The sequence below is a fragment of the Hibiscus syriacus genome, unplaced genomic scaffold (assembly GCF_006381635.1).
Source record: "Hibiscus syriacus cultivar Baekdansim isolate YM2019G1 unplaced genomic scaffold, ASM638163v2 tig00008386_pilon, whole genome shotgun sequence".
NCBI classification, from domain to species: Eukaryota; Viridiplantae; Streptophyta; class Magnoliopsida; order Malvales; family Malvaceae; genus Hibiscus; species Hibiscus syriacus.
Genome location: NW_024062163.1, coordinates 401466 through 473554, shown reverse-complemented (window position 1 = coordinate 473554; position 72089 = coordinate 401466). Strand labels below are relative to the sequence as shown.

Below are 72089 nucleotides of genomic sequence, written 5' to 3'. Positions count from 1 at the left end.
TTCATCTAACTTCTCCACTTCAGAATAGTGGAGACTATCTAGCATGATTTTCAAATCATTCATTAAAAGATCAGTTGACACTGGACCTTCCTCAGCTTCTCCCTTAAATTCGAGAGCTCTTAAACCTCTCGACTCTTTTTCTACATTTATTCTTTGAGTTAGTGGAGAAGAAGGTTGAAGACGCGTCAGAATAACGTCTAACGTTCTGAAGAACGTATCCTGATCTTGCACAGGCACTCCTTGAGATGCATGTTCTTCACCTTGCCTGGCCAGGGCAGGTGAATTACTGCTTTCAGCAGGCCTATCTTCTCCCGCTTCACTTCGGGAGCTATTATGTCTGGACATCTAATAAAATAAACACATTGTTTTATTAGCAAAACAACATATTCATACTATACCAGATCAGAATTTCTCACTATATGTTGGCATGTATTTCACCTAAAGACTCTATAGACTCTGGTTTATGCTTAGAATCGGCTAAACCATAGCTCTGATACCATTAAATGTAACACCCCCAACCCGTACCCAACCCGTACCCAACCCGGATACGAGTCAGAGATATTACATTGACTTTTAAAACACAACTCTTAACAAATAATAGCAAAATACTTGAACTTATATTATGAAAATACGATAATATACATATGGTAATATAAGTTTACCAAAATATTCAGAGCATACACAACTTAACCCTTTAATTACATACCAACTTCCATTTACATAACAAAATGATCTACTGATTAAGTTACTTCTGATCTGATGGTTGCAGGAGTAATGATATCCAACTGCTTAACCTGTCTCGTCTACTTTCTCGGATCCTACGTGTGAAACACTCACACGCTAAGTCATCAACTTAGTGAGGCAATGTAATAATAATAACAATGAAATGTAATGAAAATGTCAATGATATGAAATGGGATGAAAACGTATACTTAATCCATGTAGTTTACATCACCATTATCCTTACCTGTAAGCATATAACTTTAACATTCATGAATTTGTATTAATAAATTTATTGGCCCATGATATCATATTGAGAACCTAAGGTATGTGAGTATTGTGAGGTTGTGCACTATGTTGTCACCACAGCTCGTATAAATGCACCGAAGTGCCGCGTAGAATTACATCGTAGTGCCGCGTAGAATTGCACCGTAGTGCCGCGTAGAATTACATCGTAGTGCCATATAATAATATACATAAGGACCACATAGAATTCCTTAAAAATCATATACATATACTAGGGATCAAGTATGTATCTCCCAAGACTTCACATATGTTCCAAAGAATATATATAGATCCCAAAGGACCGCGTAGAATTTTATCCCGAAGGACCGCGTAAACCCTCTACCCTTGGCATGACAACTATATCTATAGTTCTCATCTACATAACATGGGCTTTTACATTTCACGTAGTTTATATCGCGTAGACATGTAAATTTTTACCTTTTTACATAGCTCATATAACTTTTCCTGCACATTAATGTCACATAATGCATTTTATATGTATTCATGTCATGTCTCATAATACAAAATATGATCATGTATCAAGATATAAAATCTAGACTTATCACAAGTCTAGAATTGAGTATATTTCTATAATAATGCTATACATATGCACACACTTATATTTCCTTGCTTTTTCCTCGATCGATCTTACTGGGCAATTGTTCGTGAACTTGATTAAGCTCTGTATCTACATAGTAATTCATTGATACTTATTAGTATACTAATTAATATATTCTAAACTATCATTTCTTAGGCTAAAAGAAAAGCTATATCCATCTTTTAATAAAGGTATGCATCGATGCACTATACAGTGTATTGATGCATTCCCTATCGGTGCAACGATGCACTACTTATGCATCGATGCATTAATTGCATTCGATGTTTGTTTATTTGAGAGTGCATCGATGCACATTGAAGATGCATTGACGCACACAACCCAGAAATCCCATTGCAAGCACGAAATTCACTCTCTTCATCTCAACTCTTCATCTTTCACCTCCTTTAATATTTCTAACTCTTATACACCTACTTAAACTGATTAATACCCATTTAATACCTCTTAACCTTACAAATCCAATCATTAATACCGAATTCAAGAATCTTACTCAAATTTCAACATGTTCTAAATCTAGTTCTAACACTTCATATCATTTACTTCCACTCATGACAAGTCAAATTTAACTTCTAAATCCATTTATACATCCTTATTCAAGATTTCACTTATCCACTTCTTATCTTTAATCCTTCATAACTCACCAATCTTTGAGTTTCTATAATATTTTTCATCTCCATAATCTTTCCTAAAGCTTCATAAATCAAACCCATACTTTAATTTGAAGGATTAACCAAAAGAAATCAAACTTACCTTAGGTTTGGGTGCTTCACGTTGAAGAAGAAAATGAAGAAGAAAGAAGAATCAAGAGTTATCTGGAAACTCTTGTTTCTTTCCCTTGGGTATTATAATACCCAATATCTAATATTTAATTATTACCTTTGCTCAATGACCCTTTTACCCTTTTAATTCTCATTCACTTATTTATTCATCCTACACCAACATCTTTTAATTAATTCCTTTACTTTTCAATTTATTTAATTTGATCACTGAAATTTTAAAATCTTACACTTTAATCACTAACCCGATATTGAGGATGTTACACATTGTGTTGTACGGGTTTTGAACTGAGTGTTGTGTCGCAAGCATCTCCATATTAAGGTCGTAAAAGCTCACAGTTGAATGTCTCCCCCTGGAACCTATAGGCATCATGTCAAATAGGTACCGAATAGATTATTGTGTCGAGGGCATCTCAATATTCAGGTCAAATAAATTGACAGATGAATTCATTCCCCCTGAACTGGAAGCGATGTTGCCATACGGATTGTTCATGGAGCCACCTCGGTGGAGATCGTAACAAGTTGTTGATAAATGTCTCCCTATTGAACTTGATGAGATGATACTAAGATGTGGATTTCCTATTAACGAGTTAAAATTATTATATATTACTTGAGTCTGGCTATCAACCTGACCAGCTTGTTGAGTCAGTCCATAGTGTGAGCATAATGACATATCACGAACCATAAACATTTCAACAAATGTGACATACATTTGTGTATCAACATCTGAATTTTGATTTTGAGAATTAACCATCATAGCAAAATCGTCATTGTTTGAGAATTCGAACATTGTATAAGTTAACGAAAATTGTGTAGTTGAAAATCTATACTGAAGTGATGACAGTCTTCTAGTACTTTTAACATGAATCTTCCTTGAAATTTTAATGATAAGCTCCTCAAGAGTGATATTTCTCATAAAGGATATTCTGATTGAATGATTTGATGCGAAGATAATGTCGATTTCATCTTTCCGAATTTATCTATTATAGTAAACAATAGTTGAAATACGCCTTATTTTGAGAGTTTGAAAGATTGAGTCTTATATATGCAAAAATAATAGTTAAAATACACTTAATTAAATAAATATTATATGAATTAAAATATAAACTAATGTTAAAAAATAACAAAAAATCATAATAATTTAAATAACATAATTTAATATTATTACCGTATCTATAAAATATCTCGAGATATGATCTTATCTTCCATTTTACAACTGCAAAAAATAATACAAAATAATGATTACAATAAAATGTACTCAAATAATTAAATATAAAATAAATATAATATAATAAAAAATAATTTTATTTTCTAAAAACTATAGCAAAATCTATTTAGCTTGATAAAAGAAAGAATGTGAAAATAATTTTGGTGTGGCTTGATGTTTGCATTCGAGGGTATTTATAGAGGGATGGGTGAGTGTGTAATAATTCAAAGTGTGTAATAGAAGGTGTGTCTCATGGTTTCGTGCCTTCCCCGCAAGTGTCAGATTTTCCAATGAAGGCGCGTTTCATGATCCGCGCTTTTATTACATGGCGCCAGCTCGGACAGAACCCGCGAAAGAGTGCTTCATGATCCGTGTTTTTTCACCGTAACATCAGCTAAGACAAAACCCTGCGAATGTACACTTCATGATCCGCGCTTTGTCAAAATAGATGTTAAATCGATAATATTTGAAGAAAGAGCGTTTAATATGTAATACTTCATTTTTAGGATGTTATTTGGGTAAAATTGTCCCTAAATTATCCCCTTGAGAAACCGAGGGAGATGGCATTGTACTTGGTGTGGCCACGCTGCCACTTTTCCATTCACTCCTTAAAGTGTCACTGGTTATCAATGAGACTGGCACAAAACCCTATCCTCGATTGTCAGAGACGTGTCAGCCGTCGGAAAAATGTCACGAGCCTGCTACCATCGTGGCTTCATCTGCTTCCAAAGCAGCAGCAGGGGAACGTGCTGCTGTTTTTGTTCATCCAAAGCAATATCCAGCGTACAGGCATGACAAATTATGGATTTCATTCAATAATTAGTCTGTCTGCCAACATCTTCAACTAAATTTCAGCCACCTCTTGGAGAAGAAGGATAATGGGAATACCATATGAACGTATTTAAAGATTTTATGGCAGGATACGAATCTAAAACTTAATATAAAAATTTGAAATACTAAATTAGACTATTAAAAGAAAATATAAAAAGTATGAACACCCCCCATCCATCTTGGTAATTTGTCAAAAGAAAATACAAAAAGTATAACAGCACTCTCAACACCCATCGATCCATCTCAATAATATTCAGAATCCAACACCCATCAGTTAATCCCGATAACATCCCTACTCCAGCACTATCCTGGTAATATCCACAACTCTTTGACGGTGTCTAATGGGGGAGGACTTGAGCAGAGCTGCAACAAAGGCAGAGAAACAAGAGAAGTAGACCCCATTTATTTCAGGACCTTGGGTATCTTACCATTTCCACTAGGGGCTTGAATACCCCCCCCAAACTCGCGCGTTTGATTTCTGCATGAAGAAGACATTACAAATCCCACAGCTCAACCCGCACTATTACCACCCTCCCACCAGTGGGTATCTTACCATTTCCACTAGGGGCTTGAATCTGAACCCCCCCCCCCCCCCCCGCGTTTGATTTCTGCATGAAGAAGACATTACAAATCCCACAGCTCAACCCGCACTATTACTTCCCTCCCACCAGATCACAATTGAATCCATTGACAGGACCACACACACACACACAAGCAAGTTGAAAAACTTTAATGGTAAAATGAAGAATACAGGAAGCAATAGAAATGAAACTAATAAAGTTGGCTTAAAAGAAACATGGAGCAGGGTTTAAAACCCGAATCTACAGAAAAAAGATGGACTCGATTTCCATCCCTTCTACCCAACAAAATGCCAAATACCCTGTATGCTAACAAGTTCTGCTTACAAGCCATAGAAATGGAACACTGAAAAGAGAAAATAAATTGAACCAAGGACTGGTGCAACCATGAAATAAGGCAAATAGTAGAGAGCTGCCTCAGGCGTAACAATAGGACCAGTGCTCTTCCTCGCTAGCCCTGGACTCGACAGTAGCATTGTAATCTTCCTCATTGGGATAGTAAAAACCATTGTTATTCATGGCAGTCAACGAACAAGGAGATGCCGCTACGAGATAAGGCATGTTGTGGAAGGAACGAGCAATGGTGCTAACTAGAGCAGCATAGGTGCCTTCATCACCATGGTCCTGTCCACAAAATTCTTCCGCACGGTGCTTCAGGGTCTCAAACATGAGCTCGGGCTGATGCTGCATCGCTCGGAGGACCTCCCCACATGATGGACCGGGAACTGCCCGTGTAACCACAAAGCTGTGTGGACCATCACTCTGCAACACACTAACAACACTTGGGCCGCTAAAGAGGTTGTGAACTCCACCGAGCGACTCCTGGTAAGCCCCGCCCAAAAACATACCCAAATAGTACCGCCCAATAGCACCACCACCATTGCCCTCCAACTCATGTAAAGGCAAGCTCGTTTCACCTCCGATAAACTTATCGATCTTCCCATCACTGTCACAAGTTAAATCAGACAACACCCCCCTCACATCAGGCCTTTCGTCCAATCGATGAATCGGGACTATAGGAAAAACCTGACCAATGCTCCAAAAATCAGGGATCGAAGTGAAAATGGAGAGATTCACATGGTATGTCGTAGTAGGATCAGATGCATCAACCATATTCGAAACCAAGTCACATAATCCATCAACAGCAGCAAGCTGTTCAATCCCCAAAGTCCCTTCTTTGAACCAATCGAGGCATCTTTGCTTCAACAGATCGGCATAAACCGAACAGGCCTCATTCTCATGTCTCACGGCTGCCTGGATCAAGTTCCAGCAATCGGCCCGAGCGTCCTCGGATAAACCCTCCAAAATAGATGGAAGGTCAACCGGGTTCATTGCAGTAGGAATAGTAGCAGAGATAGCCTCAAATATCAAAATAGAATGATGAGAAACAATAGCTCTCCCACTTTCACTACAAATAATCGGATGCTTGGTTGATTTACGGTCACAGACGAATCGAATTGCATTAACAACAGCTGAAGCATATTCATGAAGGCCATAAGTAACAGAGAGATCCGAATTACCAGATTTCGAGCCATCGTAATCGATCCCGAGGCCGCCTCCGATATCGATAACCTTCATGTCAGCTCCAAGACGGACTAATTCAGAATAGATTTGTGCAGCTTCGCCAACACCAGCTTGAAGCAAAGCTGTTGAAGGGATTTGGGATCCAATATGGAAGTGTAACAATTGCAGGCAATCAAGCATCCCTGAATCCTGAAGCTTTTTGACAACCCTTAAAATCTGGGTGGTTGTTAACCCGAACTTACCTTTCTCACCCGAAGTTGACCCGAAATGACCCGAGTGTTTGGTTCTCAGCTTGGCTCGGACTCCGATCATGGGTCGAACAGAAAGTTTCTTGCTTATTGCAATAACCAAATTTACCTCTTCTTCTTCCTCGAGAACAATTACAGTGTTCAACGCGAGCTTCCTTGCTAGCAACGCAAGGAAAATGTACTCTGTATCCTTGAAACCGTTGCAGATCAACAAGGCCTCTCGGTGTCCCTTGCAAAGGCAGCTCATGGCAAGGAGGAGTTCGGGCTTTGAACCGGCCTCAAGGCCGAACCGTAAGGGCGACCCGAATTTAACTATGTCTTCAACAACGAACCTGTCTTGGTTACATTTGACGGGATATACGCCTTGGTAATGAGACTCGTAGCCTTGGGCTTGGATGGCAGATTCAAAAGCCGAGTGAAGAGACTCGAGCCGGTTCTTCAGCACATCGGGTACGCGAACAATGAGCGGAAACTGTAAACCGAGTCCGCCCACAGATTTCGGATCCGAAACTTTCTTGACGATTTTCAACAAATCGATTTCCTGGTGTGGAAGAGTGTCCATTCCGTATGGACGAACAGATATATTGCCGGAGTCATTGACGGAAAAATAAGGGGCACCCCAGCCTTCGATACGGTAGAGGGCGGTGGAGTGAGCGGTGGACCAATGAGTTGAGTTGGAATTAACGGTGGCGGCGGCGGCGGTGGAGGAAGAAAAGGGGGCCACCCCCGGAAGGGAGCTATCCCCAGCAACGAAAGCCGCGTAACCCGGAGGCGCTACGGCAGCAGCATCTACGCAGCAAGCCAGGGCCGGCATCCTATGAATGAATCTGTAAAACTAGCTAAAAATGATTTGAAAAAAAAATTAACAAAGATGATATTGGTGATTTAGCTTTCGAAAGGTGGGAGCTTTAAAGCCCGCCGAGGCCGAGGCCCCGGCTACTCCCTCAAAAGAAGCAGAAGATGGCTCTATTAAAACCGGAACAACACCTTCTCTTAACCCTAAACTTCAAAATCCCCACGCCGACTCTCTCAGCAGGATCTTTTTAACAGGTTTAAAATTAAAAATTTATCCTTTTTCGATGTAAAAGCACAAACTTTATTCGGCACAAAATGAATACACCATGCAGATCTGGAAACAAAAAAGGAATTTTTTAACGAAAGAAAACTAACTGAGAAAGAACAGAATTTTCCCAGAAAACAAGGGGAAAATCAAAGAGAAATGAGGGAGGGACTTGATGTGTTAAGTTCAATAGGAGAAGTTAGCAGTGGTTGACTGAGCGAGAATGGCTTGAATGCAGATGGGTCTCTTATATAGGCGGCTTTACGGGCCGACGTGGTCATGGGGTTGGGCTTATGGGTACCCGAAACAATTTCTCGTTTTTCGTTTTTTCAGTTTTAATTTTCTTTCATCTCACTAAATAAATGGAAAAGGCGTTTATTTTAAGTGTTATTTTCTGGGCCATTGATGCAGAGATTCCTTTTGGCAACTGTTAATCAGCGGCGGCTTGCCGCGTAGACCGATAATTATGGGGTCCATTTCATAAATCTCATGAACGATAAGGAACCATGTTTTATAAAAATGTCGTGGCGGTATCTTGGAATAAAGTTTGTGATTTTAGTCCCTCAATTATATTAAATGTTGAGATTTGATTCCCTTATATTTCAATTTATATAATTCATTTTTTTCTATTGTCCAGTGTTAGTATGATAGTACCTAGTAACAGGTCTAAATACCAAATTTATAACTCGTAACGTCATAAAATAGAAATTTTGTTAGTTTAACTAAAATTAACTTTTAGTTATTTTTTCATATTTAATTAAAAAATTGAATAGATTTTCATAATTGTAAGTCCATAACCGATTAATTAATATACAGTATAGAAACTACTCTCTTGTCAATTTAAGGACGTAATTAAAACATAAGTGGGTCCAAAAATTTTAACTCCTTTTTACAATATAATGGGTATGCAAAATTTTTTTTTTTTCTTATCTAATCTAAAATAATGGGTATATATTTGGCCCCTATATGGCCAGTTGCATTCGCCCGTAAGCATAAAGATCAAAATTTATCAAAGTAAAATATAGAGATTAAATCTTAAAATTCAACATAATGGACTGAAACTATAACTACACCTTAAACGGTTGTGATTTGGTCGGTAGAAAAGGGACTTTTAATTTGAAATCTATATAATCACGTGGACTGCATTAATTTGTGGTATGGTTCCTAATTTCTAGCTTGATTACACGTGTTCTCGAATCGAATGCAAACAGTGACTCCTCCTTTCTCTGTTGGTTCCTTTTTTTCTACCACAATCTATTTTAAATTGTCATGTTGCAGGTGAAGCTGAAAGAACTATTAATGTTAAATTATGTTATTTAATTTTTTTAGATTAAATATTTAATAAATTTTATTATTTGAAATTTAAATAAACTTTTTTATTGGTATTTGATTATATCTCTTTGTATATTTGTACAAACTTTAAATAAAAATTTAAAAATAATTCTTTAGTAATTTAAATTTAAATATTAATAAATAGGAATATGTTTTTGCTAACCTATTTATAATACAGAAAATCGCCTCAGTGACCAAAAAAAAGTTATAATATACGATTTTAACCAACTTTTTTTGGATTTGCCAAAATGACCAACAAAATCGCAACGCGAAATAAAAATCGCAACGCGATCCCCAGAATCGCAAATCAGTTTCCAAAATCGCAACGCGATTCTTGAAAATCGCAATGCGATAGTACAAATTCGCATTGCGATTTTCCAAAATCGCAACGCGAATATGAAAATCGCAACGCGAACACATAAATCGCAACGCGTATCCGTAAATCGCAACGTGTATCCGTATATCGCAACGCGTATCCGTAAATCGCAATGCGTATCCGTATATCGCAACGCGTATCCGTAAATCGCAACGATAATCCGTAAATCGCAACGAGAATCTGTAAATCGCAACGATAATCCGTAAATCGCAACGAGAATCTGTAAATCGCAACGATAATCCGTAAATCGCAACGAGAATCTGTAAATCGCAACGATAATCCGTAAATCGCAACGAGAATCTGTAAATCACAACACTGAAATTTTGGGTATATAACACTGAAATCATAAACTAAATCCCTAAATCGCAACTCATTCCATCTCCATCTATCACTCTCTCCGGCGACATCCGTTCCTATATCCAACGACATCCTTCCCAATCCGGCAACAGGTTTTAGTTTCGCAGCTCGTATGTTTAGTAAATTAATTTACAACCATGAAATCATCTAATGTTGATCATGTTTGGATAGATTTGTGTTTTGGAGGGTCATGGGATAATGTTCATGGTGTTTTACAATATATGCCTTTACCCATGAATCTTCAACTAAAATTGTCTTTACAAAAGTTAACTTATGAAACTCTAATGCTACGTGTTTCAAATAAATTGAATTTAGAGCCCCTAAGTGGATTTAGGCTATCTTATCAGAGAAATGGTAAAGTTTATTTGTTAACCGACAATGAAGATGTTGAACGATTCATTGCTTACATTAGTGTTTCACAAGATGATGTTACATTGTATGTTGTTGAACCTAGAAGTAGTATTGTTGGGTCAGTAGCGGGTAGTAATCAACTAAGTTTTTCTCAAAACCCACAACCTTTCTCTAATCCAAATCCCAATCAACTTTCAGCACCAAATTCCGGTTTTCGTATTGACCAGTTAGACGATGATGAGCCAACAGAAAAAATTGTGAGTACTAGTCAGTATTCGAAATTTGGTCTTGGTCAATATCCGGACTTTGATATTGGTCAATACACGGATTTTGATGATGTTTCAGAAGAAGAAACAGACCCTGCGTGTAATGATTTTGATATTGGTCAATACCCGAATTTTGATGATGAAACAGCCGTTGCCGAAGAATGTATTGTTGATGATAATGAGGAGAAAGTTACGACTGTGAATGAACATGTTGAACATCCATTCTTTTATTCATATAATCCTGAAGAAGAAAAAGAAGAAGAAAAAATCCCCGAAGAAAAGAAAATGCCACGGGCGTATAACTGGAATATGCCAGAATTACTTCAGATACCGGAAGAAGAGTTGGTAAAGAAAGCAGTTGATTGTTACACAAAAGTTATTCGTATCAAGAAAGATGATTGTTTTGATACAAAGGAAGACTTGAAGATAGCTTTGTATACGAAATGTGTGGAAGATGGCTATCAACTAAAAGTTAACAAATCAAGCAAAGATCGTTTCGAAACAAGGTGTATGATTGACAAAAACTGTATGTGGCGAATGATTGCAAAGAGAATAAAAGATTGCGAAATGTTTCAAGTTAGGACTTTTATTGATAAACATACATGTTCAAGAACCCAAGTTTTTCCTCACCATAGACAGGCAAACAAAAAGGTGTTGGGTGGTTTTCTGGCTGAGTTAATGTTTTTGAATGGCAGGGTATATCGGGGACATGAAATTATGACTGACATGAATGCTCGGTTCAAGATTAGTATATCATATTCTCAAGCTTGGAGAGCCAAATGTTATGCCTTGGAATTGTTGAGGGGGTCGCCAGAAGCATCGTTTGCCCAACTGCCGGCTTATTGTCACAATTTAAAGCTGAAAAATCCTGGGTCGGTAACTCATATCAAAACAGATAGAGATGGACGCTTTGAGTTGCTGTTTATCGCCATTGGTGCTACGGTTAGTAAATCAATATAATTTTGTTGACTCATTTTTGTTAGTTACATGCATTTCACATTTAAATGATTATATTTCTTGTGTATATTATTTTGTAGATTCGTTCGTTTATTACTTGCATGCGCCCAGTTATTATAGTTGACGGAGCACATTTGAAAGGTCGATACCTTGGAGTAAACTTATTAGCAGTAGCCATGGATGCTAACAATGGGATATTGCCAATAGCTTACGGGGTTGGCAAATCTGAAACCTCTGATTCATGGACATGGTTTATGGGGCATCTTAGGGATTGCATAGGTCCTATTAGCAATCTGACAATCATATCCGATAGGGCAAACTCAATTGACAACGCTGTTAGAAGGTGTTTCCCAGATGCTTTTCATGGACTTTGTGGTGTTCATTTGTATAGAAATCTAAAATCAAGGTCTGCTGGTATAAAAAAGCACAAATGGACATACTGGAAGGCTGTAAAAGCTTATCGGGAAGTGGATTTCAATAAGCATATAAATTGTTTAAGACGTGTTTTGCCTCAGTGTGCTCAAACACTAGAAGATGTCGGGTTTGAAAGATGGTCAAGAGTACATCAACTTGGAGCAAGATATGGTTTCATGACGTCTAATAGTGCAGAATCAATCAACGCTCTAAGTCGTCATTCCCGGAAATTACCCATTACTATGTTAATGGAGTTTTTTCGAGCCTCTATTCAACAGTGGTACTACAAGAAAAGAAACCATGCAGGTATTATTTCTTTGAATTCGTAACTTATCATATTATATATTTTACTAAGTATTGTTTATTTAAATTTACAGGAACATTGGAACATCGTGTTACACCATGGACTGAAAAAAAGATAACGAAACGTGTTGTGAAGTCAACGTCATGGAGAGTTGAACCATGTTCAAACACTTTGTTTCAAGTACTGGATAATAACTTAAATGGGCTAGTCGATCTAAATGCAAAGACGTGTAGTTGTATGAAATGGCAAACATCTGGTTATCCGTGTGGCCATGTTATAAAAGTTGCTCTTCATTTAAACCAAGATGATTCAAGCGCATACGCTATGGATTGCTACACTACAGAAGTTTATCGACAGACTTATGCCGAGATTGTCTACCCTATTCCACATCCTTCTGAGTGGGACATACCAGATGACTTACAAACAGTTTTGCCACCAGCCATGGACAGAAGGCTACCTGGCCGACCAAAAAGTAACGATCGTATACCGTCTAAGGGTGAAGAGAAGAAGAGATCGACATGTAGTCGGTGCAAGGAAAGTGGTCATACAAGGTTGACAGGTGGATCACCAGTGCCATCAAAATCATCTTTTCCTCTACCAAAATATGGATCCTCATCAAAATCACAATTGGCTTCACCTTTTGGGACTGTTAACTTAGGTGATTTTTAAATGCAAACGTTGTATTATGTGGATTTTATGTGTGAACTTTTAACATTTTCAGTTGAATTAATGACTCAGTCCAACCATTTTGACTTAACCAACTATCGCAACACGGAAATTACAATCGCAACGAGAGAATCGCAATGCGAAATGAAAATCCCAACATGAAAATCGCAATGCGGAAATGAAAATCGCAATGCGAAATGAAAATCGCAATGCGAAATGAAAATCGCAACGAGAGAATCGCAATGCGAAATGAAAATCGCAATGCGAAATGAAAATCGCAACGAGAGAATCGCAATGCGAAATTAAAATCGCATTGCGATTCTCCCGTTGCGATTTTCATTTCCGCATTGCGATTTTCATTTCGCATTGCGATTCTCTCGTTGCGATTTTCATTTCGCATTGCGATTTTCATTTCGCATTGCGATAGTCAATTTTGCCTTCAACATAATGCAGATTGAAATCAACAAAATCAACCATTACATTTCAATCAATTAAACAAGCACAAATAAGAATTATATTCGCATCAATTACACAAATCAACTTTTACAAATCATCTTTTACAAATCAATTAAACAATCAAAAAATAAGCAATAATTCTTATTTCCGATCATCTACTATTGAATCAACTTTTACAAATCAATTAAACAATCAAAAAACAATCAATTAAACTATTGAATCAACTTTTGCAGCCATACATCATTTTCACGCAGTTCACTTCTGAGATTAACCTGCAGAAACCAAACATTTGCTCAAACAACACTTTCTACACATCTAAAACCTACAAACAGCAAATTATTGAATTCTAGGTACTTAACCAAACATTTTCAAACCAAAAGTATATAAACTTACCAATTGTTTATGGACATTTTTATAACGCGGATGCAGGTAGGCAGCGTCTCGTATATATCGATTTAGCCATATAATGCCGAAACCACAAGCCTACTGCAGCTCTATCTCTATCGGTGGGAGGTAGATACTTGATGCTTCCCGTCGTCAAACGCTCCAACGCCAAGCATACGAGAGGACCACAATCTCCTCTGGCTCCGCTCGTTTGTTGTGGCGCGGTCTCGTCTCTAATAACTGTAATATTGAGCTTCTTTGGCTTCTTGTTTCCAGAACGAGTCCAATAATTGATCGCATCCAAGAATTTAGCCAAATGAGAGCTCCATCCCTTAATAACATCTCTTAAATCAGCCAATGATATGTAATTTATCATGCTGTCATACACTATTGTCTTAAGGGATGGGAGCTGAAGCTCGACGAGAATCCAATGTTTACGTTCCAAAACAGGGATAAACACCTGCAATCATAAGTAATAATTCATTCATTTGCGCACTTATTTCATAAAACCTTTAAACTCAATCTAAAATAAATACTAACCTTATCGACCTCCCACCATGCAGGATAAAGTTTAGCTTGTCCATTGCCCAAATCAAATGATTCATCTCGTGCATTCTTCAAGTGAACGGCGTGAAAAGACGTCGGCATAATTGTATATCGTATATTTTTATTTTTCTTAAGTTTTCTTATTATTAGAGGACGTGTCACCCACGCATCGATATGCTGTTTTACAAAAAAAGACATATATTAGTGACTTACATAAATTTAAAAAAAAAATTAATCAAATTGAAATATAAGAAAAATATAAGACTTACCCCCCCATCGAAATAGCCATTGTCTTCGACCCCTAATAATACGCCCCACCAAGACCGATCAAGCAACAAATAGATATCATCGGTGAGCTTGCATATGTCAGTGAAACACCCCTGGCTCTGCTCATGTAGATAAAAATCAACAGCGGTCTTAGCCCAAAGGGTGTTATCCAGAATTGTGTCCGGTAGTTGATCCCTCTCCTCTTCAGATACCGGTATGGTACTGGCCGGTAACTCATACGAGAGCCAACTTGAATCCATCATGTCCGGCACGTCAGAGGGTTTCTCAAGAAGCCTACATATGACGCCATGTGAATCGGGCTCTTGAATGGTGGGAGGGACCTCTTCAATGATGACAGTGGCCTCTTGAACGGTGGGAGGGGACTCTCGAGGAATGATAGGGGGGCCTCTTCAACGATAGGAGTGGACTCTTGAGGGATGACAGGCGAGTCGGGCTTCTTCTTGCGGTGTCTTCGCACTATTGGGGTGTACGGAGACTTAATAGCACGTGCACGCTGTCTGATGCGTGAACTCCGTCGTGCAAGCATAACCCGACGTAAAGCATCCACTCTATCGGGCCGCTAAATAATTAAATACAAAAATCAGTAAATAAACAGACATGATATTTAAACAGTGAAAACAAAGACAAATATGTTTCAAACTTGCATTGTATTCACCCAAGTCATTATTCTATCATAGTTCACAAAATGCATCAGATAACAAAGAAAAATATGTTTCAAACTAATACCCTGAAGTTAGTATTTGTCTTTGTTTTGTCTATTGGTTGAAGTAATGCAATCCATTCAAGTTTCAATTTGCAGAAGAAGAAATAGTTTACTTTCGAAACACGAAACTTAAAATCGCAACGCGAAACCAAAATCGCAACGCGAAATGAAAATCGCAACGACAGAATCGCAATGCGAAATGAAAATCGCAACGAAAGAATCGCAACGCGAAATGAAAATCGCAATGCGATTTTGGTTTCGCGTTGCGATCTTGTCGTTGCGATTTTGGTTTCGCGTTGCGATTCTGTCGTTGCGATTTTCATTTCGCGTTGCGATTTTGGTTTCGCGTTGCGATTTTAAGTTTCGTGTTGCGAAAGTAAACTATTTCTTCTTCTGCAAATTGAAACTTGAATGGATTGCATTACTTCAACCAAAAGACAAAACAAAGACAAATACTATTTCACAGTGTTAAAGAATACACAGTTTAGCAGAATTGGCAGCAACCGAACAAATTTACTTTCAACCAAAAGACAAAACAAAGACAAATACTATTTCACAGTGTTAAAGAATACACAGTTTAGCAGAATTGGCAGCAACCGAACAAATTTACTTTCAACCAAAAGACAAAACAAAGACAAATACTATTTCACAGTGTTAAAGAATACACAGTTTAGCAGAATTGGCAGCAACCGAACAAATTTACTTTCAACCAAAAGACAAAACAAAGACAAATACTATTTCACAGTGTTAAAGAATACACAGTTTAGCAGAATTGGCAGCAACCGAACAAATTTACTTTCAACCAAAAGACAAAACAAAGACAAATACTATTTCACAGTGTTAAAGAATACACAGTTTAGCAGAATTGGCAGCAACCGAATAAATTTACTAAGCAATCTAAGTGAAATGGCTAATCTAAGTGAAATTACGAGTAAATTTATCATTAAGTTAAATATGGAAAATCTTAAACTTACCTCGTTGCGTAGAGTATGAACCTCATTCTGCAACGATACTATCATCTCACGTAGAGCGGCAACCTCACCACGTAAAGTTGACACCTCCACACGCCATGCACCATCGTTATCGCGTAGAGTACCGATCTCCTCACGCAAGGCATTGACCTCATCACGTAACTCCCTTGACTCATCCCGTTGAGGTGGAGGTGGAGAACAGGGAGATAGGAGTCGTGGCATCTTTGCCGGTCGCCTATCATGAGGTGATGGTGGAGAAGAGGCTCGATGATGTGACGGGATAGGTGATGGCTCTCGTTCTAGAGGTGTATAGTCGGGTCGATCGGGTGATGGCTCTAGGTGAGGTGATGGCTCTCGAATTGGAGGAAGTGGATGCTGCTCATCATCCGTGCCATCAAAAAAACTCTGACTAGCTTGCCACCAATCAGTGGCAAGCTCTTCCTACGTGGGTGTCAGTCTTTGTAATGGAATGTTGGCCTCCTAAAATATAAAAACTCAAACAAAGTTAAACGTCTACTATTAATAACTTGTTTTATATTATATGAAAGTATTTGTGTTAACTTACATTATTTATTGTCGCATATGGTATTAAGTCTTCCCAATCCAACAGAGTTTTCCTCTTCCAGGAAATAGCCCTAGGAATATCATTTGACGTTTTTATTGCATATGTACGCATGCTGGGGAAAGCCTCGAATATCCAAATCTACAAACAATATAATAACAAAATTAGTAATTGTTAAATAATTAATTATAATTTTAGAAACATTATATAGAAATTCTTACCTTAAAGGCCCAAACAAAGCCTGACAAAGTGTATTTGGACCCATCGCCCCGCAAACTTTTGCGGTCATCAAAGGCAGACGACAACTTAGTCCAGGTAGCTTTCCATATATACGAACCCCACGGAAACAGATTCCATGCATTCAGGTCCTCTACCAATATTATTAGCTCCCGATGAATAGGTTGTCTGGCCTCTCTGCCTAAAAAGCCGGCATACACAAGTAGTAGAAGGCATACTCGGACAACATCGACGTCATCCATCCGAGTGAAACCAGCTTTCTTATTAAACAATTTCTTCAGGTCGTCGACATGTAGGTTCGGCTTCTCCATTGACTCATCCGGAAAAACCCGGGATAACCATGATGGGCGGGCGATATGACGAGTGTACCGGCCTACATCATCGTGTCCGAATCGTAGACCAGTGATTAAGCAGAACTCCTTCCGCCCAAAACAAGTATACGCTGGTGGAAAATGAAACCATATCTCTTCCTCACCACGTTGTATACTGTCGGGTAGATTTGATGTCATGGTCTGAAGCCATAAATGGGTCAAATTAGCATCTCCACCCGGATGCTGTACTCTCAGCCATGGCCCGAAGCAGGTTTCCTCAAACAATTGTCTTTGAGCAGGTGAAAGCTTCGAAGCAATTGTAGTGGCCAGGCTGACTTTATTTCTCAAGGTCAATTGAGCCGAAAAAAATTTCTACAAAAACAATAAACATACCAAGTTAGATATACCAAAAACTACACTGTGAAGATATACCAAAAACAATAAACATAAAAAGTAGTAGTTTATTCTTGAAACTAAAATTTGCAACACTGTTTTGTCTTTTGGTTGAAATGAAAATCGCAACGAGAGAATGACTGTCGCAACGCGAAATGAAAATCGCAACGAGAGAATCGCAACGCGAAATGAAAATCGCAACGAGAGAATCGCAACGCGAAATGAAAATCGCAATTGCGACAGTCATTCTCTCGTTGCGATTTTCATTTATCTCGTTGCGACTCTTCTGCAAATTGAAACTTGAATGGATTGCATTACTTCAACCAAAAGACAGAACAAAGACAAAGACAAATACTAACTTGAAAATCGCAACGAGAGAATAGCAACGCGAAATGAAAATCGCAACGACAGAATCGTAACGCGAAATGAAATCTAAGTGAAATGGTTAATCTATTATTGAAATGACCAGTAAACTTATCATCAGTTTCAATATGAAAAACCTACAATAATGCAAACATTTCAAAATAAAAATAATTAAAAAAACTAACCCTCGGAGGTTGATTTTCCATTTCTGAATATTGTGAGGGATTTCTGACCGTGAATGGTTGTGAGGGATTTCGCCGGAGATGGTGACAGAAATCTTCGGAGATGGGGACGGATTTCTTCGCCGTAGAGAGTGAGAGATGGAGATGGGACTGAGTTGTGATTTTAGGTTTTAGGTTATGAGTTGCGATTACGGGATTTTGTCTTAATATTGGTTTTTGTAATTTGAAAATAAAATACGCGTAGCGATTATAATGGCGCTTTAAATATCGCGTTGCGATTTACGGATACGCGTTGCGATTTTATGTATTATCGTTGCGATTTACGGATACGCGTTGCGATATACGGATACACGTTGCGATTTACGGATACGCGTTGCGATTTATGTGTTCGCGTTGCGATTTTCATATTCGCGTTGCGATTTTGGAAAATCGCAATGCGAATTTGTACTATCGCATTGCGATTTTCAAGAATCGCGTTGCGATTTTGGAAACTGATTTGCGATTCTGGGGATCGCGTTGCGATTTTTATTTCGCGTTGCGATTTTGTTGGTCATTTTGGCAAATCCAAAAAAAGTTGGTTAAAATCGTATGTTATAACTTTTTTTTGGTCACTGAGGCGATTTTCTCTTTATAATAGGTTAGCAAAAACGGACAAATGCGTATTTGATTACACATTGGGGCGTGAAGAAATCATGAGATGAGGAGAACGATATGGAGAACGAAAAAGAAAAAATCGTGAGAAAATGAGGGAAGCAAAAAAGCATTGAATGTTATGTGTGAGCCATGTTTAGGTGACCCGTAAGCAAAAACCTCATCTCCCAGAGAATCTACACGTTTGACGCATTGATAAACCTTTTTCGTTTACTTTAACGCCGTCAACTTTAACGCCGCGCATCCAACACCTAAAATATACGAATGAGATACGTAGCGACGGATATAAAAAATTTAAAATAATTCAAAAATTTTAATATTTTTAAATATAATAAATGTGCAAAAAATCTTATTTTTATTATTTTTCCTTTAATATATTGAACTATATTTAATATCTAATCTAAAATAATGGGTATGTATTTGTTCCCCACAAGGTCATATGCATCTGCCCCTAGAGATAAGGCTTAATGCACTCTTCGCTCCTTAAAGTATGTTTGTTTTCTCAATTTGGTACCTAAAATTCTTTCCATTATTGTTTATAACGTTTAATTTTATTTAAATTATCCCAATAAATTAGTTTCATTGAAAATAATGATAATAATAACGTTAAACGTTGCATTTTGACCAGATCAAAATAAATGTTTGTATTATTCTTAAAAATAAATACTCAAAATATTAGTAATATAAAAAATTAATAACAGTCATAGATAACAATAATGTATATTTCTTTTAATACATAAACTCTAGACTATCACTATAAGACGAATAATAAATATTATGTCTTTGAAAAAGTTCTTAGGAAATTAAAAAATATATGTCAACAAAAACCTACAGAAAATTTGACTCTCGAAGTAGAGTGTACAAAATTCCTTGTAATCATCACACCATCCCCAAAATTATCATATGTTGGGATCGTTTTTTTAGAGTCTATACCCCTTAATCTTTAATGTGATTTTTGATATAGTCAAATCTAATCGTATATGGTACTATTTATACTATCGGTCAGTTTACTGGTATGTATGGTGACCTTAGACTTGACACTATTAGTGAAGGTTACTATAGATATCTCTCTGTCACGATAGAGAGAAAATGAGGATTCTCTCCATTTTCTCTTTCTTCGTTTTCATCTTTCCCCTCATGCTTTCACCACTCGTATAAAATTATTGATAAAAAAATGTTATTTCATTAGTTGTGACTCTCCACTCCAATCATAAAAGGTGAATCGTTAACGGTCGATGAGATAAATTTGTTCGATTAACAATAATAATTTGTATTTTGAATATATTTTATAATTTTATATTTAAATTAACGATCAAATTAATAAAATTATATAATTAGTACATGTCGATCTTTTAACAATTCAGTTAAATTATATTTTCAAGGGAAATGTTGAGCAGAGTTGGTAGGTCCCCGTTCATTTGCAATCAAATCTAAGGAAGGTGATAGCTCAAAGAAGAAGAAAATACCCAAGGAAGGCGAGTTTTGAAGGTAAAATGGGCGGTGGGAAAAAGTAACGGCTTAATATAAAAATAATTACTTTAATTATATTTAAAAAAAATTATTAAAAATAAGTATCTATTTTTTCAATTATAATTTTAAATATTCATTGTTAAAATAATATATTGAGCAATATGTGTCACGTTTATATTTTATATTTTTTAAGTTTTAGAACCTTCGCATGCACTATACCGACCATGTGCCGAAGACTAGTTGACTAGCTGTCCAGCGTCCAACTCGACCGACATTCAGCAACTCACATTTATTTCAGCCTTTTGACTCGGTCATTCAACGGCAGCAGTTGAAGGAGCAGACGATATTTCACTCAAACCAAATCTCCATACGAAACTTGGAATCTAGATTCCTCAACACCTTCTGAGTTTTTTCTTTTCTTTTCTTTTGTATTCTTTTATAAATAATAAAATAATTTATTGTATTATATAATTATTTATATTTGTGTTTTTATAAATAACTATTGCCATGTGTTGCTAGCATCTCAGTCCATGTTGATTTTTTATAAGTATTAATATATAGTTTATTAATTAATTAATCAGAATTAAGTACTACATATGTCTAACGTGAGAACAATTTTTCAATTTAATTTATTATATTTACAGTACTAAAATTCCAACTTATAACTTCACTTAACGTATCTGAAATGTTATTTTACCAAATCAACCAATTATTTCTCGAATCCATGTTGATTTTAGTAAACATTGAACCAAACACGTTACACGTTGAATCAATTGGAAGGAAAAAAAGGACTAATGATCGAGACAAATAAGGTTTTGAATGTTGTTGTTTCTTTCCTCAACACGTGAGACCTGCCATAAATCACTCAATCTATATACCTAAGCAATTATCTCATCATCAAGGGCTTCTTTGTCTTTCTAATCCATTCAAATTCAGATTTTCATTTTTAGGAAAACTACATTTTTACTCGTCAAACTTCCAATGTGTTTTATTTTAGTCATCTAACTATAAAAGATTTCAATTTATTACCAAAATTTTAACGTGATTGATTTTGGTCATCTAACGATAAAAATTTATAATTTCATCTTTAAAGTTTCAAATTATGCTTGTTTAGGTACTTTCGAAGTGTTTGATTTTGGTCACCAGATTATAAAAAAATTTCAGTTCCATCGCAACTTCTAAAATATGTCTGTTTAGGTCATTCAAATGTTAACTCTTTAATGCCAACACCAAAGCATTGTGTTCTGGAGCTTTGTATCCCTTGAATTAACCTAAAATTTTAACTTTCTTCTTTCCTATGACTAACATCCATCTCTATAATCGTTTGATTGCCTCTACCCATCATTTGCGATTTCAATTGCACCGAGACATCTCAATTTATCCCTTTCTTGTCTTCTCAATCTTATTTTCCTCGAAATTAATAAAACTCAAGTAAAGTCTTTAATCATATCTTAGTAATAAATATAATTTATAACATTCGATCAAAATGAAATTGTAGTATAATGTTCTTCTCCTATTCCTCAATCTGCACATTGTTCAAAATTGGAAGAAATTACTTTGATACTGAAAAATCAAATTGAGTCTAAACATATTGGTTTGAGAGGAAAGTTTTAAGCAACTTTTGCAAATATATATATATATAAAAAAATTTAAATGACGTTACATAATTAACAACCAATGACCTAAACGAGCAAAACTTAAAATTTCAATGATAAAAATTACAAATATATAATTTAATGATAAAAAATATTGATATGAAACAAAAGAAAATAAATAAAATATGAATAATAATAAAATAAAAAATAGTGTCACATAAATATATATATTAACAGTATGAATGATATATTATTAATAGACTAAATATTTAAATAAATTATCAAATGTGTATTATAATTTAAGGAACATATATTATTAATAGACTAAATTTTACATAGATATATAATATGAAAACATTATTAATATGGTACTTTTTCAAAAGTTGTATATGTTCAAAGTATTGAGCGGTGATTGGGGATTATAAATGACGTGGCAGAATATGATTGGAAGATTGGAATCAAGCGGTTATTCCGGAGGTGTGATGATAGAGAGTGGGACCAGTAGTTTGACAGAGGATCTGCTCTTTATTTTTGTAATGCGTAATGCCTGCCCACGTGGACCTCTCTTTTATTTGGCCTAATCTATCGTGTATCCTTTAAAAAAAAACTTTACTCATATTTATTTTAGTCTCTAAATTTTTTTATTTAATCCTAAATTATTATTTAATTCATAGTATTATTTATGTTATAATATTATGATATTATTAAAACCTTTTTGAAGTTACTAATAAAATCAATCGATACGCAAATAAATTTATAATTATAATATTTATATTTATAATTAATATTAATAAATATAATGAATAAACAAATTGATATATTACAGAATATATAAAATTTAATATAACTTTAGACGAGACCTATAATGAAAAGTAAATAAAGGTGAGGTAGGGTGTGCAAAGGATATTATATTTTGATGAAAGGGCCGGATTTCAAATGTATATTTGATTTTAGTATTATAGCCGAAAACCAAAGTAAAAAGAAGGGACCTTAAAAAAGATACCCCCAGATCCCGATTCCATAGGCCTGCTACCCTCCCCTCGCTTGTCTTTTTGGAGTGTGACAGACCCGTGATTTTGGAACAGAAGAAAATAGCACAGGAATCTGCCGACTCCCTCTCTCTCCACTTTAGGTCCTAATTTGACTAATTTCTATGCGATTCGAGTCCGTTCCAAACCATATTCTTTAATTAGTGTTTATTTTTACAGAGATAAAAGGTTAATAGTATGCAGATTACATATGCATATATCTGTAGCAGAAGAGGTAGATTAAAAGTCTGCAGTCTGCAAAAATAATACTATTTATTTTTTTAACGTCTACAGACTGCTAAAATGAACTGAAATATAAATAAACTGATTTTTAAACTTAAAAGAGTTTTGTAATACTGAGATTTAAATAATTTTAGTTTTAGAATACTGAAATTTAAATAATTCATACAACTACAATAATAAATTATTTAAAATAAATCAATATATATTTTAAAATAAATCAATCCATACTAATAAATTATTTTAAAATAAATCAATCCATATTTTATAATAATTTATTTTAAAATAAATTATTTTAAAATAAATAACATTATTAAATTATTTAAAATTATTTTAATAAATAACCATATTTTATAATTGTTATTGAAGAGGTTTGAAGACCTTTGAAGACATAAAATCATGTATGCACCATGAAGAGCTCGCGCAGACGTTAGAAGAGTTTTTGTCTTCTAAAAAACAAACGGTCTGCGAAACCTAATGTCTGCGCGGCGCAGACATAAGAGGTTTGAAGAGGTGGAACAGTGAAAACAAACACAGGCTAAACATGTATGTTTACTCTGAATTTAAATTTTATTATAAAATAAATAATTGGAACATTGATTCTTATATGTTTTTTTAATATAAATTAATACTTTTAGTTATTTTTTAATCCCTTCAAGAAATCAATTATTATATTTAATTCCTATTAACCCTTTAATCAAATGAAAAAAAATATTTTGGCTCCAAATAATAAATTAATCCAAAACACTTTAACTTATAACATCTAATTTCATCTCAATCTCAAAATAAATTTGTTAACTTGGCCTCCATCTTCAAAATCACGAGCTTGATTTTTTGATAAAATGAAATGAAAACATGTCGAACATAAAACATGCCATTGTTAACCAATTTCAGAACAACCAATATGAAAGAGATAAGATTTGGTGGGATGCGTGGAATCCATGCCATGAAAATTTCAAAATCGGTGCCTGTCCATCTCTAACCCCAACCCAAGGTCCAAATTTAATTCAGGGGTTTACTACTATAAAATAATATTTATTTATAACCTTTTTAATTTTAATATAATATATATATACATCTTACGGATGTATCTGGTCAAATTCAAAACTTGAAAACAAGATAATATTTTATTTAATTGTTAAAATCATTTAACGAGTTTAAATATTTAATATGATTTAAATATGTTTTTTTATTTTTAAAATTTACAATAATAACATTGTTTTAATCAGTAATTGTACAATACTTGTGCGATGATTGATTCAATTATGGCTAATCGCAGGGGACGAAAAGATTACGGCGCTTTGAGGGGTAAACTTGAAGCTAAAGCATAAGTATATAATAAGAATGAATAATGTAAAAAAGCATGCAAGTGGAACACGTGTATCAAATAATAATCATATATGTATATTATATAGTTTATCTACAACTAGTTGTGAGTAGGGATGGGTATAAATCAGGTTTAGGTCGAGTTTCGGCCAATATGATTTGATCTGAAAAATATAGATCATTCACTCGACCAGATTTTTTGAGATAAAATATGAATCCGATCTTATCCGACCCGAAATAATAATAATAAAAAAATTATTTAATTAAAAAATATATAAAGGGGTATTATTGTAATTATTCATAAATATATAAAGTAAAATTATATTCATAAAAAAATTATTTTTTACCCTAAACCCGAATCTGACCTTACCCGAACATCAACTTTCAAAAAACCCGACCTGAACCCAATTTTTTTTAAAAAAGATCAGGTCGGGTCGGAACCCGTCGAATTCGGATCCCATATCCATCCCTAATTGTGAGAAGCTTTTAAATCGTCTAATTATTTTTGTGGTAAATTATTGGATTGATTCCTTTAATATATATTGTTCACTAAATTCAAAAAAAATTACTCGTTTATAGTAAAAAATTATTAAATTTTAATCATTTGTATTATTAATTTTTACATTTTGATTATTGAATCGTTAATTTTCATTTCTTTAATAATGTGACACGTTAATGAAAGAGATTAAATTCTAATTCGAGCCATAGATTTTAGATAAAATACTAATCTAACCTATGGACTTTAGATAAAATATCATTTTAACCCCTAACTTTTATATAAAATATCAATTTGATCATTGAATTCGACTAAAGTCTCTCGTCGACAGCCTCCACTTGCCACTGTTGTTTCCATTCACCGTTGGTCAACATTGACCACTTTCATCGATGACGGTTAAACCTCAAAATTCCGAGTCCACTAAATTTTGACCTCCTAAATGTGAATGTGATATTTGTTTCATCGAAAAATATTTTGATATCAACAAATCTAACCAATAAACTTTTGTCTTTTTCTAAAAGAAATTAAATCATAATAATAAATTTAATATTAATATTTCAACAATGCCAAAGAACATATCTTAGTTTTAGGCACCAAGTATCATCTTAGCATATGAAAATAATATATGATACTACAAAGAAAAAACGAATAACCTATATGAAAAACAAAAATATTCTTTTGAATTAAAACCTAACTTACATTATAATTATTTATTAATTTGATGGTGATATCGACATGTTGACATCGGATCCAGCAATATCATCTTAATTTTGTATTCTTTTAAAATTTTCGAATATTCTTGACGTTTTGGGTCTCGAAAAGCTCTTTCTAAACAATTTGGGTACAGTCAAGAATCCAAAGCCATTATAATACATAATCGAAAGTCGTTGGTTCAAAAAATATTTGAATTTTGTTTGTCTTATATCGACTTTATGATTTCAAAAAAATAAATCACTTATCTTCTTTCAAAAGAAAGACATATACAAAATTATTGCCATGATTTCCTACGTGTACGTCATGTTCTTCCGAAACTTAATTATTTTTAGATTTTATTTTGAGTATTTATATCTCGGTTTAATCAATTAGACCATCTAACTATTTAAATACTTCAATCAAGTCACTAACCATTAATATTTAACGGAGACGATGATGTGACAGTTAAAAAATTAGTATAATTTTACATTTGGTCCTCAATATTTAAATATTTTATCAATTTAGTCTTTATTTTAATTCAGTTAAATAAATTTAATACCCAATTAGATAGTGACATGTGTCATCCAACCTCAATAAATGAAAAAATAAATTGAAATAGCAATAATACCGTGAATCAAACTCAGGTTTTAAGGAAGAGTGAAACCCACGTCGACCACTGAAGATAAGCTGCCACTTTGGTAGTGGATTATATAACCTGTTATTATTGAAAGCAGGAAAAAAAATGCGTCCATGGAGGGAATTCACTTGGGGCCTTAAGGGTAGAAATGGTACACCTGATCCACCTAGCCAAAGCATATAATTAGAAATACAAATATGATATTATTTATATATATATAATTTTTTTGTTAACAATGTATATATCCTTAATCTTTTTGTTAATAATTTTTTGTTAATATTTAATAAATCAAATGAATGGTAATGTATCGAATTATTTTTTTTTACAATCATCATAGTATATATTTAATCTTCTTTTATTTCAAAAATTGTGTTAAAAATATTTACTGTCTTTGAAAATATTAAATAAATAAATAATGAGACCAAGGATGTTAAAATTATAAAATAAGTGTCTAAAGGGCTAAACTCTAAATTTCAAAAATATAAAATTATAAATTATATAATTTTTTTTTTGAAATAAGACGTGCTTTGATAGATTAACCGGTAATCACATCAGAAATTAGTACATCCGAAATATAATCTGGAGAATCATAAGCATAGAACAAAGGACTAGATAGCGATAATGCAAAATGCGCTAAAGTGTGCGCAGCAAGATTAGCCGGCCGCGAACCCGAATGGAGCTACGATCGTGCAGCAACCTGCGAGCTTCAGCCAAGTGATATCCCACGGTTGACACGTCTAAGTGTGAAGTGCTTAATTGACGAACCACGTTCCATGCGTCACTCCCAATCAACATAGATTAAACTATAAATGAAATTAATTATATATTTGGATAAATTTAGAGATGAAATTGAAATATTCAAACTATGCCAATATTAATTCTATTTTGACCACTAAACAAAAATTATTTATTTTTAATTATTAACATTTTAAAAGTTAATAAATAAGTTATTGATTGTTAAATACTTAAAACTAATGCTAAAATTTGTAAATATAATATTAAAAAATAAATTTTATAGATTTTAAAAATTAAAGTTATTATTTTACTAATTAAAAATAGAAAAGTTTATTAAGTATTTAGTGACTGATGTTTTGATCAATTAATTAGGTTAACTACATGGATGATAAATTATCTTTGTGTTTTGTTTACTTTTTATCATTGATTGAAAAAAAAAACATAAGATATAATCATTTTTATTTAATTAAGATGTGGTCACCATGAGTTAAATGCCGTTAATAACAGTTAAATATTTTGTATATAATCACAAATTTGCTCATTGTTATTTACATATTATCTCAATTTAATCATACTTTTAATAAATTAAAATAAATTTAATTCTCCAATCGAATGATGTCACATGTCATTCCAGTAAGGTTGTTAAAAAAATACTCAACCCGATTCAGCTGACCCGTTGACCCACTAACCCACATAAAAAATAGGGTAAACTACTCCAATGACCACTAATGTTTGGGTAAGTTTTTGTTTCCACCACTGATGTTTCAAAAGCTACTAATCGGTCACTAACATTATCGTTTGTTACAAATTGGTCACTCGCCGTTAACAGGCGTGACGGAAAACACACGTGACCTGTTAACAGAAGTTAACAGACTTACCTGGATGGTATAATTACACAAATAATCCATGTTATTTATATATTCTTTCAATTTGATCCTAGTTTTAATAAATTAAAATATATTTATTTTTAATTCTTATAAATAATGATATATTTTTATACAAAATAATCAAATGTTTTTTTAATTATAAAAACAAAAATATTAACATTGATAAATATTGAATTACTCTTCCCTTCGTTGTCGATCCTCGGCATTGCCTTCATTTTGCTCATCGGGTGCTAGAAACCCATCAAACCTTGCCCACTGTGGAACATACACCCTGCATTCCACAGAAATAAAGTTAATACAGTTGATTTCTTTGAAATGAAAGGATTAAATCTTCAACTTTACCAAAGTCAAAATACTGGTGTCAAATTGAACAAGAAGAACAACATACCGGCTGGGAATGGTGCAAATGATTTAGCACAACTTTCTTTTATAAGCTTCAGATTATCCGAAACAGCCACCGATCCACTGCAACACCCCAATGGAGTTTAACCCTTTCATCTGAACCCTAATCACAAATAAATAAATAACAATTAATCAATAAGAAAATAATATATACATATGGAGTTTCCTTTGGCAGAGCTTTGAAAATGATGTTTACCAATGCAGCAAAAACAATGTTGGCCTTGCTATCATATACCACAAACCCATAGTTGTCTTCAAGATCCTTTAGCACCTGATCGGCTGGGTACGAGCCTCGGTCCTGGAGGGTCCGATACGCCTCGATGATAAACATTGCTTCGTTGTTGCCTTTGGACAGACCATATTGCCTTAAAGGCTGTTTAGATTATTCAAACCCCCCAAGAAAATGCAGTATATTTCATCCACTCCACAAAACAGCCGACAGTTCTCCCCATCAACACCCAGAAGCTTTAAAAATCACGAAACACTAAAGAGAAAAATGAGTTTCTTTGTGGTGTAATGTTGAGCAGCCTTACCTTTGATAATTGGAGTAACGATTCTCTGGTGGAGCATAAGCAAAACAAGCCGAGGATCCGAACCCGATTGAGAAAGCATTGGCGGGATTCGAAGCGAGAAAATCCTTGATGATTTCTTCTGGGAACTTGAGTTTGTTGGATTGAAGCTTGGTTGTGCAGCTCCTTTGGTGGATTCATCAACTCTTTGTTGAATATTGTTAACATCTTCCTTGCTCTCTTACAAATTACATTTTTCTATTTTTTTTCCTCAGAAAATGAGATTGCCAATGGAAATCGATTTGAATCAAAACTAGAATGCAGGTGGTGTGAAATGAAGATGAGAGAAGAGAATATGATCTATGGGGATATATATAAGTTTTCGTTTTATATTGTAAAATAGTAAAAAAATATTTATATATTTGTTGAATGGATAAATGAAAAATTGAAAAGTAATTCAATATTTTTCAACGTTAATTTTTTTTATAACTAAAAACATTTAATTATTTTGTATAAAAATATATCATTATTTATAAGAATTAAAAATAAATATATTTTAATTTATTAAAACTAGGATCAAATTGAAAAAATATATAAATAACATGGATTATTTGTGTAATTATACTATCCAAGTAAGCCTCTTAACTATTGTTAACAAGCCACATGTGTTTTTCGTCATGCATGTTAATGGCGAGTGACCAATTTGTAACAAACGATAACATTAATGATCGATTTGTAACTTTTGAAACATCAATGGTGAAAATGAAAACTTACCCAATCATTAATGACCATTAGAGTAGTTTACCCTAAAAATATCACGTGTTTATAATAAAAATACCCAATTTTTCGGGTCGGGTACTCGGCTAGGTTTCTGGGTCGAGCATGAGTCACAAAATCTTAGTTAATTGGGTACCCTTTGACCCTGTATCTAATTTATTATATATTTTTTATTTTTCATTTTTATTTCATATTAAATTTTTATTCATAATCCTCAAATTATTTCACTCTAACATTCTAAAATTCTAATTTCTTAAAATTTGACACCATAACGTTTTAAATTCTTAATTTCTTAAAATATTTCACATTAACATTTTAAATTATTTTTTAAAATATTTATTTTAACCTCAAAATATTTAAAATTTAATTATATTTCTTTATTTTAAATTTTAATAAATTTTATTTCAATTATGTAATTTGAATTTTTAAACTTTATGGGTGGATTCTATATATTAAATACTTTTAAATTTTAAAATTTTTTATATAACTTTTTTTAAAAATAATATAATTTAAAGAAAAAATAAAAAAATAATGAACCGGGTACCTGTGAACCGAATTATATATAATAGAATTGTATATATATTAACTTAAAATATTTTATATCAACTTATTAAATATATTTTATTATTAACTTAATTTAAAAATATATTATTTTTTATTTTCATTTAAAAATATATATTTTATTTTAATTTATTAAAATTATAACTAAATTGAGAGAATATATAAATAGCAGGGATCAAATGTGTAAATATGTCAAAATATTTAACTGTTGTTAATAACAGTTAACTCAAAGTGACCATATCTTATTTTTTTAAATAAGTGATTAAATGAGGACAAACACAAAGATAAATTACTGTCCATGTAATTAACCCTAATTAATTTTAGAAACGTTATTGACTAAAGCGGAACATTTATCAAAGTATAATCAAGGTCATGGTTGAGTGACAGCAGGGTAAATTACCCTATCAAATTATAACATTAAAACCAGAGCCCCTCCACCAAATAGGATAGGTGTCACCTTATGCTAATTCACTAGTTATATTAATTTTTTTATTAAAATTAAAGTGATTAAAAAGTAATATATGTTTTAAATACTCACGATAATTTAATAATGAAATTCAATCGTTAGTGCTCGAACCGTGATATATAAGAACAATAACGATTCTTTTAATCATTAAGATAAATTAGTTAATGCATGACATTAAATTAAACAAGTGGTAAGTTGATTCATGCGCCACATTAAATTAAACAATGAAGCGGGGCTGTAAAATAAAAGGGTAAATTATATGTTTGGTAACTAAACATACTTTTTTCTATGTCACTAACTTTACTATCAATTTACTATATGGTATATTTTATTAATTTTTTAACCAATTTGTATTTTATTAATATTATTTATATATATTTTTATTATCACCCAATTCATCTTTTCCATCGTGACCGCTTAAAATCTCTCCACCATCTCTCTTACGCTTCTAATCTCTCCACACCCACCGAACCCCAATAGTATCGGTCACCAAAGCTTTTATGAGCTTCGACCTTTCTACTTCTTCCCAGCAGCGTCTCCATGCTCTCATTGAATTTTATACCGTCCAAGAATAGAGGGTTTTGAATCACTGGATACAGTACTACAGATTTTCCAGATGTCATTGTTTGTACATTTTCAGTTGAAACCTCTAATGACTGAATTTGCAGTTCCATGCAATGGCACGAGCCATTCTTCAGTTCCTCATCTATTGTTTCTTCTTACTTGAAAGATATTACGTACAAGTTCTTCCCTAGAATGGTAAATTAATAGTGTTTCCATCACAGGCCAGTCCTTCCCTTTAAGAAAGCTATCACTCTTCGATTGAGCATTTCGATCTTGTGATCGTGGCTGCATTTTCATCGTTTCATAATCAATTATTATGAAGTAAGATTAGATTTGTTATCATAATATTATTTGATTTAAACTAAAGTAAATCTTATAAGCATCACAAGTTTATCCTGATGACCAAGCTTTTCACACAGTTATTTTAACACTTTGATCTGCACACCGTAATTTTCTCTAAAACAAACTTTTATTTCGAATTACTTGAGTTGTTTCTTCAATGCAGTTAGAAGTGCTTGAAAATATGCATTCTTCAATTTCACCATCAACGAAAGAGACAAGCCTTGCAGTCATCTTTGCTCGTGCAAATGTTGTGCACCATTGTTCCTTCATACTTGAATCATTAGAACGGAGTCGGAGGCTGGTGGTAATTATAAAGACGGCGGCGGGATTTGGGTGGTTCAGGTTGAAGACAGAAAATGGAGGGGAGATAAATGACGGGATGTTTAAGGTGTGGTAGTTTTAATATACAGTTAAAAAAATACACTATCGAAAATATTAATATTTTTTTAATATTTACGGTAAAGTGCTACCTAAAACATTATATTTACTATCAAAAATATTAAATCAGACGTGAACTAATAAGTGATTTGCAGAACTCTCCAGTCGAATCAAGTGGCTCTCTCTCAATCCCTAAATGTATCTTCCAAGAGGAAACTAGGGTTACTCTCTTTGCCGAAGTGGGTGGATCGTAACGGCGATAGGAGTAAATAGGTGAGAGGCTCATCAAGAAGGGACATTACTACAGTACTGATCTGATGACCACGTTACTTATATAATAGACAAATCAACAACCACACACGAATTCCAATAGCTTATTGGTTTGTATCCTTCCAATGTAAGTCCCAACAGAGACACATTGGGGATTTTGACAAATAACTTTTTGAAAAGATTGATTTATTTGAATAGTTAAATCTTTTAATCATAGTGTTCGATAAATACCTATTTAAAAAAAAGTTTATTATGTAAAATAAGCTGAAATAAAAACGTTGAAAAATCTAATGATTTGAGAGAACTAATTGTAAAATAAGACGTTAAATTATATATTTTACTTTATTTTTTTTTCATAATTACATCATTATAATAAAATTTAATATATGGTTTTTAGAACCGGACCGGTTAACGAACCGGTCATACTATCGGTTCACTGGTTCAACCGGTCGAACCGGTCGGAAGAACCGGACGACGTCATAATTATTTAAAAAATTAAATAAAAATACCAAAAATATTTAATAAAAAATAATTTTTTATATCACAAGTCATATTCAAAGCAAGTCATAACATATATAAGTTAAAAACCATAAAATCAAGTGAAACAAAATGATTCAAATTAACTACAACATAATATTTAAGGTAAAACATATTAAATAATAAATATAATTATATAACTATAATTAAAAAATAAATTTGGGGTTAAAAAATCATAACAAAATGATATTGTTTAATTTAATTTTTTTTAAAAACAATCTCACATGGCTAAGAAACATAGAAGAGCATCCCAAAATTCTAAAGAGTAAAAATATGAGAACAAAACAATCTCACATTGCTAAGAAACATAGAAGTCATTACAACTAACTTCTATAAATAATAGAGGTAATTTGGCATTCAAAATCATGGAGTCTTTTGGTGAGCATTGAGTGAACTATTCTTTCACTTCAATCAAGCTCGAATTTTAGGCTTCAATCGAGCTTCTATTTTTTTTTTTGAGTTCAAGCCTTTTTGAGTTCAAGTTTCAATATTATATTTCGAGTTTGAGTTGAACTTGATAATTTTTAGCTTGTGAGTTTGAGTTTGAGTTGAGTTGATCTTACTTTTAAAGTTTTCAAGTTCGAGTCGAGCTCAGCAATACTCGAGTTCGACTTGGCTCGTTTAACAAACGACGTTGTTTAGTTTAATTTTTTTTAAAAAAAAAAACAAAAATCTCGGTTTTTCTTGATTTTTTCCGGTTTTCAGTCGGTCCGGTTCGAACGGTTCAGCAGTTCTGGCCGGTTTACTAATAGCGATTCAATCGGTTTAGATTGAACCGGACTAAGCAACAGTTTCCGGTTGAACTGGCCGGTCCGGTCCGGTTTTCAAAACAGAGACCTAATATAATGAAATAGGTTTCATTTTAATATATTTAAGTTAAAATTTTATTTTATTATTCTATTTTTAATTGTAGATTCTCAAATATATTTTTGTTACATCGAATTTATCTGTGACTAATTTAATTGTGGAGCCTCGAGGTACGTGACAACTGATATAGTTGTTTATAAGAGTGTAAAATTATAGTATTATAGTTTGTGGGAGGATAAAGTTGAGAAGAGAAAAATACAAGCGGCAGTGTTTTTTCTTTAAGAATTAAGAAAACTGGAACGTCGTCGTTTCCGAGGGGAGGAAAATAATTATTTCAATTTCAAGTCCAAAGTTTAACCCTTTTCCTAATAATTTAATTTTTGTCTCTGGTCTTTTGCAGAAACAAATTCTCTGGCAATCGAACTCCGTTCCGGTGTCCGTTTTGGGAACGAAATCTCAAGCACTTTCGAAACATTGCTCCATTTATCTGTAGAAGAACTTAAGAAAGGGTAAGCTTTTCACTTCTCTCGCGTTCTTTACTGTTTTTTGTTCAAGATCTCCCCACACGCATCGAGTATTCTGTGAGCTTATTAAACTCATTTTGTTTTTCTTTCTTCAAATTATTGTTCTATAGAAGGAATTTTGATTGTTGTAGGCGAACCCTAACTTTACTGAAAGCTGGAACTGACCTGGGTTTGTGCATTTTCTCCTCACTTTTATCTCCCGTTTTGTGTATTTCTGCTGCTTTTTAAATTGCTCGTTGTATCTTTTTATTCCAAAATGTTCTAGGTTGTATTCGATTTTATGCTCACCGGTAAACTTGGATTATGGAATGTGCTTAATTGGAGCCTTGTTTACTTGCATTTATGTCGTTCTCAGTATTTTTTCCCCTCTGTGTTGCTTGGAACTGATCTGTTATGTTTAGTTTGGGAAATTATGGATCTGCATTGTTCATTCGATGGGACTGGAAATTATATGCAAGAATTATTTGATATTTTAAATATATATTTTTTAAAATTAGTTTTCATGTCTGTGTTTTAATTCATTTTGGACTTTTGAGTTTTTGGTGTCAGGGTTTGAGCTGGGTTTTTTTTGAGCTGCTCATCAAGCTCCTCATCTGATTTTGTTTTGTGTGTGTGTGTGCCCCTTACTTTTGATTCTTTCCTTATTTTTGAACTTACTGAAATAAGTGTTAGTAAGTATTGCAACTTTGCTCGACTGTATTCATGGTAGGCACCGGCTTTACCAGTTTTGCTGATTAGATTTTTGTCAATAGCTAGAAGTTGTCTTGAGTTCTTTGACTGCTTGCCTTTATTTGTTGACAATCTTGCATGCATTTTAGTATTTCATGATAAAGACTTTGTTGTTGTTCCATTTGTTTCAGGTGCCTTCTTAACAGTTTTGAAATGATTGTAACCATGATACTTTTGAGTCTCCTGGGCTTGAGTGCTTAATCCTGACTTTACAAATGACTATTCGGAAAAAAGATTATTTTTGTTACGTTTCTTATTTGTAATTTTAAACGTTCTTTTCCAAACATGCCAGCCCCTTGTGCTGATAATATGTAGAGCTTGATTTTACTCCTTTTGTTAAATGCTGATGTTATCACTGTGGTTTATGCCTGATTTTTAAATTATTTGAAGTGGCGTTACTTGAACTACAAATATTCTTAAGAGTGTCTAAAATTGATTGGTATTGGCTTCAATATATTCCAGAAACTTATTTATCAAAAAATTATTCTAAGTTCACTAGTAAGTTTCTATTCTTGTTTTTTTTCTTCTTCTCTATTTTTGGTTAGGCCTGGTAATTCTGACATGTATTCTCTTTATTGGTTAAAAGTACATACTTTATGTTTGATTTTTAGTTAATATTTTTTTGTTTATTTGCTGTGGCTGTTTATTTTTCCTTCTCCAAGTTGCATGCTTTCTAGTTGGAATCGAGGATTGTTTGGTTTACACTATTTTTGAAAGTTTTGTAGTTGCGCTTTTTTGTTGATCTAGCTCTTTACTTCTGTTTGCTCATTGCTAGTTGCTCTGCAAATCACTTGAAATAGCATGTGCAACATGCTGGAAACTCGTTCACTTTTGTATTTGCATTAAAGTTCGACGAGTGGATGTGAACATTTTTAGTTTTTTTTTCCAGACTTTATATTAGATGGATGGTGCTGGGAAACAAGAAATTGGGAGATATAAGCTGGACCAGTACAGAGGAGCACCCCCTCCGGTAAGAAGAAAACTAGCAAACTCCCGCTGGACAATGTTGCTTTAGTGTCTATTTTATTATTCAATATTTGATTTATCCAAGTATTATGCAAATGATACATGCAGTGGAACGTGATGCCACAACATCACATGAAGGAACAAAGCAATGCCTTGGTCATGAATAAAAAAATCATGTCTATACTTGCTGAGCGGGATGCTGCTATTCGAGAACGGAACATCGCTGTTTCTGAAAGGAAGGAAGCACTGGCTGCACGAGATGAGGCTCTGCAGCAGCGGGATAAGGCACTTGCCGAACGGGATAGTGCCTATATTGAGAGAGATAATGCTTTAGCTGTGCTACAGTGCCAGGAAAATGCCATGAGCTTCCCAATTGGAAGTGTTATTCAGCGTGGAAGAACACGCATGCACCCTTTATACCATTCAACCGATATGGGTGAAACTCTCCATTGTGAAAAGCACGTTACTGATGCCATCCCATTATCTACCATAACTTCTGAAGGCAAGTCTTGTCCTGTAAAGCGGACAAAGGTGAATAAAGCTTCTTCACCAAAGCCGCCTAGGAAGATTAAGAAATTGGCTGAGGGTTTAAATCGGTCAGCTGGTACTGAGGTAAGGAAGTGTAAATCTGAGTGGAATGGTCAGGATATTGGATTGAACATGGTAAACTTTGACGAAACCACAATGCCCGTGCCAGTTTGCACCTGCACAGGAGTTCCCCGACATTGCTACAAGTGGGGAAGTGGTGGATGGCAGTCATCTTGTTGCACTACCACCATGTCATCATACCCATTGCCACAGTTGCCGAATAAACGTCATGCCCGAGTGGGTGGCCGGAAGATGAGTGGTAGTGTCTTCACAAAGTTGCTCAGTCGCTTGGCTGCTGAAGGCCAGGATCTCTCTATACCATTGGATCTGAAGACCTACTGGGCTAGACATGGGACAAATCGCTACATCACCATCAAGTAGCTTGTGGAGCGTGTACCATGTTTTTGGTGCAGACTACCGCAAAGATTCGACGGAACTTAAGGAACGGATTACAAGAAAAGGGATGGAGCTTTTTGACGAAAGGAGGTTTCTTTGCTCCATAGATGTAGGTTTCTATAATTCCTAAACTGTTAAATCTCAAATTCACCGGAGTGGACCAGAACAAAGTGGTTCTTCTATCTGCAGTCAAGACTCTTATTCCCCTGGTAATTAATCTTTACTATCCAAATGACCTTGTGATTTCATACATGCAAATAGACCCCGGAGCCTTGCATTAGATTATGAACTCATTGGACAACATTTTCATTATTATAACTTTTCATTGCCAAATCTACGGCCAGGATGGATCGAAGGGGACTGGCGGGGCGGTCATCTCCATGAAAATTTTAAAATTTCATATAATATAGGTATTTTATATAAATAATATACTTTTTCCCCGTATAATTCTATAAGTTTACCTTCTAACATAAAATTATGCGTCTATCCCGTCTTAGGTCGTTACGGCGCCAGTGTTTCCTAAATGTCAATTTCTCAACCAAGAGACAGAGTAGATGAGTTAGCCAAGTGGTACAAAACAAGAGTATTTTCTTAATTATAATATGTATATATATATATATATATATGTATACACACACAAATATGGTACAATGAGAGCATTGCATTTGTGCACAGGGAAATCAAAGATGACCCACCCTTTTTTGAAGGGCAGATTCTCTCAAAGATTTTCTCCTTCCAGCACCCGAAAGATTGAATTGACTTCTTGATGATGTCAGGGAATTGAGAATTTATGTGTAAACTACATATCCTAAAGATATAGTTATTCTAATCTAAATATGTAAGAAAAATAATATTTTTTTTAGTTATTAAGACCTCTAAATGGATTCATCAAATTTTTTTTTTGAATAATAAAAGAGGCAAAATCCCTCTACATTATAGATGTATTGGTCCTATGATGGGCGAATAGAAAGTTGTGAGAAGACGACCTTTGAATCGTTAAGCATATCAGATATATAGAGAGTTGTGAGATTTATTCTTAATTTCTCCCCATAATAGATAATTATCCTCCTTTTGATTTAAAAATATAACAGTTTCAATTCATTAATCGCTCTCAGTGATAAAATAAAATATTATTTTTTAGAATTTCTGGATGACTAATTTTAGTAGTTGCGTCTACAGGATATATGCGCATTATCAAGAAGTTTAAAAAGTTGTGAACATATATTATCTTGTAACCACCTTAAACTATTAAGAAACATGATGGATTCTTGTGCGTTATTTGCAATTATTCACAAATTATTATTTAGCTATAGTATGTAGGAGTGAGTAAAATTCAAATTGATTCGAAAAATATTAATTTTTTTTGACTCTTTAACGTTAACAAATTGACTCATAATTTCATAAACTTGACTCGACTTGAAAAAGTTTCAAATTTAAGTCGAGTTATAAAATAGAACTCGAATAATTCAAAAATTTTAGTAAATAGTTGATTAGTTTTCAAGTTCGATTGAGTTTCTAAATTTTACATGATACATGTATATCACATATGAAAAAAAAATGAAGATATATAGGTTATGATTCACTTACAATGTGTAAAACTATTTTAGTTTTACACTTTTTTAAGATCGTTGAATTGTGGGAAATCAAAGGTAAAACTCTTTTAATTTTACACTTTTTAGGATCGTTTGGTTCAGGGAAATCAAAGGATGAAATTAACTCATTTTTAGTTAATATTTTCTCTTTTTCTATTATTAATCTCAACCTTTAATTTATCTTATCTAATTGTCCTGAAAAATGTAAAACTAAAAAGTTTTACACAATATAATTGGATCCGACCTCTCTCTATATATAGTTTGAAAAAATGTTTAAATTTGAATTAAATAATACGATAATATTATAAATATCTTTAATTTAATTTAAACATAAACTTGAATAACTCGAATCTACTCGAATTTCAGAAACTCGACTTGAAAAAATTTCAAATAAAATTTGAGTTATAAATAAAAATAAGTAACTCTACTAAATCAAATTTTTTTAACTTAACTCAAATCGATAAAATACTTATCCGTGATACTAAGGTGAAATATTAAATTATTTAAACAACTTCTAAAACTTGCATTATTAAATATATTTTAAAATTAATCTTTTATATATTTTAGAGCAGATTAATTAAATAATAAATAAAATATGAACTCATAAGATGATTTTTAGTAGTATTAGTGATTTTTTTACTCATACACTTTTATTTATCCAGAAAAATATTAAATATGAATAAGATTTTATTGAGTTAAATAAGGTGCGGAGATAAAGGCGGGAGGAATTGGGCTTTTCTACCTAAATATCACTATATTTTTCTAATATTCATGATGTAACACTTTTTTTTAATAATTTTTAAATTAGCACTCATTCGACTGACGTGGAAGGAAAGTATGTTTCCGGGATCGCGCTTTAATGGGAATTTTGTTGACAAGGCGGAATGAGCGTTTCAGGGGACGCACCACACTTTCCATGAATTTCTGCTGACTGAGTTGCCACGCGAGAGAAGACGCTTTTCAAGGGGTGTGCCTTCGTGGGATTTTGGTGCCTCATCGAAAAGTGTTTTTCCGGGGACGTACCTTCCATTAATAGGACAATTAATTTCCCCGTTTTCCACCTAAACCCTCTCCCCTATATAAACCCTTTAACCCCTTATTTTTCACACCAAATGAATCTCTCTCTAATATAACTCAAATCATTATCTTATTTGAGTTAATTTTTTTTAATAATTGGTAAAAAAATATTTTTAAATTAATACATTTTCTTTAAAAAGTTGTTATATTATTTTTATAAATAATTATTTAAAAATAATGTTATATTTTTATTAAAATAATAAAAAAGCTAATTCAAAACCTTGTGAAAAAGTACGTTTCCAAAAAAACTTTCAGAAAGCACACCCCTAAAACACTATTTTTACTGTGGTATCACATCAATTGGAAGGCACGAGCCTGGAAACACGCCTTCGATCCACATCAACTGAATGGGTGCTAGTTTTAGAAATATTGAAAAAAAGTATTAAAAGGGAAATATTATAGATTTAGGGTGATCTTTAGGTAGAAAAGCCGAGGAATTGTGCAATGAGGTCGGAATGAAAATGAAATGCAAATCCAAATGAAATGGTACTACGTGCATGTCATGAAATCCGTGTCCCCTTTATCGAATTTATCAATAAAAAGATTTATTTTTTTCCACGAGAAATTCTACTGTAAAACGACTAAAAAGGGGCTAAAAAGCATCCTTTATTAAATAATTAATAAATTATACACTAATTGTTCTATCTTAATGATTAAAGTAATTATTATTTTTAGATGTTATAAGTTCAAACATCAACGACTATAACAGATGATTGAGCGTTTATTATTAAATAATTAAAATTATTTAAAATAAATATTACTTTATAATCATCTTAGATTAATAAAAATTATTAATAATAATTAATAAATTATTATTATCCCTTATATTCCTGCATTTGAGTATCTTGTATATAATAATGCAAACATTTATTTTCTAATAATTAAAAATCTTAAAAGAATTATATTGTATTTACCTTATTATTATAAAAAAAAGTTTGTGAATAGACCGACAAACCCCCCCAACCTCATTTATTTTAAAATATATATTTCCAACAGAGAAAACGAAGAGAGAGAGAGAAAGCGCCTGCCGCTAAATTCGGCGGAGATTTTGGTGGTGTTGCCACCTTGCTAACTTGCACCTTCGCCTGTTCACTTTGTTATTTGCTAAGTTAAGCCGGAAGGCAATTGGCTTTGTTTCTTTGTTTTTTTTTCCTCTCATTTTCCCACCCTTTATTTGACCTACATTTACAAGGTTCTTAAAACCATCACTTAATATAATCCTTCCTCTAAATTCTGCTGATTCTACTTTACTTGCATTGATTTTGTTTCTGCTGTCAAATTCTCTGTATCTCTCACTTTGCAGATTCTGCTGTGTCAAATTGTTGCTGTTTTTGTTTTGGAGTGAACTAAGTTGAGCTTGAATTGTCCAAAGTTTTTTTTTTTCTACTTTTTGAGCTTTTTTTTTTTTAATTTAAATTTTGTGAGAAAAGAACATGGGTGATGGTGAAGAAGGTAACACTGATGTTGTGATGCAAAGGCTTCAATCTTCATTTGGGACATCACCATCTTCAATCCAAAAACAACATTTATCAATGGATCATTTTGAAATACCTCAGTTGGATCTTAATCAAATCAGAGCTGATGGACATTTCTCTCATTTTGGCCATAATGGTGGCGCCGGCTATGCTACTAACAAAAGAGTTGGTATCCCTCCTTCACACCCTAACCAGATCCCACTCATTTCACCTTATTCACAGATCCCCATGTCCCGCTCTTCGAACCAGGAAATGGGTTCTCAGGGTTTTAACTCGGGACCAACTCATTCCCGGTCTTTGTCTCAGCCTTGAAACTTGTCGAGATTGCAATGACTGATCCAAAGCGGGCAAAGAGGTATCCTACTGTTCGAGTACTGCTTTGTAACTTTCTTATCTTACAAAAGCATTTCACTTCTGTTATTTGGTTCTTTGAAGGATTTTGACAAATCGTCAATCAGCTGCCCGTTCCAAAGAAAGGAAGATGCGTTACATTTCAGAGTTGGAGAACAAGGTTCAGACTCTGCAGACCGAAGCTACCACCTTGTCTGCTCAGCTAACACTTTTACAGGTTGAAGATTTTAGAGCATAGCATGTTATATCGACATTTCCTAGCTTTAGTTTTCTCTTTTCTCATGATTGAATTTAAATTGATGTAGAGAGATTCTGTTGGGCTCACAAATCAGAACAATGAGTTGAAGTTTCGTCTTCAAGCCATGGAGCAGCAGGCACAACTCCGTGATGGTATGATCCAATTTTCATTTAACTTAAATCTCTGACCTTTTTCATTTGACAAAGTATTTAGAGTTTTGAATTGCAAAGATTGCAGTTATGGATGCCTAATTTGATGTATTGAGCAATCTTATTGAGCTCTTTGATTAACTTGCTTTTAATGAGTGTTTCGAATACTTGAGTCGGAGTGCCTGCTTTTCAGCGCAGTTATATAAGTCATAGTATTGAAAACAATTTCTTTTGCTTGCTCATAGCTGTTCGTGCTACAAATTTTGCTCCTATCATATGCTAGATTGCTAGTGCGGCACGCATCTTGCTATCTTGTCTGCTGTTACTGCAAATATGCTGCTTCTACTTTTACTGAACTACTGAGATTGAAAGGTTCATAAACTTACTTTACGAGCATGCCGCTTGCCAAGCCTTATAGGTTTCTGTAAGAATTGTTATCTTTGGTATTGCCATTCAGCGTGCTGAACTTGTGATGACTTTTCTCCTAAACAGAGTTGGTTGTCCGCATATATGTCTTCGTATTTCATCCCTTCGATATCTCTGATGATTACTTGTATCAAACTGTTCATCTGACTACTGCGTTTCCTGAAATTTTATGCTTCAGTAACCTATACTTCATTTTTGTGTTACATTTGGAAAGCTCTAAACGATGCATTAACTGCTGAGGTCCAGCGATTAAAGCTTGCTACTCAACAGCTAGGCGGTGATTCGAACCCCTCAAACGGCATGTTTTCGGAGCAGCTTTCTGTTAATCACCAGATGTTCCAGCTCAACATTTCTCAGCAGCCCCAACAACAGAACGGGAACACGACCTCAAAAACCGAGTCAAATCAGTAGGTTGTTCCCTGTTCCACTATGTTATTATCAGTTTTCAACCTCCAACATCAAAGGACTTTCATGCTTATGGTAATTACAATTCAACCTGCATCAGATATCTAATCTCAGATGACGGAACGAAGTAAAATCATACATCGGCTTGAATAATCATCGTTTATAATCATTATACTTGATTAATTTATTTATATGGTAGATCGTCGTATTGGAATCGTAAGCATTAAGTTGATAGGATTTGTTGCATTAGCATTAGAAGAGTTGAACTTGAACTCTTCTGTATTCTTTTGTTTTTCCGTGAAGAGTTGGGCATTTCGTTTGTAGAACTGTTTAATGATTCATTAATCAGACACTGTAATAAGGATTCGGACTTGGAAAGCAATTATCCTCAAATCTTTAACAAGAAACTTCCTGAACCTGTTTTCATGCAGCTCTATATATGGAACTTGCTTCCGTTTGTTGCATAGGGGAGTTCAGACTTTGTATATTTCTTATGGGTAAATATACGTTTTGGTATCTAAATTTGGTTTCAATGTTCATTTTGGTATCTATATTTTTATTCAATTATATACTTGAATTTCGCATTTTGGTAACTAAAATTGATTTTTTATAATTCAATTTGGTTGAAATAGATCATTTACCATAAGTACTAATTTCAACCAAAAAAGTTATCGTTTTGATCATTTAGACCATACAACCTTTCTGTACTACATTGGACTTTAAACCTAAGTTCAAATACCTATTTGGGAAGAAAAATCGAACTTTAAACCTAAGTTCAAATACCTATTTGGAACAAAAGAAATCTTTAGATATCAAATTAAACTTTTTATCGAAGTTTAGTGCCTACCAAATAAAAACTCTACATTTTTTTTTTTACTTTTTAGGTTCAACTGCTCTGGAAGGTAATACCCCTTCACCAAGCAGAGTAGTGTAACTGGAAAATTAGGAGATAATAAAAATGATGTGTGGCATAAATAAAGAGCTTAAATGAAGGCATTTCCAAGAAGGTTAAAGAAAAAAAAAGAGTGAACCGAAGAATTTGCAATTAAAGAGCCTACAAGTTCAATGAGTATTGAGAGAGAAAAGATTGTGTATAACAGGCTCTTTTGTAGGCCGAGGAAGGTTTTTACCGGAATCAATTATTGAGGTACAATGTCTGCTGCAACAATTTTAGGAAGTATCCCAACTTTCAGTTGCGTTCATATAAGAGTGAGATGTTTTACTCGAGAGTAGGACGATATGAATTGATGGAACTTGTCTTGTAGAGATAAAAAGTATCCCAACGAAATTTTCTAGGGTAAGCGCTACTGTTTCTTCTGACCTGAAACTCCGTCGATTTCCCAATCAAAGCAAATCGATGGCGCCTCCACCTGGTCCCTACTCCGGCACCGGCACTCTCGCTCTTGTGAGATCAACTCATGCCACTATGTGTAAACACCGAGTGTAAGGCTTGATAATGTGTTTCACTAACGGCGGCTTCCTGTTTTTCTTTACGATATAATTTGAGAATAACATGTTACCTTTGCTTCAAAGATGTGCTTACTTATTGCTTTTACTTTTACCCGCGGGCTAAGGCAAGGTCTCGAAGGAAAGCTGAAGCAAAGGCTCACCAGTCACCACCGAAGCATGTTCGTAGTTGGTTTGAATTGCATGGATTGAGCTTGGTGTAGGAATAAAGCATATCGATGGTATTGTACCAGTTTTTCGTTTCAGCTTATAAAGCTTTTGCGGACCACGACATTCTTATCACCCAAAATTGTTTTTGTGTTATAAACATGGCCCTTCAGGATTTAATTTTTAGGTTGGCAATGGCACTATGATGATTTTGTTAATTGGCAACATGTTGGATGATTATATGCATTATTGTTAAATGTAATACTGCCGTCACTTATTAGTATCAACAACATTGGCTTATCAATCAAGTTATTCCTGCAGAATAAAATCTCTGACTCTTGCCTAATGCATCTTTGAATGAAAAGAAATCAATAAGTGAAAGCGATACCCGATATATCGATGCAGCCGTGCCTTCAACGAGTATAATACTCCCAATTAAATTGAGCAAAGTGTTTTTACATCTTTACTAGAAATTCAAATCCACCACAAAGTTATTAAGCAATGCATGAAAAGAAATCATTCTTTAGTAGAAAATTTCATGAAGAAAAAGTAACACCCCAACCAAACGTAGCATAAGTGTTGATAAATGTTCATTATATGATGTATATATTGCACATGAATCAAACAGTGAAATCAGTACAGAAATTCATGTAGGATGAACGCTTTCGGACAATGGCAGTGGCACTAAATGAGACGAGACTCGGGGTTCGGAAATTCCACACTGCAATACATTAACAAATGCTTCAAACAAGTAGTATTCATTCATTGACCAACATCGAAGAAGTTATACAAAATTGAGAACATGCCTTAATGTGCTGTTGAATGTACGCGGATATGTGAAATGAGTCTAATCAACCTATTATGTACCCGAAACGAAGAAACCGTTAATTACGCTCAATCTGTATATATCTAGGACACGTTCTCAAGTCCCAACAATTTCTAAGTTTCTTTCACCACAACGATGAGGTTTTCAAAATCCCATTATGAACCAACAAGATTTAACCAAAACGGGCAAATTGTTCATTTACCTTCTAATCGAGTTTTTTAATTATTCCCTTTCACTCAATACTATATAATCAAGTAAAAGAGAGCCTGGGTTCAAAGAAGAATCAACCTGAAACACCATTGAACTAAGCTAATCCACAAGGAGAAACAAACCTGTAAAAATGTTATGACAACTTCTTCATTCTGTCCTGAAGAAATACTAAGCAAATGAGAAGGCAAGGCAACTACTTTACGTAAATAATATCTTCATCAGGGTCATCATCCTCCCAGTCTCTGTCATCTCGCGACGACATGGATTCAACTTCTTCTGCCGCTGCTTCTTCTTCTTCATCTTCATATACTGCAGTCTTTTTCTCCTCCTTTATCTTGTCTAATATGGCAATTACCTGAAACAGGTTTACCAAATCAGATTGGCTCAGAAATTCATCTTCGTTGTAAGCACTTACCATCAACAAAAACAATATATTGCAAGCACTTACCCTGCTTCCTCTCTCCAGAGATTCATCTTCGATAAAGCGTATCTCTGGTGTAATCCGCAACTTCATACGCCTCCCCAGCTCGCTTCTAACGTACTTAGCTTTAGACTTCAATCCAGCAACCGCAACATCCTTCCCTCTCTCATCACCAAAAACAGATACATACACTTTAACAACCTACTTCCATGGACAGAAAAAACATGAATTATTAGGTGCCAACCGATTTTAAATAAAGTCAACCAACCGCAATGATGTATATTAATTTGCTGTTCCTGGAAATGGAGATTTCTCAACCATCCGTTCGAACATAATGAATCCCTGATACTTCCTACGTCTTTTCACTAGGTCAATGGAACAATATACCCAAGACAAGCATAAACCCTAACAAGTTGTTATTACTTCCCTTTCAATCAATTGATTCAATTCCCCCAAGGCCTGCACACACTTAGACAAGTAACAAGGAAATGTCATTCACTAAAGCAAATCCTATACCATTAAATTCTTAAACTCTTCACCTCCTCAAATTGAGAGCCTAAAGTTCAACAAAAACCAACAAATTAAGCAAATCAACAGAAAAAAAAACTTTTCTACTTCATTAGCTAAGCTATTTACATAGTTCATGAAACCAAAAGCTGCTACAAGGAGAACCCAGAAATCCCCAGTAAACACAAGTATTTACACAGAAAAGGGTACCTGTAAATCAGCTGAAACTTCAACGTCACTTATGGTAGTAAGGGAAGAGAGGTAGCGGTCGGCTCCTAAGGCGGCTTCAGGCAAGACGGCGAATTGCAACACCTTGTCAGTTAAGAGCATGTCGGAGAGCTCTCTCCTTATCTGTTTCGCTACCATTTTAACTCTCCTGGGATTGGCCATGCACTTTATGGTGGCGCCCGTTGATGGGTTGGTGCGGAGGTGAATATAGGCCGTTGGTTTAGGGGTGGGGAAAGAACATGATTTGAGATGGACGATTGTGATTGGAACTAGATGGTGGAGGAGTACGTGGGACATCACTGCAGGCGATTTACTTGGGTCTCTGTTCTGCTTCTCGATAGTATATTAAATTGGGGAATAAACGAACCGGAAGGGAAAAGGAAGAGGGGAGCAAAGATAACGAATATCCTTTCATTTAAGGGGTTTTAAGGTCAAATTGAGAGCTGATTTAATTTTGGGAAAATTACAAAATTGGTCACTGAAATATGAGTACTGAAATAAAACAGTCCTAGGCCAATGATAGGAAAAAAAAAGCGATTGGAAAGAGCTATTTGTCTTTTGGTTTAACTACTTATATTTTATTTATTAATCAATTATTTTAGATCAAATTTTATAAAAATTTATTATAAGATGATTCTCTCAACCCAACACATTCTTAAGATACAAATATGAATCCTGGTGATTGTGAATGGAGTGAATTGAGTTAGGAGGGTTGCCCTTGTCTCTGTAGTACTTAATTCAGATTATTCGATCAATATATCGAATATAGATGGTTATACCAAAAATAAATAAAGCTCATTACAATTTAGTGTTTGTTTGTTTGGTGTAAAATGTATTACAAAAAATATTTTTCATGTTTTCTCATGTTTAGCAATGCAAAGTAAAATGAGTCAATATAAAACAATTTACGATCAAAGGAAAAAAGGGTATGTATTGTGGTAAAATGACTTACCAAGAATACTCGATAAGTTATTTTACAAAAACTTCTCTTTTCTTTCTCACGTTCACAAGAATATTTTCTTGCATTCTTTTCTCCTTGCCGGCGGTACCATCTTGCCTTCTCTTCTCCTTGTCGGCGGTACCATCAAAATTTTCTTTAATCGGCGACACAATGAGTAATATTTCACTCTTGATTCATTATTTTTCTCTATTTCCCCCTCAATTGAACTAATATAACAAACACCCATTTGAATCTCTCATTCATACCCTTATTTCAATAGAAAAATAAAACAGAATGCCTCCTTTTCGTTCTTCATTTTCTATAGGTAAGAGGTGATAAAAACTTGTTAATAATTCAATTTTTAAAAAAATTCAGAGTTAAGTTCTAATGATTTGTTACTCAAACTTTTATAGGCTACTTCATTCATGTGAAACAATCGTGAATCAGATAAGAGAAGACGATAGAGATGGGTTTTTATAATTCTACTCCTATCGATTTAAAGGTAAGAAATATCAGATTCTTTAGGAGTTGCTGGGTGAGGATCTGATAGTAAGTTCATTGAAATTGATATGTCAATAGTGTATTTGATAAGTTGATGGAGCAACTTCAATTGTTTTGATTCAAATATGTAGCTCGTAACCACAATAGTTTTACTGTCTTTATCATGATTTCATGATTGTTTTGTACATAATCTTTCGAGTTATAAAGGTCTTGGCTGGTGCATAATTTTTTATGATTGTTTTGTGCACAATGGTCGTTTTTTTGCATAATTTTTTTATGAATGTTGACGTTTATTTAGTCGTATTGTTTTAGTTTGTAGTGTTGTATCCTTGGTGGTGGTGGATGCCGCGATGGAGCTGGAGCGGTGATGTGGTCATATTACATGATTCGGTGATGTTGAAGGTGATGTCTATATATCAAAAAGATGTGAATGATAATTTAAGTCTTAACAACTCACGATTGTTTAATGCTTTAGGATTGTGTTGTGAAGCTGGTGTGATGCAACCACCTTGGTTTTCAAGGTCATTGCAACTGACTTTGTGAGGCGCCACCACTAATTGTAAGATCGACGTTTGTGATTATAGGAGTAGCCATTTGTTGTCAACTCAACTAAATTTTTTCTATGTATTTGATTTGTTTGTGTTGTGCTGCATAGCTAGTTGCATACATACATTTATATACAAAATAGTTAGCCAAGTGAGGAAACTTATGATTTATCTACGAGTTTTGACATTGTAACAATATGACAAATTTTATGGTAAAGGGTGAGATGAGGAAAGAAGATATATTTAGAGCATACGTTGATTTATTGAGATGATAGAACAATTGGTAGGGTTTGCTTTGTAGGTCTATTTTTATTCTGCGAAAAAAGGCAATAGTATATACACCTATTATGGTCTTATCCATATGCTTTTGCTATACATATTAAATGTTGGTATAGAATGATAAGAGAAAATTTTCGTTCAAGTTTCGACATGTGAAGCATGCAAGTTTCCACAACGTGTTAATGTATAATTACATCATCATCATAATAATATACTATTTTTTCTATTTACTTGACTTTCTCTTATTATCAAACTTATAGAATTCTAAAAAGGGATTATGGTAAAATTTTGAGCAATTTTCATTGGAATCTTTGCATAATTTTATCCTTTAGAATATGACTTGATCTTTTGTAACAGTAAGATAAAATGATGTATGCTTGTTTATCTTTTCAAATATGATTTGATATTTTGACATACCTATAGAAATAAAATATTGTAGTTTATATTAAAAAAATTATAAAATTTATAATTTTATAACAATAAATTAATTTAGTAAACAATAAATAAAAATAAAAAACCATGAAATATATATTATTGTTTATTGAAAACAGATTCTGAAAATTATTTTCAGAAATATCAACCAAACATGGAAAAACAATTTACATAGTAACATCCAAACAACGGAAAATATTTTCTTAAAAACATTTTCAATGAAACAAACAGACTCTTAATTGTAGCTTCAACTTCTCTCTCTTGTTATTATATCCCCTAAATCTTGGCATTATTTGTTATTATAATAAGGGGTTACTGCCTTAAAACAAAAGATACCGAGGGCGATTAGAGATCATGTGATGTTTCATTTTTTTGGGGTTAGTTGAGCACTGACGATGAACAATGATAAAATTTGAGAAGTATTGAGCATTGTTGTTGCTCATAATTCATATAAATACCATCTTAAATTGGATTCATGTTCCAGTACATGGAATTAGTTGTGATTTAAGGGTGCGTTTGGTTCACGAAATGTAATATTACCAGTGGAAATAAAAGATTACCAGGGAATAAGATTACTGGGAATGTTACATTACTGTGTTTGGTTGGTTTGGCAGGAATGTAAGATTACAGTGTTTGGTTGAAGGAATAAAAGATTAATGGAATGTATATTTTACCAAATTGTCCTTGGTCTATATTTTTTAACAAGTGAAATTCTAAATATTTAAATAAAAATTATTTATATTAAAATTTTATCTGTTGATAATATATTACTTGAGTATTTAAATATATCATATATTATTTTTATTTTAATCAATATTAAATTTTACATAATTTATATGAAAATATATTAAAATTTTACATCAACATTTAACTAAATGTTTACATTGTGGAAACTAGCTTCGGTTCATACGCGACGCATTCACTGAGAGGTTTTTTGTATTTTTCAATCGACAAGGTTTACATTCTTCTATATACAATAATTTATCATAGATATTCATAATAATAAAAAGATGTAAATTATTTTTGTTATCTAAGATATAATATTTATTATATCTTCTATATATAATAATTTATTTATTTATCTTTTATATTATACTTAATTCTGCATACTTTATCATTATTATTTATCTCATGAATTTATATTAAAAAACATAATTCAAATAAGTAAGAAAATATAATACTAAAAATATAACACAAAAATCATATTGTAGCTTTTTCTTCTTTTCTTGTTTGTTCATTACCATGTTTTGTCATGTGGTGGTTACAATGTGATTATTCTTTCAAGTGAATCCAAGACTTACCAGCACCAAAAAGTGATCTAAATATCAGCACGATGGAAATTTTGGACAAAAAGGGTCGGGTTTTGGGGATTCATAAGTACTTCACTTTTACTACCATGAATGATCAGACGACAAACAAAGATAATGGGCATTGGGTTATGCATGAGTTTTCTTTAAAACGCAAGGATTTGAATGTTCGGGTTATTTGCGAGATAAAGAATAGAGATGCAAAGAAGAGTAACGATGAAGAGATTAGTTCGATTCCTGATATTTCAAATTCGGATGACGACTCCAATAGTCAGATCAGAGACAGATATGCAATGGATTTGGATCTAAACCTACACCCGAAACCAAACGATGAAGAGAAGCCAAACAACGGTTCAAAAGACGATGTTTGGAAGATACAAAACAACAATGATGTGGATTCATATGATGAAGAGACGGGGCTCATTCCGCAACTTTCTTTAAATCGTGAAGATTCAAATGACGACGGTGACATTAGTTACAAACAAAGAAACAAAGATGTTGCATGTCAGATCCTAAACCAAAGAGTGTTTCTGCCAATCAGAACCCAACCGAAGATAATTGTAATGCACATAACCCACCCACAAAATCCCAAGAGAATTGAAGATACCAGCAGTCCCCATTTAGAAAGACAAGAATCAAGTATTACTAACGATTCTCCTTGGCAGATTCTAAGAAAGTTTATCGACGAAGCAGACGAAGTACATCATGAAATCTTATTGAAAGAGCTTGACTGGACTTCTAAGGATCTGGGTTAAACACCCGAACTTCGTAGAACTATTCAATTTAGTCATTTTTAGTTTAATTTTCAAACCCCACTATGTAATCCATTAGGCGTCCAACGATGTTGGCAGACAAGATTATATTCCTGGATCACAAGCAGGATATAGATGCAAGCAGAATCTAGATGCAAACTTTTTATCTTAGTTCTTTTCACGACATAGAATGCAATGCGATAGAATAAAACTCATATTATCTATGTTTCTCAGACTATAGTCGTGCCCAATATATTTTCGGGCGTTAATATAAAGATACAACTCCAAAAGAAAGTGACAAGCTCGAATCTGAATAACATAGCACATGACAAGCTCATACCAATATTATGGCCTCAACAACTCAACTAATCAAGATAAGTGATAAAAGCAATGAAATAGATATAAATCGGAGGATTTTCAGAAATGGATATAAATCGGAGGATTTTTAGAAACGGTAAACTATACCAGATGATATTATATATAAATCTTAGGCCAATCTCCAGCTAGAATTAAATATAACAACCTAGAAATAGATGGAAATGAAATATATGTCCCATCTAAAAATATATAATGCCCATAAATACATGGTCTTATGGGCATATATAACTCAACAATCTTTTGATGCTGTCGAGCTGACATCAGATGAAGCATCTATGTGATTGGGGGATGCCATGAAACCTCTTAACTCTCATGTCCCCCGTCTGATGTTGCGACTGATCATGTTGTTGGTGCAGTTGATGCGGTTGGAATGGATGCGGTTGGAATGGATGCAGATGTTTCTGCGATTGAATCTGAAGTTGCTGAAATTGTTGTGCATTCATCATTGGTCCACCATTCGGCATAGTTTGGCCAGTTATTACTTTCAGGTGCTGGATTTCCTCTTTCAGTACATCGTTTAACGCTATCAAACAACAGAAACAAAGATAAATCCATCAATATGGGATGGAATTAGCTCAAACATAACTTCGGTGTTCATAGTAGAACATGAATCATTTATATTCATAACTGATATGCAAAGCCAAAAGTTGAAAAAACTTAGATCGAGAGCCACTCAATAACACAGGAATAATAAATTGCATTTATGTTTTGAACCATGTAATCAATTGCATACAAAAGTTTATAGTCTAGCCAAGAAAGAATGGTGTTGAACTTGACCAGTGTTTTCAAAAAATATTTTGAAGAGGTGCTCACCATCTTGCAAATGAACTTGTTACTCCATTGTTTGCAACCGCATTTTCAACTCACTATTTTCAGCCATCATACCATTGGTGTCTCTCTGCTCATAAATTACCAGATAAGAATCAGATGAATCATTAAATATAAATAAATTAAAAGAACACAATAATACAAATTGCAGTCAGTAGTGGCTTAAAATAGTTGAAAATTGATCTTATATGTTCCATATTTGTGTGATGAATCAAGCAGGAAGTTCAGTTTCTGAAAGGTGTTCAACATGTTGATATGTGATCTAACATGTGTCTTGAATGATTTTCCTACAGACCCCATCCATTATTTCTTTTAGGATGGGATACCTTTGTACCTTTCTTCAAATCTTCAAAAGAGGTCTGAGATGACAATTAGCTGAGAATTTAAATTGTTTTGTTACTGGTTATTTAGCATATTTGGTTTCATATATATATAAGAGAACTTGAAGTAAGTAACAAGGACAAGAATTGTTCATTTATTTTACAGAAAGATGCATACTTGGTGTCATGGAAAAGAGTTTGGGTAACAGATTTTATAGGAATAACTTATAGGGCAGACAGTTCTAGATACATAATTGATACTATCCCCTAATGCTGGATGCATAACTGAAACTATCCCCTAATGCATAAAGTTTAAAAGAGGTGAAGCAACTTTATTTGATATGAGGCCTCTCCAATTCTCTCTAACATATTCTGCAGCAGCATCTCTAGAACTAACTGAGTATGATTTACCTGGAGGCCTCAACATTAAGAAGTGTTTTTTATATAAAAAAAAGAAGGTTGAAGGAAGGATATGCTGCATGTCTAACTTAAAGATTCTAAAGCAAGACAATTACTGTGGAAGAATTAAGCATTATTCGGTAGGATCTTTTGTTCAAGATCAAGAAACGATGAAGTCTATTAATCGTTGTTGCATTACATTACTCGGCCAAATCAAATTTAAAACAAAATCAAATACAAAATTGTTATGAAATTGTGAATTGTTGAGGTAATTTTCATCATTCTTACAACATAAAAAATTCACTTCCCACTGCTGTTCTTTCTCCTCTCAGTGTATGTATTCAAAGCCTGAACCTCTGCAAAATAAAAAATTAAGGGGGAAAACAGAAATTTGGGCAAAGAGCCAAGTTAACTTTATTTGATATGAGGCCTCTCCAATTCTCTCTAACATATTCTGCAGCAGCATCTCTAGAACTAACTGAGTATGATTTACCTGGAGGCCTCAACATTAAGAAGTGTTTTTTATATAAAAAAAGAAGGTTGAAGGAAGGATATGCTGCATGTCTAACTTAAAGATTCTAAAGCAAGACAATTACTGTGGAAGAATTAAGCATTATTCGGTAGGATCTTTTGTTCAAGATCAAGAAACGATGAAGTCTATTAATCGTTGTTGCATTACATTACTCGGCCAAATCAAATTTAAAACAAAATCAAATACAAAATTGTTATGAAATTGTGAATTGTTGAGGTAATTTTCATCATTCTTACAACATAAAAAATTCACTTCCCACTGCTGTTCTTTCTCCTCTCAGTGTATGTATTCAAAGCCCGAACCTCTGCAAAATAAAAAATTAAGGGGGAAAACAGAAATTTGGGCAAAGAGCCAAGTTAACTTTATTTGATATGAGGCCTCTCCAATTCTCTCTAACATATTCTGCAGCAGCATCTCTAGAACTAACTGAGTATGATTTACCTGGAGGCCTCAACATTAAGAAGTGTTTTTTATATAAAAAAAAGAAGGTTGAAGGAAGGATATGCTGCATGTCTAACTTAAAGATTCTAAAGCAAGACAATTACTGTGGAAGAATTAAGCATTATTCGGTAGGATCTTTTGTTCAAGATCAAGAAACGATGAAGTCTATTAATCGTTGTTGCATTACATTACTCGGCCAAATCAAATTTAAAACAAAATCAAATACAAAATTGTTATGAAATTGTGAATTGTTGAGGTAATTTTCATCATTCTTACAACATAAAAAATTCACTTCCCACTGCTGTTCTTTCTCCTCTCAGTGTATGTATTCAAAGCCTGAACCTCTGCAAAATAAAAAATTAAGGGGGAAAACAGAAATTTGGGCAAAGAGCCAAGTTAATTAAGTGAGTTTTAATAGAAACGAGAGAATAAAAGGATTAAAAGCATACCCATTTGACAATATTTCCAATTTATGTTGTTCTTAACAAGACAATCCTGCAAAAATGAGAGAAAAAAAAGAAATTGGGGTATAACTAAGGTTTAGAGCATGGTTCAAAGAATAAAAAGAGAAGGGGGATTTTATTAACTTGCAAGGATAAGTACAGAGCAGAGCATTCCTTCAGCCGCTTCACGTTCTCATTGTCATCAGCGGCATCGTCTTCGTGGAGCACCAAAGAAGAAGAAGTTCGTTGGACAAGTGATGGAATCTCCTCGCAACAACTCTCGTCAAATCGAAGAAAAAAAGATTTTGTTTCAGTCAGAAGCAAGCGGGGAGGAGGGTAATTTAGACAGCTGGGACGGGAATAAGCAAATACATAAGGGAGATGGGGGATTAAGATTCTCGGGAAAACAGAAAAAATAGCACTGTTGGTATTGGTTTTTCACTGGCATTTGGGAATTTTACATATCCAAACGTGGGTATCTTAGTCCCGAAAAAAAAAACATTCCTCCCAGGAATGAAAGATTCTGTGAACCAAACGGGGCCTAAGGGGGGAAAACAGATCGCAAAACTAGTGTTTTAGTTTAAATAGTATAAACATATACATTATTTAATTATATTTTATAGTGGAAAATAATTAACTTGCATGTGCCTTTTTTGTGTGTGTCTATATGTATAGATGGGTTATGATTCATTTATACAGTGTAAATTTTTCTATAGTTTCACATAAGTCTACGATCGTTGAATAAGTATAAATAGATAACTAATATTAACTCCTTGTTTGTTTTTTTTACTTTTTATTTTAATTGTCTATTTTTACTCACATGATTATTCTAAATATGTAACGCCTCGAAACCAATGTTAGTAGTTCGGATCAACCAGATATCCATAAATTGAACCAAAGAACTCGATAAAATATTTGGACTTAGCTAATTTGGGAGTGGGCTTGAGTTGGGCCCAAGAGTTAAGGGTATTTTGTTTGATTTTAGACTCAAAGGGACTAAAAGTGAATTTACCCATTTTTATTTGAATGTTGAAAACTCCCCTTAGTTTATGGCGTTTACGTTAACCACTCCTCAAATATCCCACCAAACCTCCTTCTTCCTTTCATCATTTTCTCTTCCTCTTCCCTTCCAAAAGCAAGATTTCCAAGCATTACAAATCTAGTTTGATTAATCCAAGGTAAGATTATTAATCCTCATTCTTCTAACTTCAATTTAAGCTCCACATTGTAAGATTTTAACCATAGTTGCCAAAATGCATTTTTGATTGGTTTATGAGAATCTTTAGATTCTAACCCGTTTTTAGTAAGATTCAAGTTGTAGAAGTGTTTTAAACCCCAACTCAAGAATCTAGCTAAGTTATTAATCTCTTTTCTTAATTTTGTTTAGTGAAAGAAGTGAGTGAAAGTTCAAAAGCTAAGAGAAAGGAGAAAGCACCACTTGAGTGAGTTAGGAGCTTTGTCATTAGTCAAGAAACTCAAGGTAACCACACTTACAACTCTTCCATACTAGTTAGAGGGTCATTGAAGTGTATGATAGCATAAACTTTTAAATTAAAGTTTGGTGAGCATGTTAATGGTAGATTTTATGTTTCATGTTAAAAGCATGTTTAAAGTCTTATTTATGACCCTACATGATTATATAAAACACTAAGCACATTTGAGAATCTCTAGGTAGCAATGTGAGTGAATTTAAGTGCCTAAATAGGGCAATTTCGAGGGAAGGTATCGGTACTTGAGGGATTTATACTGATATTGTTCATGTTTAGGCCAAAACTTGTGAAGTCTATGAGTGCAATATCGATATCCTTTAAAGGAGTATCGATACTGAGGGTTCGATATCGAGACCTATATTTCACTATGCCATTTTGGTTTCGGTATTCTAGGAAGTATCGATACCCATGGTTCATGTATCAACACCGCCATATAATACATGATATTGATACTTAAGTGGGGGTATCGACACCGCCATTTCAGTATGCCTTTTTTTATTAAAGAGAGTTTTGTTCCATGGTATCAATACCTCAAGTAGGGTATTGATACTTAAGTGGGGGTATCGATACTGTAATGCCAGTATTGATACCAAGCGTAAATTTTGGGCCTTAAAATAAGAGAAGTTGTAGAGGCAATGAAGGTTTCCCAAAAAGCTTTAATTACTCTCAAATAAGATTACAAGTGGAAACGATAATAATGCTTAATTACACATAGAAGGCATGTATATTTGTAACCTTGTTTTGTAATAGTCGAGTCGTAACTTGTTTTAAACGAATGGTCTGTACATTTTGACAAAATTATTTTGGGAGCTCCCAAATGTAAATTGATTTATATAAATGTTGTCATTTATTCTATCTTGAACAATTTATAAATGGATATTTCCGTTGAGTATGTTAAAGAAAGTTTTTGGTTAGCCACTTCGGTGGTTCCGTATGGCACTCTTATCGATCAACTGTGTGTCGTACTGGAGTAGATGTTACAATTTTTTTTATATATTTTTTAAAATTTAAATATTTATTTTTACATGAACCAAAATACTATTAAAGAAAAATTATACCAAATATATAAATTTTAACAGGGGTCGGGGCCCCTTGAGCCCTAAGGGAGCTCCGTCCCTCTCTCTCTCTCTCTATATATATATATGAGGCTGGCATGCAAAAGTGGAGGTTGGTGAATGAGTATGGTATGATTTTGTAGGGTTTTGCATTTAGGTGACAAACACAGTCTAATAAAATCATATCATCATAACTATCAAAAAAATATCAAAAAAAAAAAAATGAAAGAAGTATAACTAGTAACGAGGGTTTTGCGTTTTATTTTATATTGACTTGAAAAATGAATTTTATTGACTAAATTAGTTAATCTAATATGAAAAATAGAAAAAAATATTTATAAAATAAATTAGTTACAATTTTAAAAATTTAATTAAATTTAGTAAAATATGAATAGCTTATCTCAATGAAATGATAAAGTTTATTCAATTTCATTAATTGACCCTATTAATAATTTGGATTGTCACATACAAATGAATTATTTTCAGTTTTGTAATGTGAAATTTGCGTGCTTCAATATATTTCGTACATACTATAAATTCAAACCACAATTAATTACATGATATAATGATTTAGTGCATAGATGAAAATGATATAACTAATAGAATTTAATTAATAATATAACATTAAATAAATAAATAAATACTTTTTTTAGTGGAATTAATAATTGATTAACCAACAATCAGTTTGTCTAGTAAGATAAGACACTAGGTTTTTTAAGTAAGGTCAGAGGTTTGAATCTTGACGTTTGCAAATGGAGTAAACTAGATTAAAATGATCATCACCGCCTCTATATTATTCGATCTGAATTAATCAATTAATAAATTAGTTAACGACTATTGATTAAAAGAATAATTTATTATAGTTGGCCAAAGTTTCTCGTAATTATCTCAGATCCCAAGGCTACTTTCTCTAATCCTTTACCTTATAGTACCTCCCTCCACTCTCATTTTTAAACTCGTAAGTTAGGAAGTATTTTCTTCTACTTTATTTTTCCTGTCACTTTCTTGAGAAAATATGTCTCACGGAATGGGGAAATGCCAGAAAATTCGTCAGATCGTCCGGATCCGACAAATGCTCAAGCATTGATGAAGGAATGCTCGGATAACGGCCAGCAAAAACAACATCGATAAAAATCAGAAAACGCCGACCGATGTTCCGTCTGGACACGTGGCGGTCATCGTTGGCACCGGTATGAGGAGATTCATTGTACGGGCGACTTACCTTAACAACCCCATGTTCAGAAACCTGCTCGTACAGACCGAAGAAGAGTACGGTTTCAACGACGGGCCGTTAACCATCCCGTGCGACGAATCCACGTACGAGTAGGTTATCCGAGTTGTATCCCGATCCGCCTCATCGTCAAACCCCAACTCATCATTTGAAAATAATAACTAACATCAAAAGAATTTAGTGACTTTTATCATAAAATTATTGTTTACGTTGAATGAGACGTTTTACAAAATAATAAAGGAGTGGTGAGTGAATCAAATTATTTAACAAGATGTTCCGTTACACAATTCTAACTATATATGAACAAATAATCTTCTACCAAAAATATTTTTCTTATAAAAATAACTATTTTTAAATATATTTATGTTCGTAGAACATAACTTAAACCAACCTTTTAATCTCGTTGCAACAATTCTTTAATCACAACGAAAAGGACATTACCTTGGTGATCTGAAATTTATTTCGGAAAGTCGTGTATAGTCTTAATATTATTAGGTTCCAGCTCTGTTCATCTATAATCAAGTCTCCATGCATAACAACAGATATAGACTTAAAACATAGTGGGTGAAGATAATCGTCCTCTCTTAAAAATTTCAAATCTTTATATGTTTTACATATTCTTTTGTATTTTTTATTAAAGTTTTAGTATTTTAAGCTAAGCTGTAATTATTGAATTAATGTTGTTTCTCAGTCAAACAAATCATCTGTCAGATTGAAATGATAGAATTATACATGTTTTAGTATTTTAAGTTAAGCTCTAATCATTGAATGATATTGTCATTTGATTAGAGTAGCGTGACAAATTGATAAGGTTCCATTCTCATCTTACTGAAAATAGACAAAATTAATTAACTAGACCAAAATTTTTATACGTAACTAGATTCTTGATTTTAATCATTGCGTCTTGATATTTAGTTTAATAAATAACTGCATAGTCATACGTTAAATTTATAGTTTTAATTAAATATAATAAATATTGTATATTTTAATATCTAAATATGCTATTCGACATTCATTCGATTGAATATTTGATACTTTGTTATGTACAATCCTGTTAGTTGTTAAGAATATCGTATTATAATGTATGAACGTTATTAGAGTTTGATTTGATATCATCACGAATGATCAAGATAGTTTTTTTATGTTATTATGTTATTTTTTCTTAATTTAGATCATCATGTTGAATTTGGATACACGATTTGCGTTTTTTTAATAGTTTTCTCACGTCGATCGATTTTGATTTGCGATTTGCCGGTGAATTTTTGTGGTTCGTTTGCCAATGTGACCATATATATTTGTATCTATCTTTTATTTGAGTTTATTTGATTTTTGTAATTTTTTCCTTGTACGGTTATTATGTGATCTTAAGTTGCTAGTTTCTTGTGTTAATAAATATAAGAAAATGCTCTTATTATATATTTGGATTGCGATTGTAATTGTAAATATCCATTATAATTTGAATATTTTCTATTTTTAATAAAACTAACAGTTTCTATCTTATCAATATATTATCACGTGTTAAATTTAAATATTAAATTGTTATATAATTTTCATAAAATAAATATATCATATTTAACCCTAAAAATTACATATCATATTAAAAAAATATTAAACTTAAATTTTATATTAAAAATTTATCAAATTTAATTATCAAATATATAATATTCATTTTAATTCGACTGAAGGAAGTCAAAGATTCATAGGAGCCCACTTAGCGGACTGGTTTAAAACAAAATGTTTCGGCTCAAATATGAAGTCCAAGCCCGAAATCATACATAATATTGAAGATCTTGTTTATAAAAAAAGATTCGGTCTAAAAGGCAACGAAGCACTGCTTCAAATATAATGAGAATATATGTTCAAAGATAAACTCTCAACCTTTTTACATTGATCATTCACACCCTTAGTATCTATGATGCTCGAACACTGGTCCTCAGGAATAACAACAATTCCTTTACCACAGAGGTCATTTGGTTTGTGCTTATTTATATCTATTTTAGTATAAACTTAAATGGAACTCATCAAACGATTTTAGTAATAAAAGGGATTGCTGTTATTTTTAAAAATTTTGGGTTTATGCAGTTATGTTTGTAGAGTGTATATATTGTCAATGACTAAAAAATGTTCTGAACAAATACTCTTATAATTACTTCAGAGTATTTAAAAAGGGGGTAAAGTATACAAATGATCCCCCAATTATAGAGCGATACTTTGTTGATTCACACAACTATTTAAAGTTATAAAATGGACCCATGACTGATCATTGCTTGTTGAGTCCCACGACTATTAAAAGTTACAAAATGGTCACTTAACTATTCATGTGATTCAAACTCGTCTTTTTTGGATAAAAATTTGATGACATGTCTAAGTTAGACGTTGACCTATTAATTGAGATATGATAGTCGTTTGATATTTTGAGATCATATTTTATCATATCATAGTCAGCAGGTTAACGTTTAGCTCAAATTGTCGTTAATTTTTTAACAAAAATGACGAGTTTAGAATATTTAAATTGTTAGGTGATAATTTTGCAATTTATAATAGTTGTTAACTCAACAAAGAAATGTCCTATAGATAAAGGATCATTTTGTAACTTTTTATAGTCAGAGGACTCAACAAAATATCACCCTATAATTGAGGGACAATTTATGTATTTTACCCCCAAAATTACTTTTATTAAAACAAATCACAATTAAGGTAACACATCTGATGGATGTTTCCTTATCATTTTCACAAAAAAAGTCTGAATTTAATTACTTTGTGAAATAACTGCTCTTGATGATTAAGCTGAAACAAAAATGATAAAAGAAATAAAGTTGAAGGGCTCAACGTTTGTGGGGTCTTAGTATCTATTTCAGTTAACTAAAGTTTTCGGCACATAACCTTGATTTTAATGTTTTTGTTTTGATTTCTTATAAAAATTAATACTAATAACAATAATTTCAACGAAAAATGAAAGATGTTAATGTTTTCATTAAAGGGAAAAAATAATGGGTAAAGTATAGAATTGGTCACTTTCGTACTCGAAAACTGAGCAATATCTCTGATCTAGCTAATAGAACTGCATCTGTAAACCATCCATATGGGTCTCGCCAATATACTTTCCTCTAAACTCATTTAGAAACTCATTTAACAGAGGCACCTCTGGTTGTAGGGTCATTTCTATAGTCTCACACCAATCAATAGCATCACTCTTGAGCAAAACGGTAACACACTCTAACTTACCCTCTAAGGTAAGAAGAAGGTGCCTCAAAGTCCTTATGGTCTCTTCAACCACTGGTCGACCGAAATCGGATCATCATTTCCTGAACCATAGAAGTCGACTATCTTATACCTCCCAAGTCTCTCTACTGGGACTCTAATGACACTAACGCACTCTGGGCGATTGGCTGAACAATATATGCTCTATGAATAACGTCCATAATCTCCCTGAAAGTGGAAGTCAAACCTTTGAAGAATGTCGTCTCTACGACTCCCCACCTAACGAGATCTCATGATCCTCTACCTTAGGTAAGAACTCAACGATGATGCTATCAGCTTGAAAGGCTCGACTCTCCATCCTATCCTCGAGACTATGCTAGGAACTATCGGCTATTGCAAATTTCTACAACATAGACAAATTAATGAAGCAATATCAGAATTATATACTTATACGAGTACTTTCATTATCTAAGGGCATGTATTCATTGACACCTTACTATAACTGACCAATGGGTCCTAGGACAGACTCAACCTGACACTATGATACCATTAAATGTTACACCCTAAACTCGATTAGGCCTAAAATGCCACATTGGGCTACCAAGGCAACCCTTGATTTTTAAAAAATATCCATTCGCATTTTAAAACATACTAAATGGTATCAGATTAGACATACATGATAGTTATAAAAAACACTTTTACAAATCAGAGTTCTGTGACATGTAGTTTAAAACCAAAATGATACAACTCATAGTTATAAATTTTAATACAATAATAAGGATCCTATGAACACAGATGTCAATTAAAGCTACAGTACAATACTTTAAGAAATATGTTGGAAGTCCTGTTGCAACGATGTTCCAAGAATGGCTTAAGCTAATAACCTGCGAATGAAAAACATCCGAACATTGAGCTTACAAAGTCCAGTAGTATAATCACTAATATAGAGTAGCATTATAAGTCTCATAAACATTAGCATGCTAAAGATATGGTACTAAATGGTAGGTACATGCATGATCATAATCAAGTGCAACCTACTTAAGGTTTAATTGTTCTATCGCTAAAGTAGAAGTCTCATGCTTCCCTTAATCCTCTGCTAAGGGTCTCGCCATGAGTACACCTCTATTGGGTCTCCACCCACACTGACTGTAACTTCTATTCATTCTCTAAATGCGAAATTAATACTACTATGCATTATCTAAATGTGAAACACTGCTAGTATCTGGTCTCATATAGACATCAGACACTAGTTAAGTGAGGGAACCTGGTGTCACATAACATCAATAAAATTCCCACTAAATTGTTAAATGATCTCTTGTCTCACATGACCATCAGGTAGATCATGAAGGAGGAACCCATTGTCATATAACATCGGTCTAATTCTCGCTCAACTGAAGCATTGGCTCAGTCTCAGACAACATTCAAGCCAAGCTTTAAGAACATATGTTGTGCTAGACTGATGCAATTACACATGCATATATGAGGGCTCAAAGGCCACACAACATTGATAATGCCCTATTAGGTAAACTAAGGTAGCTTAATTACACACTAGTACAACTCGACATACTAAAGTGATGTCATCCCCTCACTAGTTGTTATCTCGTTGGTTCTCTTATCTAAAACGTTATGTAAAGGTTTATTAATATGTTACATCTGTTAGTCTATTAAGTTGTTATTGTAACATCCTAAATCAGGGTCAGTGACTAAATTGCAAATTTTTAAAACTATATGCTCGGTTTCAAAACAAGTTAAAAGTTCCAGAATTTAAATAGAAAAATTTCAGTGTTAGATTAAATGGTAATTTTTGGAAAGTTTGAAAGGTATAATGGTAATTCCATAAGAAAGATTTTTATTTCTCCTTTATATAGGAGATGGCACGTGAAAAGGGATGAAAAAAATAGAAAAATCTGGAGACTTTGGTTCAACCTTCTTCTTCTTCTCTTCCCGTAAGCTCCATGGCAAAAGTAAGTTTAATTTCAACTGGTTAATTCTTGAGTTTTAAACTTAGTTTTGATTCTTGGGGTGATAAGAAAGATTATTTAGAGATTAAAGCATGTTGAAACTCTAAAATGAATGAGTTATGAAGGATTAAATATGAAGAGTTTTTAAGTGAATTATTGAAATAGAGAGAGTTAATATATTGTGAAGTTGAATTTGACTTGTCAATGGTTAAATTAAGAGATTTGAAGTGATAGAATTGGATTTAGAACATATAGAAAATTTGGTATGATTCTTGAATGCTATGTGGATGAGTGAATTTTTAAGTTAAAGAGGTATTGAATGGAAATTAATTAGTTTAAGTATGTATATGAAAGTTAGGAATATTAAAGGTAGTAAAATATGAAGTGTTGAGCTGAAAATGAAGTAATTTTCGAGCTCAACATGTGATTTCTGGGCTAGGGGAATCGGTACCCATTCAAGGGGAACCGATACCCCCTCAAACGAACCATAATTTACAGAATGTCATGGGGGAACCGATACCCCCACAGGAGGGAACCGATTCCCCCTAAAGGAAGAAAAGAATATTGGTTTATTAAGTTCGTTTAAGTTGTTAGTATCAAATTACAAGATGTAGGTATCTAATAATTGTCTTGAAAATGTATAATTATGTAGATTCAGAGCCTAAACGAATTCCGGAATCATTGTCAAGTAAGATCGATAAAAGGGAAAGATAAGAGATTTGTATTGACTAGTGAGGCCAGGTGAGTGCATACTAGTAACATGTAGTGTTTAATGGAAATAAGACTTTCGATGAGTCCATTTCCTAGAGTAATATGCATGAAGTTATGAACATGATTATGTGTTTGTTATGATTATATGTGATTATATGTATTACATTAATTGTATGTATGCATGACTAAAGATATTGATATGCTTTATATATATTATATGATTTGTGTAAAACACTATTATGTAATAATAGAATAACATTAAATAAGTTGTATGATAAAGACATAAGGACTAAAATGAATATGTGAAATAAGCTACAAGTTAATGAATCATTGACATATATATATATATGAATATAAGATAACCAAGTATAAGTCATATTATATGGTATAAGTAATTATGTGAGAAAGGTTAAGAGACTCTACGAGGATAGTATAAATTTGAGGGCATAAACATAAGTAACGATACATAAGTTTTATAGGGAAGATTTATATACTTAAAGGAAACTACAATTTATGAATTATAAAGTGAAGAATTACAAAACTTTATGAAAGAGTATTATAGAAGTCATGGGAAATTGAATTAAATAAATAGATAAAACTAGTATATAGATGATTTATGTGAGTGAAAGGGGAAGTGAGATATGATAAGTAGAAACTATGTATAGGATAGAATGAGACTATTTAAACTTATAGTATAAACTTTATAAAGGAAGACTTAGGTAAACTCATTATATGATACAATTATAGAGCATTGCTATGCAAATTATATTAAATAGTATATATGAGTATATGAGTAAGTTTATAGGTTATTGATAGGACATATAAGGTTATATAAATGTATGATAATATGAAAAAATGAATTAAGTTTAATGATGTTGAACCGTATGAGTAGAAGTTATGTGATTATAAGTAACATGATTACAAGATATGATACTTGACATGAGATATATGAAAGAGAAAGTATATGTCATATGAAATATTATATGATTATGTGATTATAGGGAAAAGAATACAATTATATGTGATAAGCTTTGTGATATATGAATCATATGAAAATGTTCTACGCTTAAGTGAATCATGTGTCTATATGTATATGTGATATGTGATTTATATGACAATGAGCTATGTGAAAGAACTATGAGACTATGTGTATATGTGAATATATGTTAACATAAATATTAATGCCCATGTTATGTGTCTTGAGAGCTTTAGGGTATAGTTGGCATGCCAAGAGTCGAGGGTCTACGCGGTCCTTCGGGATATATATATATTCTTTGGAACATGTGTGAAGTCGTGTGAGACACATACTTGATCCCTAGTATATGTATATGATTCTTAAGGAATGATATGTGGTCCTTATGGACATTATTATATGGCACTACTGTGCAATTCTACGCGGCACTCCGGTATAATTCTACGTGGCACTTCGATGCAATTATACGAGCTGTGGTGACAGCATTAGTGCACAACCTCTATAGACTCACATATCTATGGTTCTCACATGTGTACATGGGCTAATAAAGGAAATAATATAAAAGAACCTTGCATGATAGTATGTGATTGGTTTGTAATCTTTATGGTGTGAAGTGATATATGTGATATGATGATGTGTATATAGCTTGGTTAAGAGGAATTGATGCAAGAACATATGACAAAAAGATAAAGAACGAAAATAAGACTAATAAAGAGATAATAATAAATACCTTACATATGATTTACATGTTTTGTGCTATGAAACCTGTTATAAGAATATGTTAATGATGTGTGTGTACAAGTGGATAGTGGTTGCATGACAAAATGTATGATTTTGTATGATATAATAAGTATAGATTATGAATGCATTAGTAGTGGTTATATGTTTTTATGCCTCACTAAGTCATCGACTTAGCGTGTGAGTGTTTCACACGTAGGTTCTGGAAAGCTAGAAGAAAAGTGAAGAGGAGCAAGACCGGTCAGTTATTTCTTACCGAAGATCAGAAAAGATGTATTGAATTAGATGTATTCTGTATATTGAATATAGTTGGCATGTACTAATTGATTGAGTTAAACAAACTGTTGTGACTTTAATGAAAGTTTTAAATTTTCTCGAGTTTTTTCATGAGTCAAAGTTTGAAAAGTCAATGTGACACCTCGGACTCGTATCCGGGTCGGGTACGGGTTGGGGGTGTTACAATTATATATTGCTCATTCGTTACTTAAGGGCGCTTTAGTCTCTTCCGTCTCTAAAGAGGTCTCTATGTGTTTCATGATTTTATGATGATTATTGTGTTTGAAATTCACTGGCTGTAATACTAGCTAGCCTGATACCTCTATAGTTCCTCTTATCATACTTCTCCTCGATACCCCTTGAATTGGAATGACAATGTATACATTCTACATTCACTGGCGTTCTCGAAGTTCATGATTCCACTATTACGTATTCTGACGTACTTATCGTACCACTTGTTGGTATATCCTATACAACGATCCTCATTCTTAATTATTCGATACATACTTGATTGAATATACTTGAACATATTATGCTTGGTATGATTACTTCGGTTGTAACCCACTCATACGAGGGTTTTTAAGCCCCCTTAGTCATTTATGTCACTTACGGACTAAGTTCCACCATTACGGATCATCCTAAACACTTATGAGCCTTAATGAGGTCAAATCTAAAAAGTGGGTAGTATCGATACACTACTTACAGTAATGATATCCTAGGGTCAAGTATCATTACCCCCATGAGTATCAGTACCAAAAATGACTTATGTTTGCTAAAAAATGGCCCAGTATCGATACTGGAAGGGCAGTATTGATACTCTCCCCCTTAATATCGATATTCCCTACTAGAAATGCTCATATTTTATCCCAGTTCATCTAGTATTGATATTGTTATCCACTATCGATGTTCGAACCCAAAAATGCCTTGTTTACGATCGAGAAATACCCAAAAATTATCCAAATATCTTAGTTTGGTTCCTAATAATGTGATAAAGTTTTAAGAAGTCATTTAGGGTCATAAAGTGTCACAAAAATACACGCTTTATGTTAAAAAAGTCATCTAATCATGAATCTTGCAAAAGTGCCCAAATAATGATGTGGGAATTTTTAATTCCCAAAGTAATGTAGTCACCCGATTAATTCCTGATATAGGGTGTTTTCTACAGGGTTTTGGGATCTCTTGGCGTCTTCAGGGGTGGACCAGATTTCTCGGCGTCTTTGGGTGAATTCAATTGTGGAAATCTCGGCGTCTTTAGCATTAAAAAAAAAAGTTGGCATTTTTACAAAAATATCACCTTAACAGAAATTAATTACTTGTTAGGCATTGTTTAAGAATATTTTACAGATCTAGCATATTTTAAATACTTTTTATAAAATTATTCCTGCATTAAATTACACAATACAATTATGTCTACCAATTACTACTTGACATTTTCTGATGTGTTTTTGACCCTTTCAAGATCCTATACGTATAGTATTTTAGGATTTTGAAAAATAATTTTACAGAAAGGCGCGACACATTCACCGCATAGGATTTTGAAAAATAAATATTAGTTATAAAACTTTTATAAATATTTTTCAAAATCCTATGCGGTACATGTACATCGTCTTTCTGCAAAATTATTTTCAAAATGATGATGATCTGTAATATTTTATAAAATTATTTATATTTCAAATTACTTACCCTCAAAGTTTCCTAGAATATACTATACGTATAGGATTTTGAAATGGTCAAAAACGCATCAGAAAGTGTCAAGTGATAATTGGTAGATATAATTGTATTATGTAATTTAATGCATGAATAATTTTATAGAAAATATTTAAAAATATGCTAGATCCGTAAAATATTCTTAAACAGTGCCTAACAAGTAATAAATATTTTAAATACTTTCTATAAAATTATTCATGCATTAAATTACACAATACAATTATGTCTACCAATTACTACTTGACATTTTCTGATGCGTTTTTGACCCTTTCAAAATCCTATACGTATAGTATATTCTAGGATTTTAAAAAATAATTTTGCAGAAAGGCGCGACACATTCACCGCATAGGATTTTGAAAAATAAATATTAGTTATAAAAGTTTTATAAAACTTTTATAAATATTTTTCAAAATCCTATTATTTTCAAAATGATGATGATCTGTAATATTTTATAAAATTATTTATATTTCAAATTACTTACCCTCAAAGTTTCCTAGAATATACTATACGTATAAGATTTTGAAAGGGTCAAAAACGCATCAGAAAGTATCAAGTGGTAATTGGTAGATATAATTGTATTATGTAATTTAATGCATGAATAATTTTATAGAAAGTATTTAAAAATATGCTAGATCCGTAAAATATTCTTAAACAGTGACTAACAAATAATTAATTTTTGTTAATGTGATATTTGTGTAAAATAGCCAATTTTTTTTCCTGGAATCCCATTAAAGACGCCTAGAAATCCATCTAACAATGAACACCCCCTGAAGATGCCGAGAGATCTCAAAACCCTGAAGAAAACACCCTATATCAAGAATTAATCGGGTAACTACATTTCTTTGGGAATTAAAAATTCTCACATCATTATTTGAGAACTTTTGCCTCATGAATCAAGTATAAACCCCAAAATGTTCAAATATTTAAATCTTAACAAATCATCATGCTTATGGAAGCCTTAACACCACAAAATAATTAAAAATACACTTTCTTGATATTAGAATCCCGAAATGAAACTCCTTTCGGTAACTATCACCCTCCTCCAAGGCTTGGATGACAAACTCCCACTTTATCTGGTAAAACATGAGCTGTCAAGCTTGAATCTTTACTATAAGGTTGCTAGAGGAATTAAGGACGAGATTGAAGCTTAAAAGGAGTTAGAAGAGGCAAATATATATATTTTTAAAAAGTTAGAAGAGACAATTTCACAATTGTTTAAAAAGTATATATAAATTAAATATAAATTATTGGGTAAATTATGCATTATTACCGAAATTATTAATTTTAATTTATTTTAATACCTAAACTTTCAATTTTTTTTAAAACCATATCTAAAATATCAATTCAGTACAAAAACTAAAGTTTTTAATGGTATGATACTAAAATAAAAAAAAACTAAACTTTAGTTATGATTTCAAAAAAAAATTAAAAATTTAGATACTAAAATGAATTAAAAATTACAATTTTACCCATGTTTTTATCGGGATGAGGGCCCACAGTCCATCCATATACTTAATAGATCCATCCCTAATTGGAGGCAGCTAAAAGCATGGTGGGGGACCTGGAGGTGGTCCAGCCGTCCAAGGGACACTGCTTGAGCCAATTGGCGGCGCTTAGCTGTCTGTGTTAGTTGTGATGGAGCTGAATCTGTCTAATCACTTAAAATTTGCAGTGATTTGATTGGTGATATTTGGTGATTAGGATTTCGGGTCAATAGCCAGCTAAGTTTCATGGGGTAGTGTTGAACTTTTATTTAATCAAAGTATCAAATACCTTTTACTTGGAGAAACTACGAGTTTAAAAATATTTTTTTAAGGATGAATATATATGGGTTAATAATTATTTAAATATGAAATAAATAAAAATAAAATTTTCAGGTAAATATAAATTTTAAAAAAATTATATGAATTTAATTTTTTATTAATGATTTAATTTTATATTTTTAAAATTTTATAATTTAAATGTTTAAGGCGGCTCGTCCCGGGCCTTCTTCATGAATAAAATTAAGATGTTACACGTCATTTAATAAAGCAGGGGCTTATCCTAAAATGCATGCATGAGATCTACGACACGTTAGAGTCCACGAAGACATATATAGTATACGGAAAATTTTACAATATATGTCATGTATTGAAATGTATCACTGATTGTGAAAGTAAAATTTTTAAATGGTCATTAAACTATACTAAAATACTTCTTTTGAACATTAAACTTTTAAAAGTTATAATATTTCATTCAATCAATCCTTCAATTATATTACAAAATGAACATCACATCTTTAATTATCATTAAAAAGATAACTTAACATATTAAATTAAAAAAAATTATCTCATTCAATCCTCAATCATAAATAAATTTCATTTTTGATATTTTTTAATATTTTGAAATAATAATTCTAAAAAATCAATTATATATATATAAATTCACGATTCATTTTTAAATTATCAAAGTATTTTTTAAAATAATAAATTTATAATTAATCTTTTAATTCGTAAAATTATAATTATTTTTAAAAAAATATAAATTTATTAATTCACAAATTTTTTATAAATAATTTTTTATTTAATTATGATTATATTTGAAAATCTATAATTTATAATTTTTGAAATCCAATAATTTCATTTATAAAAATGAAATCATTTTTTATTAAACAATGCGATTCAATTCTTTAACATTTTTAATAGTTTTAAATGTAATTTTTAAAAATATATTTATAATTTCAAAAATTAATTTTGAAAGTCCATATATTTAAAAAAGTATTTTTCTAATTTTTATAGAATTATTACTTAAAATTATTGAAAAATATCAAAAACAAAATTTTAGTCATAATTGATGAAGCAAATGATATTTTTTTTATTAATTTAATATACTACATTAGTCTTTAATCATAGTCAAATATCAATATTTTTTTAATGAAATCTAATATTTAATACTCATTTTATAATTTTTTAAAAGTTGAATAAACAAAAAGATTATTTTTTCATAATTTAATAATTATTTATAAATTTATAATATGCGCTGTATTCTCATCCTAACACTACACACATCGACGTTAAGATTTCTATAATGCCCACACTTGGTGGGGTAAAAATCACGTGCCTCCCATTTGCGTTGGAAATAATGCTAATATCAACCATAGAGGAGAAGAAGATACATAACAGCCCACTAAAATGTGGCAGACGTACTTTAGCTTTTGACTTACAAAAATAAATACTAAAATATTTTAGTGCCTAAAAATGTTTTCTTTAAAAATAAATATATAATATTTCAAACATTATATTTTTAAGTGTTCAAACGTTAATCGTCGTTAAAATATCCTTTAAGTGACACATGTTATGTTATGATAATTTTAAAATTTTTTAAAAAAATAAAAAAAATATTAAAAAAAAACAAAATGTAACCCCACGTGCTCCCTCTCCCACTTCTCCTTTACCTTTACCTTTACCTTTCCCTTGCCCCCTTCAACCCCTGATCAAAACTCCATTGATCTTTCGTCATAACGTGTCACCGTTTATCGTAGAGAGACATTCAAAGTTTCGTCGATTGTTAAGCCACCGCTTTCATTTTTCTTCAATTTCGACATCTACAAGCCACATCGCTGCCACCGTTCTAATCACCGTGCAATTCCGATCAAACCCTAACCGCTCATCAATGATGATGATGATCAGAGATGGTCGACGACTGTTTGGTTAGAAAGTTAAAATTAAGAATCAGAGCTTTGGAATTTGAGGTTTTAAATTTAGGGATTTTTTTGTCACGGTAAAGACGTCGATTGATCAATGGGTGGGTGACCGTTCGTCGATGACGATGGTGGCCGGAGATAACTGTCAACGGTTGGTAAATGGTTTAAATAATAGATTTTAGTTTTTGGGTTTTTTTTATAATTTTAGTAAAAAATGGGTTTTGTAAATAAATTAATTTTTGTCATTTTTAATTAAAAATAATATTTTTATTATTAAAAATTATAAAACTGATGATGAACATCTAAAAGTATAACTGAACAAATATTAAATATTTTATTTTTAACAAAAAAAAATCTTTAAAAACTAAAATATTTTTTGAAACATGATTTAAATACCTATTTTTTATTTAACCTTATCTGTCTTCAAAGGCCAAGGGAGGCAGGCGGTTTTATCAACTGCAGTGACAGAAAAGCGATTTTTCTGTAGACGAATGCCTGCCACCATCCAGTACAGATTCGTTTGTATTATTAGCCTTTTTAAGACTAGTTTGGTATATTTTTTAAAAAATTGTCTTTTTAAGAAAATATTGTAAAACGAATTTTTAAAAGT

The 72089-nt window shown here is 32.9% G+C and overlaps 4 protein-coding genes and 1 pseudogene across 5 annotated transcripts; 2 read left to right on the top strand and 3 right to left on the bottom strand.

Moving 5' to 3' along the window:
• Positions 1-5183: 5183 nt before the first annotated feature.
• Positions 5184-7648, bottom strand: LOC120202288 (arginine decarboxylase-like). Its single transcript, XM_039202730.1, has one exon. It carries the CDS (start codon positions 7597-7599, stop codon positions 5431-5433), a length of 2169 nt encoding a protein of 722 aa, XP_039058661.1. The 5' UTR covers positions 7600-7648; the 3' UTR covers positions 5184-5430.
• A 19287-nt stretch (positions 7649-26935) lies between these two features.
• Positions 26936-29187, bottom strand: LOC120202241 (annotated as a pseudogene).
• Positions 29188-34044: 4857 nt separating this feature from the next.
• On the top strand, positions 34045-37120 carry LOC120202289 (protein BASIC PENTACYSTEINE4-like). The gene is made up of 3 exons (XM_039202731.1): positions 34045-34144; positions 35778-35858; positions 35963-37120. The coding sequence occupies exons 2-3, from the start codon at positions 35790-35792 to the stop codon at positions 36821-36823; spliced, it is 930 nt and encodes a 309-aa protein (XP_039058662.1). The 5' UTR covers positions 34045-34144; positions 35778-35789; the 3' UTR covers positions 36824-37120.
• A 4178-nt stretch (positions 37121-41298) lies between these two features.
• LOC120202291 (transcription factor RF2a-like) lies at positions 41299-42728 on the top strand. The gene is made up of 4 exons (XM_039202734.1): positions 41299-41337; positions 41418-41550; positions 41639-41723; positions 42361-42728. Exons 1-4 carry the CDS (start codon positions 41312-41314, stop codon positions 42555-42557), a joined length of 441 nt encoding a protein of 146 aa, XP_039058665.1. The 5' UTR covers positions 41299-41311; the 3' UTR covers positions 42558-42728.
• A 2097-nt stretch (positions 42729-44825) lies between these two features.
• LOC120202290 (probable ribosome-binding factor A, chloroplastic) lies at positions 44826-46740 on the bottom strand. Of its 2 annotated transcripts, XM_039202732.1 has the most exons (5): positions 46340-46740; positions 45650-45823; positions 45324-45556; positions 45055-45058; positions 44850-44890 (listed from the first exon to the last, which is right to left on the bottom strand). In XM_039202732.1, exons 1-3 carry the CDS (start codon positions 46652-46654, stop codon positions 45395-45397), a joined length of 651 nt encoding a protein of 216 aa, XP_039058663.1. In that variant the 5' UTR covers positions 46655-46740; the 3' UTR covers positions 44850-44890; positions 45055-45058; positions 45324-45394. The 2 variants fall into 2 exon arrangements, with proteins under 2 accessions (XP_039058664.1, XP_039058663.1); XM_039202733.1 differs by lacking the exon at positions 45055-45058 and having other exon boundaries at positions 44826-44886.
• Positions 46741-72089: the final 25349 nt, after the last annotated feature.

Coding starts and splice junctions, on each gene's coding strand:
- LOC120202289 (XM_039202731.1), top strand. CDS start 35,790: ATGGATGGTGCTGGGAAACAAGAAATTGGGAGATATAAGCTGGACCAG. Junction 35,859..35,962: donor ACAGAGGAGCACCCCCTCCG/GTAAGAAGAAAA, acceptor TGATACATGCAG/TGGAACGTGATGCCACAACA.
- LOC120202291 (XM_039202734.1), top strand. CDS start 41,312: ATGACTGATCCAAAGCGGGCAAAGAG. Junction 41,551..41,638: donor CTCAGCTAACACTTTTACAG/GTTGAAGATTTT, acceptor AAATTGATGTAG/AGAGATTCTGTTGGGCTCAC. Junction 41,724..42,360: donor GCAGGCACAACTCCGTGATG/GTATGATCCAAT, acceptor ACATTTGGAAAG/CTCTAAACGATGCATTAACT.
- LOC120202288 (XM_039202730.1), bottom strand. CDS start 7,599: ATGCCGGCCCTGGCTTGCTGCGTAGATGCTGCTGCCGTAGCGCCTCCG.
- LOC120202290 (XM_039202733.1), bottom strand. CDS start 46,654: ATGTCCCACGTACTCCTCCACCATCTAGTTCCAATCACAATCGTCCAT. Junction 45,824..46,339: donor AAGTTTCAGCTGATTTACAG/GTACCCTTTTCT, acceptor CCATGGAAGTAG/GTTGTTAAAGTGTATGTATC. Junction 45,557..45,649: donor CTCTGGAGAGAGGAAGCAGG/GTAAGTGCTTGC, acceptor AACCTGTTTCAG/GTAATTGCCATATTAGACAA.